General features: G+C 33.8%; 1 long non-coding RNA gene and 2 pseudogenes across 1 annotated transcript; 2 read left to right on the forward strand and 1 right to left on the reverse strand.

Moving 5' to 3' along the window:
• Positions 1-22,679: 22,679 nt before the first annotated feature.
• LOC101671931 lies at positions 22,680-36,270 on the forward strand. Its single transcript, XR_001177276.2, has 3 exons — positions 22,680-22,786; positions 31,751-31,809; positions 36,090-36,270. It is a non-coding gene; the product is annotated as an uncharacterized LOC101671931 (long non-coding RNA).
• Positions 36,271-57,621: 21,351 nt separating this feature from the next.
• Positions 57,622-58,881, reverse strand: LOC101672618 (annotated as a pseudogene).
• A 12,954-nt stretch (positions 58,882-71,835) lies between these two features.
• On the forward strand, positions 71,836-71,986 carry LOC123392603 (annotated as a pseudogene).
• The last annotated feature ends 103 nt before the right edge of the window (positions 71,987-72,089 follow it).

Here is a 72,089-nt window from a genome sequence, read left to right on the forward strand (position 1 = left end):
GGTTTCTAATTTGTTTATGTTTGAAGTTCAAGCTCTTTCACAGATAGTGAGCATGTGAGTGTGTATCTATGATATATGTGTATATATATTCTGAGTTTTTAATATAGCCAACAAATAGAAATATTTTTTACATTGGATAATCAAAGGTTAAGCAATGAGTGATGTAATAGATTAAAAAGTTTACCCCAGCTAAGAATAATAAAGTACTTATATTACTTACATGTGAAAATATTGCAAAATAACGTGTAAAGACTGTGAAAGAATTTCAACCCATGACCTATGAATAGGAGGTGAAACCAATATGAAACTTAAAGAGGAAAGCAATTCACCTTCTCAGTATTAGATCTTGATTTATTGTAAACTGAATCTTCATTATCAATTATTGATGAAAATTAATAAGTTCCTAAGATTTCAAGTTACTTGAATGTGATGAATATCTTCCGAATAAAAAGATTACCCATGTTATTTATGTGATTTTTAAATATAGTTCCACATAAATAATTTATCCTCTTAGTAAAGAGCAATTAACTCCAGTTGGGTTTGGTTCATTTCATGTGGGAATTAAAACTTAAGAATTTTACATGAAATACTATACTATATACAAATTCAACATTATATAATGTCCCTCTTTCTTTGCCTTTCGTTTTAAATATCATTACCACATATATCTTGGCTATTTTATCAGTTAAATGATCTAGTTTGTTGAAAACTAGAAGAATCTTGGACAGCTATTAAATCATTTAGTCTCTCTAGGTCATTTTGCAGACATCACCTTCCAACCTACTTGTTTCTGCATACTCTACATATTTAATATCTATGAATTTCCTTTTCATAATATTTGTTCATTCATCCACATCATTAATAATGTTATTAAGTGAGGACAAACCCAGCGCCAGCATCCTTTCCACCTTGAAACATTTTGCTGATGTAGAGGTTGCATCTGATTGAATTCTTTTTTAATTCTTCAAGAGTTATTGATGTCGAATTAGCCTTTCAGCAATGGAAATCTTTAGTACACAGTTAAGAAAACTGGATGAATGTAGAGTAGAAAAATGATATAAAAAATAGGACCTGAAAGAAGCAGGTTTGTTTCCAGACCAGAAACACTGAAGGAGGGTTTTCTGAGAGGGGGAGGGGATGGGAACTGAATCAAAAAGAGGTGAGAAGAAGATAACTTCGTCTCTGTTGATTTGTTAAGAATTAATTCTGAAACACTTTTTAGACTTTTAAGCTTCAAAATGATGGGGTTTTTGGATTCGTTTAAATTGCTAACCTTTCGGGTTCTATTCAAAATCTGAGTAGGAAAGTTTCTTTGTTTGAAGGAAGTGTTTAGATTTTTAATCTAGGGATTCTATTTTCCTGTTATTGAAGTCAATACATACATTTAAAAAAAAAAGAAAACTGATATATTTCTCTTTGTTTTTCTCTTTTTCCTTGAAGTAGGTCTATTTAAAATTGATTAGTCATACGTTTTTCATACTAATGGTGCAATAGAAACAGATTAAAGGGATTTTATTTTTTCTGTATTTAAATTCAACTGAGGACAGAGAAGTTTGGTATTCATTTTTAGAGAATATGACAAGCTTCATGAAATGCAGTCTATTTCAATAAACAAATTTTCCCTAAGCAATAAGAATAGCAAATAATAATACATCCTCTTTAAACATGATAGAAAACAAAGACACAAACTTTAAGAGAACACCTTATTTTTCTTTCTAGCATGGCTTGCTCTTAAAACATCCTTTTGTCTAAAAAGGATACAATTTATAAGAATCAATTTTCTTATATTCTTTGATTAAATTATCCTCTACTCTTACTAGCCATTTGCTAAGCATGCAGAATTAAAAAAACAAAAGAGTAATATTACATGAAGAACTCAAAACAAATCAATTTTGTAACAACTAAGAAATTGTAATACCTACTGAGAGAAACCAGCAAAAAACAAGAATTAAAAAAGGGAAACTAATTAAAAAAACAAACAAACAAACAAAAAAGACTAAGAGTGATCATGTGAGCACATGTGTATCCATTATGTTTTTATGAAAAGGATTAAAATCAAGAATTTGGTTAGTAATATATTTATTTAAATATGCTATTCTTTCTATGCTACTTTTTCCCAAGGTTTTATTCCAGCTACAACCTTTATAATTAAAGTCTAATTTTCCATGCCAATTTGACATTTTTCTGTCAAAAGTGTATGTCTCTCCTTTTTAACAGATTTTTCTATTTTATTTTTCTAGATAAACTAGAAAAAAGAAAGTATCTTGAAGAAATCAGAAAGCATCCCAATATCTTGAGAGGCATCTGAGAGATTTCTAGTGTCTATATCAATGTTCTAGAATTCAAAATGATAAACTCAGTTTTTCTTTTTACTGGAAAACTCTCTACACATAATGTATTGTATTATATATTGAGATGAGTTTCTTCACTACCAAAAGGTAAGCTAAGTTAAATTGTGTGCTTCATCCCGCAGATGCAATGCAATTTTTAAAAAATTTATTTGTTTGAGAGCAAGAGAGAGAGAGAGCTGCGGGAGGGGCAGCGGGAGACGGAGAATCTCAGGACTCCCTGCTGCATGTGGAGCCCCAAACTCATGACCTTGAAATCATGACCTGAGTTGAAATCAGGAGTCCAGCACTTAACTGACTGAGGCACTCAGGCATCCCAATAGAATACATTTTTTTTTTAAAGCCATGAATATAAGATGGTAGTGAAGATTAAATAGAATTATAAAATAGTTAATATAAAAACAAGGAAGTAGGGAAAGAAAAGGAAAGAAAAATCAGATGGGAAACAAAGAAAACAACTAACAAGATAAAAAATTTTAATCCAGGTGTTACCCAAAAACCCAAATTCAGCTGCCTCTCAATTGGAAAGACTTTATTCAGAAGATGAATGTTGACTGGAAAGGAATATGAGCTTTATTCAGGAGACCAGCCACCTGGGTAGAAGTGGACTCATCCAAAAACCAACTCTGTCTAAGGCTTCTGCCCAACCGCAAAATGTTTAAAGGGACTTTGGGGCAGTTAATCCATAAAAGAGGAGCACGGCAGTCTATAACTCTTGGGGGCCACGTTCAGATTCAGTGGTGCCAAGGTATAGAAATGTCAGCGCTTACAGGATGTGTACTGGTGCCCCAGGGGGAGGCTGTATAAGAGGGTTTCAAGTCTTTCTAAGAAAAAATTTATGATTTACATATATACAAGGGTTTAACCAATCACAGGGGCTAGAAGTGCTTGCTAAAGCTTCAAGTTTACTAAATTGACCAGAGGGACCAAGGCAGAGAGAAGCTTCACAACATAGTGATAAGTACATTTAATACTACTAATATAAGCACGGCAATTCAAAGACAGAAATTGCCAAATTGTATTAAAACAAAGTGAAAACCAACTCTATGTTATATAAAAGAAACAGTTTTAAAATATAAACCAAGGTAAGAGGACAGAAAAGGATTTCTATCGTAACTATTAAGTGATGAATTCACTGTAAATAAACTATGATTCTAAATATGTGTGCATCTAATAACAATCTTCAAAACACAGTAAGAAAGACCTATTAGACGTGGAAGAAGAAATGAGAAAATTACAATTGTAGTAGAAAAATTCAACACATTGCATTCAGTAATTGATAAAAATGAAGAACAAATATCAGTAAATAGATAGAAGAGTTAGACAAACTCTCAAAAAATGTATTCTAATTAAATTGAATAGGATAATCCAGGTAGCAATAGCAGAGTACACATTATTTTAAAGTGCAAACTGAAAATTTTACAGGATAGATCATATTTCTGAGCCATAAAACAAACCTTTAAAAAGCTAAAAATAATTAAAATCATGCAAAGTTTATTCTCTGACTGTAGAGAATAGAAAAAAATAGAAAAAATCTGAGAAAATATTCACATATTTGGAAATTAAATAACACATTTCTAAATACTGCACAAGTTAAAGAAGAAATCCAACAATTTGAAATTGTTTGGGATTAAATAAATATTAAAATGTAATCTACCGAATACATTGACAAAAGCTAAATTGATAGTAAAATGGGATTTTTAAGTATCAAATGCCCATATTAGAAGAGTATGAGGTCCCAAATCAATGATTTAATTATCTACTTCCAGACCCCATAAAAATAAGTTCAAAGCAAAATGAAAGCAAGGGTACATAGCCAAAAGAATTTAAAGCAGGATTTCAAAAAGATATTTGCAAGCACCTTCTTATCATTGGGTAAAATTTCTTTGTTAACAGGTTCATCTCATTCATTTAGCCCAATAGCTCTTTTGCTCAATGAAAATCTCAGGTTTATTCATGCCTCAAAAACTTTGTTTTGCTACTTCTTCCTATTTAAAGATTACACACACTGTACTTAATCATTCTCTGACAGCATTCCCAACTCAACACTCAGGAGAATGGTGTTACTAGCTTAAAAGCAACCATGGTGGGAGGATTTACACTTTAGATGAGCAAACATTATATATCCAGACCTTGTTTGCTATTTGGAGCACTAGTTTACCAACATCATGGTTTAGTAACTATTACTTAATCTGACTTATCACATCACTTGCCAAAATACAGAATTACATTGCTTATATATTTAAAAGTCAAAATATGTATTTTTTTAAAACTTCCATATCTAATTAAACCTTTGGGAAAACTTCTGTGTATTCCCAGCAGGCTAAGCTGATAGAATCTATCATTTACCAGCTAATTTTCAGGTGATAGAAGATGATTTCTTGTGGAGATATATTGCACTTCTCAGGTGAGATTCAAATTGGATCATAGATTAAACAATTTTTAAATACTTTTCAAAGGGAGGTTAATTTTCTGATATTGTTTTTGTCTTCACAACAAACACTAAGCTTTTGTATTCTGGCTTTGTTGTTGTTTTTCATAAATGTAGCTCTAGAAATTGCAAAACACTAGTGGGATCAATATACTATGACCTTTGTGGTCATATTTTAATTGTTTGCCATAGTATATTTCTTGACTCCTTACTATATGACACCTTGATTTCATGATAAAATAATTAGTCTAATTATGTAAACAAGTCAAGTTTCTAAACAGGAGTTTGTTTTAATTTCAGATTTTTTCTATCTCAGAATGATAAAGTAATTTCTGGAAAATCATGTTCCAGTTGTATCATTTAATAACCTAATTGCAAATTGTTCTAATAACCTAATTGTAAATTGTAAAGAAGAAATTCTCTTGGTTATATTAATGTTAAAAGTAGTCTTCTCACAGTCAGTGTTGAATATTCCATTTTCCCTTAGATATACAATTCTAATGTAACTCAAGAACATAATCCTAGGTATGTAACATATGTATAAGCAGGCAATTCAAGAGATACATAGCATGCTGAAATAGCTTGCTCTCCTTCAAAGCTGCTAATACTCTATGGGCTCTCTTTGGTCCAGATGATGGCGTGAGTTTTAAGTTCCTTTTCCCCCCTAAACTATGTAAGACTGAGCATCACTTTCCCAACCTCAATCAGGGATTTGGGGGGAATCACTACAGAATGCTCAATGGGGAGAAACATACTACAGAGTGAAAATGTACCCACATGGTTCTTCCCTACCCCCGCCAAATATGGTGCCTTAACAGGAACAAGCTAGAAGCTGACTCTATAATATGAAAATGAGAAGGTTTTTTTGCTTTTGTTTTTGTTTACAATTTCTGTACCTCTGGATATGTGTCTTGTTGGGGATGGGCTAATAAGATGCCAGACACCAAAAGTCAATATCGGTCTCTATAAAATTCTTCGACCTTGGAGGTGAATCCTCATCTATTATGAGGTAAAGTGGTGAGAGTAAAAAGTTCAATGTAACCTGAAATTTTCACTTCATGGTTTTTATAATGTAATACACCTCATAATAAAATGTATGTTAAGGTATATGTTTAACATTCACATTAATATAGCACAGTTAACAAAAACAATTTACAACTAAAAATTATAGTGATTAATGATCAGAGCACTGGCTGGCTGCATGCTAGAATCACCCGATTCCTGGATTTTTCCCATATTAAGTAAATGAGGTAGGGAGGGAGACCAGAAATAGTATTTTTGAAACTGACCAGGGTTCAAATAGTATTTTTGAAACTGACCATATAACTGATATATGATTCATATATCATATTCTGATTATATATATCATATATATCATATATATGATTCATATATCATATTCTGATATATGAATATCATATATTCATATCTGATATAAATATAGTTAGGAATTTGTGAGGCTGTAGCACAGACTTTTTAGGATTGCTTAATTATTTAAAGAATTTTTGTATTAAAATAACTTATGTTCTTATGAAGGAAGGCTCTAAATGCAATAACAATAATAATTTAGAAATGCTCCCTGTCAACTGAATGGATTAATCAGCAAAAACAATATTCGTGTGTTTGAGTATAACCAAACAACAGCTACTCTTTTGCACAATTGTGTTTTTGTGTCTTATGAGGCATTTGCTTTAATTTCATTACAAAATTGCCAGCATTTTGCCAAAGGGGGGGAAAGAGAGTAACTTTAATGAATTAAAACTGCCTGGTGCCTCATTACTTATAATGCTTATCATGGATTATGTACTTATTTTGGCAGAGAGTGTTGATGAGCTCTAATACCCACCCATGCTTTCTTCACTAGTAAAAAAGACTTTTGATTTTTAGCTAGCCAGACACATGATCACCTGGAAGAAATACTATATTCCCAATCCTTTATTGACTCAGGTATGATACATATGACTAATTTTTGTCTCATGAAGTGTAAGTAGAAATGATGTATGTGATTTCTGGGAAGTTGTTTTAAAAGAAGGGGTCTATTTCTCTGCCTCCCCCTTTTTTTTCCCCCTTCTTGGAAGAGCAGCTGTGATGGCTAGATTCAGAACAGCCATTTGAGAACATGAGAAGGAGCAAACTTTGGGGGGTTAAAAGGAAAATGATTTTTTAAAAAAGTGTTTGGATATTTGGCAATCCTGAAAACATCATATCTGACCTGAAGTGTTTGCATACACATCCTAGAGGGCAGAGAGGGCATAGAAAGAGCTGTCTGTATTGCTCAAGGAAGTTCTTAGTCTTCCCTGTACATTAGAATCTTCAGAGACTTTCAAAACACTTTGATGTCCAAGCCGATCAAACTCCCTAGAAAATTCTTCATAGCCTGTAATATTTCACTCAGTCACTTCCAACCCAAGTTCTTCTGCCTGTTATATCCAGAGACCGTATCTTGCAATCTGGTCACCTTGTTCTGCATCTTCACTTGTGCGGCTGAACTTAACCTCTGCCCTTCATAACCAAGAGGGAGTCAAAAGGGACTTTCCCTGGGTTAACTCCTGTGTTACAGATACTTGCCAGAAACGAAACAAAATAACAATAATGAACAAAAACCAACTAACCAAACAAGGAACAAACAAAACTCCAAAACAGTATTTGTTTTAGTTTCAAAATTAAATCCTTTTACAGTCACCACATTCTGGAGTTTCGAACTTTCTTTACCTAGGGTGGGTCTAGGGGAGCAGGGTTCTCCTTTCTCTGGGAGATGGGAGATGCAGATGGCTGATAAAGACTGTTATTGGGTATTCAGATACACAAAGCTTAACTCAGCTGATTATCTGGTTAATTACAGAAATTTGGTTAAAAATTAAAAGTTAAAGTGAAATTCCAAACTGTAACTTTCTAACAGCACAATGTAGAGAAAGATGATAATCACTGAATCAGTTTTCTTATCAGAAAATCAGAGATCCTAATAGTGACTTAGGGGATTTTTATAAAGTTTAAATTATTAAGTTAAGCAGTTAATAAACTCGTATGGTGCTTGGAAACTCTTCAGCCTTTAAAAAGTGGCACTTATATGTGAACTTACTCTTTGAAATATAAGAAAAAAAAACCTTTAGGATACAACTTTGGATTTTCTTGTCTTTCATATAATTTTATTTATTTACTTATTTATTTATTTATTTTTAAGATTTTTATTTATTTATTTGACAGAGTGAGAGACAGATCACAGGTAGGGAGATCAGCAGGCAGAGAGAGAGGAGGAAGCAGGCTCCCCGCTGAGCAGGGAGCCCGATGTGGGGATCGATCCCAGGACCCTGGGATAATGACCTGAGCCGAAGGCAGCGGCTTAACCCACCGAGCCACCGAGGCACCCATTAATGAGGAAAAATTATCATATTATTTAAATTACAAAACATGGCAATTTAAAACTTTAAGTTTCATAATAATGATAATTTATTTCAAAAAGATATTCATGATATTAACCCTTGATGAAAAACTATATTATTTGTTAAAGAAAATACACAGCTTTTTAAATTTTTTTAACTTTTAAGTCTATTATTGTTCGTTATTGAAGTAGGGGTAACATACAATGCTATATTAGTTTGAGACTATAACATAGCAATTCCATAATTCCACACATTGTGCAATACTCCTCACAATAAATGTAATTATCATCTGTCAGCATGCAAAGTTATTACAGTATTATTGGCCATATTCCTATGCTTTACTTTTCACCTCTGTGACTTATTTATTTTATAGCTGCAAGTTTATACGTCTTATTCCCTTCACTTACTTTGACGATCTCTCCACTTCTCTTCCCTCTGGCAGCTACCCGTTTGCTCTTTGTACTTGGACGTCTGTTTCTGTTTGTTTATTTGTTTTAGATTCCACATAGAAATAAAATCACATGGTATTTGTCTTTCTCTGTCTGACTTATTTCACTTAGCATAATACCATGTAGGTCCATCCATATTGTTGTGAGGAAATGTACAGGATTTAATCCTCTGTGATAAGAGCTCATAAACTTGTAATTGTTGGATTTTTTTTGGTCACTGTTCAAGGTTTTTATATAACAAAGTATCAGAAGCCAAAGCACCCACATAGCATGAATATGAACAGAAAATGTCTTTCCTGAGCAAGTACAGGCTTTGTAATTTAATTGTATTTACACTGATGAGTGCACACAAAGAAAAATCAATTTGTGGGAGTTTATTTCATTGGTATTGAAATTGTATCTTCCTTAATAAGCTTGGCACAAAGTAGATAGTTTGTCTTCTAAGTTCATTAAGTTATTCTTTTGCTGTATTCCATGGTGTTATGTAGTTTTATATGGGCTTACTGGTTGGATTTTCAAAATTGGTTTTCCTAGCATCAGAATATTAACTTCCAATATTTACCAAAAAATTCTCATTTATTATAAAGTCACAAAAAAAGGATGTAAAATGGATATAAATATCCAATTTATTCAAGGTTCTTCTGGAATCATTCTGAAAGTATTAAAAGAGTAGGCTGAAAACCTGACTTTATAACATTGGTTATCTTTCTACCAACTTTATAATACCATTAAAGCTTGCTCAGTGTACTTTCTAAAATAAGTAAAAATATATATTTACCTTAACTATATTGCAGGACATCTGGGAGGAAAGAAAGAAAACATTTTCAATGTGCTCATACAAACAAGACAAAGTACCACTGACACCCCTCCAAATCAATTGATCATTCAATAACTCAAGAGAGCTGTCCTGCCTTTTCTCCATGCTTCACAGATGCTTCCACCATGAACTTAGTTGTGCTTATAACAGAATTCAATGGTGAAATCCTCATCTTATTTGATCCCCATGATTTTTGGAAAATTTTAACCCTCTACACAGGAATAAACTTACCTATCTTTGAGGCACATGTAAGCATTTGCCTTTACGCTTTGTTAGTCACATTGTTAACAACAAGCTTGTGTATTTTTTCCCCCAAAGCTCCAAGCCCTTCGGTTTCACTGAATGATATTTATAATCTACTTGACCCTTATCTTCTCTCCACCGAAGTCTTCCTCTCTCCTGATCACCCACTTTATTTGTCATCTATTGCTTCTTAACTTATGACACCAAAACTTAGTGGGTCAAAACAATAAACATTCCTTATGCCATAATTTCTCTAGGTTAAGAATTCTAGCTAGTGAGAGCCTCTAATTCAGGGTCTTCCATAGGGCTGGAGTTAGGAGGTTGGTGAGGACTGCCGTAATCCAAAGGCACATGTGAGAAGGATCAATTTACAAGCTCACTCATGTGGTTCTCAATAGGACTTAACATCTTGCTGGTTGCTAACTGGTGACATTAGTTCTTTGCCACGTGGGCTTTCCTCACAGCATTTTCCAGTGTGGAAGCTGACTTCTCTATGAGTGAGAGAGAGAGTGAGACAGAGAGAGAGCTTTCAAGATGGAAGCCAGGCTTTGTGCAAGTTAATCCTGGAAGTGGCATCTCATTGTTTCTGCCATAGTGTATGTGAAAGACGTGTTAGGAAATTTCGTGAGGACTCAAAGTTAGGGGTTTCCACAAGGGTATAAATATTAACACATAGGGATCGAATAGGGATATTTTAGACGCTGCCTACCAAGTCCCTGAAATAATTACAAAACATGCTGTTCCTTTGAAGCCCACAAATCTTTTACCAATCTCTTTTCCCTTAGTATGTGTTAACAGTTCCCCTGCAGATGCTTTCTTACATCAGTAAGACTTCCAATCCACTGGCACCTCTGCCTTCTCTCCTCCTGTGAAAGCCCTGAGGAAGTTATTCCCTATGAACTTAACACTGTCTATGTCTCTTCCCAACCCTTGCTTCGTGTTAGAATCACCTGGGGAGATTTTTAAAATTCCAGTGCCTTGGTCTCAACTAAGATTAAACCAGTATTTCTGAAACTAGAAAATGGGCATTACTATTTTGCAACAACTCCTCTTATGATTGTAATATGCGTTCATATTTAAGAATCAATAGGGTAGATTCTATGATTGACACAAAAACAGGGATTGGTTAATTACTTTTCTTGGACCAACTCTGACCCACCACCTACTTCTTAAAACTGTTTTATTGAAAACCAGTTTTTATTGAAAAAAACTACACACACACACACACACACACACACACACATATAACTGCTTCTGCACTCAAGATCAGAATTGAATACTTATTTCAGAGACTATATGGCTCATATTGAACATACTGACAATCTGGCCCCTTAAAGGGTTTGCTGATCTCTGACCTACCTTCTTTCACATTTTTTTTTTTCTTGGCGAGCATGTTTGTTATCCAGCCTTTTCACTGAGTAAAGTCTACTGCTTGATTTCAATGCATTTCTAATCCTTGAACACTGCTGAAGAAATACATACAAATTCATAATATCTTACAGCTTCACTGAAGAGTTATTCTCCTACCCTCTACTGTGCTAAGGGTGATTATCAAGGTCATTATCACTTTTCTTCATACAGTTTCAAATTGCACACCTTTTTGTTCACATGCCAAATCTACCTTCAGCATTTTATACCCCCGTGGGATAATTCTTCTAGCATTTTATAGTTTGAATGAGTTTACATTTTGTTGATTCAACTCTTTCTCCATGCAAAGGCAACTTTGTTTGTTAAAAAGAAAATTTTACACTGGACACTTGTTAGAAGCAGAAAGGGAGAGTTTATTCAGGTCTATTGCAATATGGGAGAGGCTATTGCGACAGGCAAGTAACACTGAACTCAAGTCTAGATACACCAAAGACAGCTGGGGATGTATAGCCAAATAGTGGAGCACAGTGAGGGACTCCGTGGAAGAAAATTGATTAGATGTCAAGGGTAGGGGCATTCTTGTTAAAATGGACTTTTGCTAAAGGCAGGTCAGGGTGATCAGATATTAGATATCAATGGTGAGGGGATTCTAGATAAATTGGCTTACCATGATTCTTTGTTAAAACTAGAATTAAGAAGAGAGCTTAGGGGCGCCTGGGTGGCTCAGTGGGTTAAAGCCTCTGCCTTCAGCTCAGGTCATGAACTCGGAGTCCTGGGATCGAGCCCTGTATCGGGCTCTCTGCTCAGCAGGGAGCCTGCTTTTTTTCTCCTCTTTCTCTGCCTCCCTTTCTGCCTACTTGTGAACTCTGTGTGTCAAATAAATAAATCTTAAAAAAAAAAAAAAAAAAAAGAGCTGAGATGGCTGACTGAAGTTTGGTCAAGAGGGAGTCTTTCTCTCCCTTCCTTCCTTCCCTCCTTCCTTTCTCTCTCTTTCTTTCTTTCTTCTTTCTTTTTTCTCTCTCTCTCTTTCTTTCTTTGTTTTCAAAATTCTCTAAGTGGCTATAGTACTGGAGACCTTCTTAAGACATATGCATTCCAGGAGGCCTGTGGGAAAATCCTAATAAATTTCAGGAGGCTTCCAGGATATCTCATTCAAATTACAAGTGTATTACTTGTTTCTCCAAACACAAATAAGAAGACTTGCTTTTTGCATTTTTAATTACAAAGAAGAATCAAAATGTTTAGTGCACCCTTTTGCATTATGATTAAAAAATTAAAACTTGTGGCAAATATTCTAGTTGCAGTATGGCAGTATTTTATTTTCGAACTATGCTTATATATTTCAAAAGTTAAATATATATTATATTAATTGCATTATATATGACTTCATTATGTATGTATATATATGAGTGTACACATATAGAGATATACACACATACATCAAATTTATTAAATGGTCTCTACATTACAGATTTTATTATATTTCAAAAGAAAAAAATGGTAGGCATGCTGGTAAATGTACATTTCTGTTTATGCTGTAATATGCAATTTGAAATACTCAAATGAATTTTGTTGACACCTTTTCTTTTTATCTGATTTTTAAAATAAGGACTAAATAATTATATATTTAAATGTTACAATTATCCTGGATGTGATAAGGTCCAGGCGTGATCATGCAGCTTGCCGCAGTATTCTATTAAAGACTCAAATAACATGAATAGCATTATTATTGTAACATAATTTTATAAATATTGAAAATTCTTGGAGTTTTCTGGAATATAAAGAGTATACGTTTCCTTTAGTTTGTATATTGGTTGCATTCTTAAAGATTTTAGTTTACATTTTATCAACCCAAAGTATTTACATATAAAGATTTGGTCTCTTGACTAAATAATTATAGATTATCACCATGTGGATATTCACTGGGGCATTTGATGCGAGCACTTTTTGCAGTGCAGGATTACAGGACATCTGGCATTGTCAGACCTCATCTGTGAAATGCCATTAGTGACTTCCAATCATTTTGACAGATGAAACACTCAGGAATTTCCAAAAAAAGGAAGCTGATGCCATCATCCTTGAGAACCAGTACCTCAGAAAGACAAATGAAAATTTCAGTAAGGTATCAGAAAACTGAAAAAGACTATAAAAATAAATTCAGTCATTCTGCACATACAAAGTCCCAGGTATAAACTGTTATATATATTTGCTGTGATGTTTAGACATTCAGCAGCTCTTTTTTATGGTCTATCTAATTGTTTTATCTACTGCCAGTCTCTCTCCTGACTGTCCTCATAATAATTCATGAAAAATTTTAGCTAGGTTTTACTTTAAAATGTTCTCAATTATTATGTGATTTTAAATTAAGAAAGAGAGGAAGAACATAGTTTATGCACGTTGTTTGGTAAGCCTGACAGTTAGCTCTATATCATATAAATGTTTTCATTAGAGTCACGCTAAGATTTTATACTTTGCATCTTTTTAATGAAAAATGTGAGGTTGAAAGAAGTTAATTAACTTTTCCTAGAGCCCTTGGTTATGAAAGAAATAATGTGGATTTTCAGATGTTTTGATGTGAAACTTTGACATGAAATGTGAACATGAATCTTCTCCTGAAGATATTTAGGTAAATATAAATAAATATGTTTAAATTACTATTTTAATATTCAAATAAAAATTATTTGTGTTGTATAAATTACATAGGCATATATACTATTTTTTCTTCTTTATGATGTTTATTTTCATTTTCAAAGGTAATACAGAACATTTTATAATTCCTTCCAGAATTACTACCTAAATTTAACATTAAGCATTTTTTAATGAACTAACAACAGTGTTAAAAATATCCTACTATTTACCAAGACCATATTTAGTATATAATTAATACACATAAATAACATGTTTAATGGAAATTAATTATAACATGAATATTTATAAATGTAGTCTCAAGATAAACTACATATAATTTCAAATTACTATCTTTACAAATTTCATTATAATTAATTTCAATCATTTTATAAAATCAAATTATGTATGGTAACATTCAATTATTAAAACTCCTCAGAAATTGTCTTGATCATTCTGTTACTTTGGTCAGGAAATTTCCTAAAAACCCATCCATTATCTGTTCTTCTCTAATACTATATATATATATATGTATATATGTATATATATACATATATATATATATATGTTCCTAAAAATCACAGAGACACAACACACAAACTTCATCAGTGACGGGTTAAAAAAAAAAAAAAAAGATGGGAAACTAATTAAAAATGGTAGCATATGTTTACCCATAGTAAGTAGTTAAATAAATAAACACTATTAATAATTATAGTACTTCACCCCTAAAATTTCCTTGTAGAAGCGAGTGTTGGAGCAGTTATAGCCTGTGAGGTTTATGAAGTAGAAAAAAGGAGGATTCTCTGTAATCAGATTATCGTATCCCCTAATGGGGATGGACGTAGCTCATGACATTAGTTAACTGAGGTGGCTGGTAGATACTGAGTTATGTCCAGGCATACACACCACGCATTCTGTGTGTTCTTATGTGCTTGGTCCAGCTAGAGGCATTTTCCTACATTCACCTAATAGTTCCTTAAGTCAAAATCTCATATAACCAAACATCTCTCCACATTATACCCTAATTGGCTCCAAATATATCCATCCTGTTGGAACAAATTCATGTTTTCAAAACAGGCATTATAGCAGAATGACTATAGTTAAAACTATTTTTTGTTTTGTTTTTATAGTTAAAAATTTTTAATTCAAAAATTTTAACTGTTAAATATATTTGTCTGCCAATCATCTTTAAGGAAACAAATATTTTCAAAATTGCTCTTTGAAGCAAATATATTCTACTAACTAAATTGACACATATCATTTCAACAATTTATAATAGAATAAAATTTATAATAATTTATAATAATTCATAAATAGAATTTATAATAGAAGTGTGTCTTTCTTTAAAAAACAGCAAAAAAATTTAAAACATGTTTGCAATTACTAATAATATTGAAATAAATGACAAAAGAGTTAAGAATTATTTTGATTTTCCTGGAGTGCCTGGGTGGCTCAGTCAGTTGCATGGCCAGATCTTGGCTCAGGTCATGATCTTGGGGTTCTGAGATCAAGCCCTGGACAGGGTCCATGCTCAGTGGGGAGTCTGCTTGAGGATTCTCTCTCTCTCCCTCTCCCTCTGCCCCTCCCCCTGCTTGCATGTTCACTCTTACTCTCTCTCTCCAAAATAAATAAATAAATCTTAAAAAAAAGAAAAGAATTACTTTGATTTTCCCAAATAAGAAGAAGTGCATGTATGATTTTTTTAGTCACCTTTTCATTTATATATTGTTTTCTGGAGACACTTTATTTTCATAAGGAAGTTATGAGAATATATGTTAGAACTTTTTGTTTATTTTTGCTTTCATTTTTTGGCCAATGGTCATTGACCAGATATATTAATGTTAGGTTGTATATAACTAGTTCAGTGACCAAACAAGTAGGCTATTTGATGGATTAAGGAATAAGGAATACAAATTATTAGTCTAAAAAATTACATTTAAGATTGCATTTTAGAAGATTAATTACCCAAAAAGCTCTCTTTCTAATGAGAGCTAGATCCAACAATAAACTAAATTTCAGTTAGTGAGTCCATATGTCCATTTCTATATACTGAACCAGTCCCTGGAGTCTTTGCAGTAGTTAATGAACCCTTAGTCAGTTACTACTTGAGGAAAAAGTATTTATTAGTATATTAAAAGATATAAAAGGGATAATTGAGCTCAAGTTCTGATTAAAAAAAATTACTGCTTTCATGATTCAACTTTCTTCTCTTTTTGGATTTTATGGCCATATAAAACGGCACTCTTTATATCTGTTAGACCTGAATTGAGGTAACTTTCTAGTTCATAGCAACTCTTTGCCAAGTTTCTAACAATGACCTCAGACTCATGATTCTCAGCCTGACCCAGTGTCACTACCACCTGCTCCTACAGAAGAAATCTCTGTAGCCATGTTAGGTCCAAAGCAAATTAAAAAGATTCATTCTTTTTAGATTTAACTATGAGGCTCAGAAAGAAAAAGGCACTGCACTCTTGCCCTCTGATTTGTTTATAGATAAGTCTTCCTCCTCTTAAGGAGGAAAAAATAAACTCTCCTTAAGTAAGAGAGAATGATGTTGCACCCATATGGCAGTAGACATGAGAATGAGCCTTAGTTATGGTGGAGCCCGGTTCCTGATTATAGTCTCCAGGACAGGAACTCCCACCTGACTGTTCCTAGAGATCCTTTTTTGAGCCTTTGATCAATCTCCCTATTTCCCAAAAGTTCTTCATTTACCCTAAAAGTAGAATTTGATTTTAGTTACACATGTTGGTAATAAAAGAGCCTTGATTATGAAAGCTTCTTTACCAAACCAAAGTTGTTTTTCATTTAATTTTAATTTAATGACTTAATTATGTATGTAATTAAGTGACTTCAAAAATATAGTGAGTAAGCACAGACAATGACATAAAGTCCAAGATTTATTCTACTGATTACTTAAAATCGCAAAAAAAAGAAAAAAAAATTTGTAAATTTACAGTATTTGAGCTACAAATGAATTTAACATCAATGATAATGGGACATCTTGCATATGACTTCTGATATGATAAAAGATATACCACGTATGAAGTATTCTTGCAAAAATGTTTAACATAAAGTAGTCAAGCCTGTGGATTTAACATCCAGTTAGGTTGTAAAAATGTCAGGCAATATAGGGGCAAGTTACTTGACACTAACAGGAAATAATCCAACAGATTTAGGATGTAGAATATCCTACACAATAATAACAGTTGATCTGAACTCTCATAAAGTCAATAATGGTTAAAATGATGGTGAGATTGCTAGAGACAAAAGGGTATAATGACCGACCAACCAAATGTGAAGAATAAATTTGAGTAGGTACTGTTCTTTAAAAATCTGTAAAGGACAGGGCGCCTGGGTGGCTCAGTGGGTTAAGCCGCTGCCTTCGGCTCAGGTCATGATCTCAGGGTCCTGGGATCGAGTCCCGCATCGGGCTCTCTGCTCAGCAGAAAGCCTGCTTCCCTCTCTCTCTCTCTCTCTCTCTGCCTGCTTCTCTGTCTACTTGTGATCTCTCTCTCTGTCAAACAAATAAATAAAATCTTTATTTAAAAAAAAAAGTGAGAGGTTTCAGACCTCTTTAAAAAAAAATCTGTAAAGGACAATTTTAAATAACTGGTAAGAGTTGAGTGGAGACTAGATATATTAGATTTTATTATAGAATTTTCATGTAATATTATAGAACTATCATTTTATGTATTATAAAGGGGGAAAGTCAGAGCTAATAACCTGGTCACTGAACTCATTAAGAGAAATCAGCTTAGGGTTTTCTGGAAGGTTTTTTGTGTGTTTTTTTTTTTTCCCAACATCTGTATATTTATTTAACTTCCATTAATGCACCTCCTTTTTTTTTTTATAAACATATATTTTTATCCCCAGGGGTACAGGTCTGTGAATCACCAGGTTTACACACTTCACAGCACTCACCAAAGCACATACCCTCCCCAATGTCCATAATACCACCCCCTTCTCCCAACCCCCCTCCCCCCAGCAACCCTCAGTTTGTTTTGTGAGATTAAGAGTCACTTATGGTTTGTCTCCCTCCGAATTCCATATGTGTTTTTTTTTAAGATTTTTCAATTTATTTGACAGAGAGAGATCACAAGTAGGCAGAGAGGCAAGCAGAGAGAGAGAGAGAGAGAGGAGGAAGCAGGCTCCCTGCCTAGCAGAGAGCCCGATGTGGGACTTGATCCCACGACCCTGAGATCATGACCTGAGCCGAAGGCACTAACCCACTGAGCCACCCAGGCAGCCCAGTTTTCTGGAAGTTTTATTTGAACTACTATAGAAGGATAAATAAAAGTTAGCTATGTTTTTCAACTTTCAAAAAATTTCATAGATACACAGATTTAACTTCAAATTAACTTTTCTTCATTAATTTTTAGCATCATATGGAATAAAACTACTAATTTTCCCTGCTTAAAACCCTATTTTTAATGGTAGTTAACATTTAAATATCTAAATTACTGTCTCCTAAGCTCTTCTAACAATTTAATTGATTTGGCATTGATTTTTTATGCTGCATACATAGAAAAATCTAGTAAGATCAAGGTGATCAAGATCAAGAAAAGGATATTGGCAATAAACTAAGAATCATATTGATACCTGAGGTCTAAAGAAAAATATCCATATGATAGTGTCCACAAAATGGTCTTTCCATGAAACATGAGCAAAATATGTACGTGAATAGATAAGACTGAACAAAACAATAGAGAAGAAAATTCACAAAATGAATCACAGACTGTACATCTGGAGAAAATATTATTTGTAGAAAACATTAAAATCCAAAAGGGAGAAAAATCTTGTTTCCCCAAAGAGCAAGTTAACAATTATTCCTTGTTTTGAATCTCCTTTAAAAAGTTCCTATGGGCGCCTGGGTGGCTCAGTGGGTTAAAGCCTCTGCCTTCGGCTCAGGTCATGATATCAGGGTCCTGGGATTGAGCCCCATATCGGGCTCTCTGCTCTGCGGGGAGCCTGCCTCCTCCTCTCTCTCTGCCTGCCTCTCTGCCTACTTGTGGTCTCTCTCTGTCAAATAAAAAAAAAAAAAAAAAAAAAAAGTTCCTATATGGGGGCGCCCAGGTGGCTCAGTTGGTTAAGCGATTACCTTCAGTTCCTTGAGTCCTCAGATCAAGTCCCACATCAGGCTCCCTGCTCAGCAGGGAGTCTGCTTCTCCCTCTGACCCTCTCCCCTCTCATGCTCTCTCTCTCAAGTAAATAAATAAAATCTTAAAAAAAAAAAGGTCCTATATGACTATAAAAATCCACATGATAAGTGAAAATATTTCTTTTGCTATAGAAAATAACTTGTATATATAATGCTCTAAGACAAAACTGGAATTCTTCATGTTTATACAATTATATGTTATGTGATTTATGAAGGCCATTTCTTAGAAGAAAATTAATAAAAACAGTACTACTTCAGGCTGTAATTTAAAGAAAGTTTTAGAAACAGATTCTAATTAAGGTAGTCTCTGTCAAAATATATCCACCAATTCATTAAATATTTGTATTCATTCATTAACAAATATTCAATGAATACCTCCCTCCACTAGGCACTGTGCTAGCATCAGACATAAAATTATGGAAACAGAAATTTCATTATCTTATTGGACTTAGAGAAAATAAACACAGACATAATATATTCTAGTTATCAAAAATGGTTCTCAGAAAACAAAACATGGTCTCAGTAAATTGGTAGAATGAGCAGAGAGGGCTTCATTGAATATAAAGAAGAGTTTAGAAGAACATGCACATGATTCCTAAAATTAAACAAAAGTTGGAATATTTGGAGAATGAAAAAAAGTTTTGCCCCGTCATAATGAGCTTGTGATTTAAGGAAAGTATGAGATGCAAATAAGGCAAATTTTGCATGGCTTTGTAGGCTGAGATGAAGAGTTTGTTTTTCAAGTGACCCAGGGATCCACTGAATCATTTGAAAAAAAAGAGGTGACATGGCCAAATTTCCACTACAATAGGGATCTACTAGAAGGAGAATGAATAAGGAGCAGGGGAGGTGGAGGCAGGAAGATTTTTAGGGTTTAATTTTCCAGTTACCAACCTTCTTCAAGTTTTCTCATTTCAGCAGTGAAGTCATCATTCCCAATGACTGAACCCAAACACCCAAGGGTTGTCATTATCTCCCTCTCGTGAGTTAAGCTGGTGGTTGCAGACAGAGAAAATTAGGCATGTTTATATTACTTAGATTAAATCAAGACTTGAAGTGGATTAGATAGAGGCCCACAGGAAATTGGAGAATCAAGAATGGATTCTAAATTTCTGTCTTATGCAAGTGAGCAAGTAATAACATTATCTGGTGACAAAGTGGACCATTACTAATGCATGTTTTAAAATGCAAAAGTCACACAAAATTGAGAACTGGAACGTAAAATAGCATAACAATGACATTGGGTTAATAGATTGTTGGCTCTTAGAAATATTTGTAAGTAAAGAGAATCTCTAGAAATTTAGTATGTGTTCTATTCCCCAATCTCTAGGCCAAAAGATATTCACCTCAAATATGTACTTTTGGATTCAGAATGTGTTGGGAGAAACAAAAAAGAGAACAGAAATAGAAAGGAAGGCAAGACAAAAGGGGGGAAAAAAGGAATAGAACAAAAAAGGCAAAATAAGAAAAGAGAAAGGAAAGGAAAGGAAGAGAAATACAAGAAAAAAACTGTTCACAAGAGAAAAGTTGGAACACAAAAAGAAAGACAGAAATAATAGTATATATCATAATTTACAAACACTTTAGATCTGTGGGATGCCTGGGTGGCTCAGTTGGTTAAGCAGCTGCCTTCAGCTCAGGTCATGATCCCAGTGTCCTGGGATTGAGTCCCACATCGGGCTCCTTGCTCAGCAGGGAGCCTGCTTCTCCCTCTGCCTCTGCCTCTGCCTGCCATTCTGTCTGCCTGTGCTCACTCTCTCCCTCTCTCTCTCTGATAAATAAATAAAATATTAAAAAAAAAAAAAAAGAAAAAAACACTTTAAATCTGAAAAGCATTTATCTTTGACTTGTTTTTTATTTTTTTTTTAATTCAAGGAAGCCCTGACAATACCTCTAATACTATAAAGATGGCTGCTAAGAGTTAAAATACATTTTCAAGCAAACTGCAGTTTTGAAAAGTCCAACATTCTCAAGTTATTCAAAAGTGACAGTAGTTTTTCCTTTTCTCTTATTTCCCTGAATCTTATAACTACACTTTTTTTTTTCCAAAAATAACTACAGGCTTTTTTTTTCTATCAATTGTGTGTCAAGAACCATGAGCTTCTTTTCATAGAAACTATCTAAACCAGTATTGTACAATTTTACCTCATATTCTTCTCAACTACCAGGTGTTCAAATTCCTTTGTGCTGTGGTACAAAGTCACATTGGTTGGCATTATAATCTTGTCTGGTATTTTATATGTTTGTTAAAGTACTGACTGAATTTCCAAGTAGAGTACATTTATCAAGTTTTAGCTTTCATTTCCAACACTTAAGAATAACCAAGACACATTTCTTAAATGTATTATAAACTATTTAAATATTGTGAGGAAATATTATAAAAGTACTATTTAAAGGTTAAAAAGAAGAGGGGTGCCTGAATGGCTCAGTGGGTTAAAGCCTCTCCCTTCAGCTCAGGTCATGATCCCAGGGTCCTACGATAGAGCCCTGCATCGGGCTCTCTGCTCAGTGAGGAGCCTGCTTCCTCCTCTCTCCCCCCCCCCCCCCCTGCTTACTTGTTATCTCTGTTTGTCAAATAAATAAATAAAATCTTTAAAAAAGAAGTTAAAAAGAAGAGATGTCACAAAAGAAACAAAATTTTGCTTCCTTTTTTTTTTTCCTCTCTGAGTTTAAAATGGGTCTCAAAAGTCAAAGGTGGTATCATACACAATAGTTTATAAGGTTATGTATTTCTCAATTATGGGGTTATGAGGGAAATTATTTATACTTATAGGTTAGTTGTAATAGTTAATTCATATAGTTCTACTTGTTTGCTAAAAAGAGGCTATCAGAAATGATACATGACAATGAAACCTCTAAGAAAAGATTGCCTTTGGGGATAACATTTTCATTGGCCTAAATTTTGAAATGGTTCAAATTTACTTTTCATCAGATGAGCTTTTCTTTAGAAATTTGTTCCTAAGAACATTTTTTCCAATGGGTTTTCCAGAAAGTGTTTAAAATCCTTTAGCTATGTTGCAACCAGCATTATAATGGATAATAATGTCAATCTTCTATATTAATATAACATAAAACCTGTGATAATATTTGTGAAGGTGTCATGAAAGAAATATTACCTTGCATTTATTCATATTCCAATGGTACAGATAATACCACTTTTATTTTATGTATATTATTAGGATATGCTATATGTTTCAAAACTATAGAAAAGTAGGACAATTTATATATTCTAACCCTTAAAGTTAATAATCATTCCCTATATACTTTTCTGTCTATCACTTTCTCTAGCTTTCACATTAGTACAGACTCTTTGAGACTAAGGGACAATAGTCATGAGATTTTAGTAAGGGTATATAGTTAAATATCATAACATAGATAGCTTGATGTTATTTTCATAAGTAGCAAAGACAGAATGTTCATGTGCCTGGCCATGATTTTTATATATTATGAATTTGCCTAACATCATTCCTGTATCTGGCAAATTAGGCCCAGGGATATAAAATATTTACCCAGATATTAGTCAGATTGTCTGAAATAAAAATACAGCTATTTTGCACTTCAGAGAATATAATACCAAAATTTACTAACTCCATCAAGTCAATTTTTGAGTGAATTGTTGCAAGGATATATTCCAATTATCGCCATCCAGCAGCGATAATAACGACCCTCCGTCTGGTTGGGTTTCAAAAAAAGAGAGCTTTATTCCATCGCTTATATAGGGGAGCTAAGCCAATCAGCATAGACAGCGATATGCATCCACCATTCTTAAGCTTGTTACTAAGTACCCACAGCATAGCCTTAGTTTAACAGCAAATAGGTAGTACTTCCTGTTTACGATCAGTCACTCTAGACACACCTTCTGGCAAATCGCCAGGCGCCATTTTGCAAAGCTCTGCGGTTGACGGATCTCCGGGCCCCTGGAGCACCCGCCCTCGACACCAGTGAGTAAGAAGCTAAGATAAAGGTAAATAGTAATAAATAGTGCATCTATCCATAGTATTACAACAAACTGATCACAAGCATCAGTGGAAAATATGAAAATGATTTTATGTTTAATCCAAAGCATTTATCTTTTTTATGAGTTATCTAAATATAGTACATATTTGAGAAATATCAAAATTTTGAGAACCAGAACAGTTGTAAGATGAATGACTTTTTAGGCAATATAATGCTATAAAAATGTGAATTTTAGGTTGAAATATGCTTTAAGCATACTTTCATTTTATGAAACATTATTTTCAGTAAGTTTTCAAATTATACACAAGTAGAAAGTGCTATTAAAAACTAGTTCATGAATTCCTGAAAAGTATACATATGCCAATTGCTGCACACAGATTTAATATTTGTGTTTGAATGAATATATTTGATAATTTATGCAGTTATTTATAACTGAATTATGTTTGCCTCTTTTCTCTTAATATTTAAAGTCCTAGTTTAAAATACTATTCATGAATTATTTGTATTTCCATATTTCCTATTTCCAATTTTTTTGATAATCAGTTTTTCTATAATATTAGACTTTATATAGCACATGGTATGCTATACTTCTATGTTGGCTGAGAACCAAAACCACACAATCTGTACCTCCCCCATAATATGGATGTTGCCTTCTTAATCTAACTGTTCTTTAACTCTTACACAGTATGGAAGTATGTTAAGAAACAAAATACAAAATGCGAAGTATATGGGAGAACATAACAAGTGAAAAAAAATGTAATTGAAGTGAAAACAAATATGGTTAGGTTATGTAACAACAGGTAAAAGGAGATAGAGTGAAAAGAAGATAGCTACAAAGAAAGCATTTAAAAACCAGTCAAATGAGACAAGGTAAAAAGTATAAAGAAGATGTTCATTGTGATAGAATAGAAGATGTTTTCACATATTTTAATCTGGGTTCATTTAGAACTTTTAAGGAAATAAGGAAGGAAATATTCTAACATATGATGATTGAGAAGTTTCTAAAAGTGAAAAAAAGAGACACTAATAGATTTATTAGAAATATTAACAGATTAAAAAGATTGACATATAGACATATCATAATGAATGTATAGAGTATTAACAATGAAAAGAATATACAAATTAATCAATTTTCACCTGACTTATCGACAGAAAAATTGAAAGCCTGGAAACTGTGAAGTGTCTTGAAATAATCAATAAATATCTATTAACCTAGGATTTATATCAAACAAATTTATAATTCAGGAATAGGACAAAATATGGACACTTTCAATCTATAAAAAGGTAAATATACGGGCGCCTGGGTGGCTCAGTGGTTTGGGCCGCTGCCTTCGGCTCAGGTCATGATCTCAGGGTCCTGGGATCAAGTCCCGCATCGGGCTCTCTGCTCAGCAGGAAGCCTGCTTCCCTCTTTCTCTCTGCCTGCCTCTCTGTCTGCTTGTGATCTCTATCAGGTGAATAAATAAAATCTTAAAAAAAAAAAAGAAAAAAGGTAAATATACTCACAAGAGTAGAAACTTTATTTTTTTAAGATTTTTCTTATTTATTCATGAGATCCACAGAGAAAGAGAAAGAGAGAGAGAGTGAGGGAGAAGCAGAGGGAGAAGTAGCCTCACTACAGAACAGAAAGCCTGATGTAGGACTCAATCCCAGGACCCTGGGATCATGACCTGAGCTAAAGGAAGATGCTCACCCATTGAGCCACCCAGGAACCCTGCATAGTAACTTTTAAAGGACAAAAATAATAAAATGAATGGAAATTCCAAAATATTAGAAAAAATAATGTGAAAAATATATAATACAAGCAAGGATTAATTTTATTCAACAGTGATAAGAAAACTACCATACTGACAATATCTAATTTATAGGCTTAAGTAAAATAACATAAATATAAAATAATGAACAAATTAGCAATTCAAATTTTGTAAACTACAGTTAAAGAACTCTAAGTCATTGTATTGTTGGGGGTTCTTGATAAGCTTTACATTTCTTGCTAAGAATACTTGTTAAAATAGTAAAATTGCTTAGTAAAATAAAAAAACAAGTATGTATAATTTCCAAGGTAGAGGACAAATTAAACAAAAATAGTAAATAAATGCAAAGCAAGACAATGGAAAATAAAAGTTAAAAAAAATAAATGAAATGGAATGAATAAAAAGAAAATATGGCCATAGAGAAAAAAAGAAGAAAGAAAACCTAAAATTAATATATGAGTTGTCAAAACGAAGTGAATTACATCACTAAATAAAGTTCGTTAAAAGTTTTATTTTTCTGATGATCATGACTAAAGACCACATAGTTCATATAGTGAAGTATGGTCAGACTTTTTATAGGAAAGTAGTAGGTTACTTATGGGTGGTTTGAGGTTGACAGAAATTTTCAACTTGAACTGAAACTTGAGTTTCTGTTTTGCTTGTTTTACTTTCTGTTAATGTGTCATTTGTTCATTGTTCTCTTATCCATCAGAATGCTATTTTCCAAGCATTATTTTGGCAAACATTGCAGTTGGTGGGCTAGCTAAAGTTCCTGGAATAGGGCAGTAAATATAAAGAGAAAGAAACAGGTGTAAAGAAACACAGTCATCATTAGTTTTTCAAGTTCACCATATATTTTACATGATTCAGATCATGAAGTGAGTAATTCATTCATTTCAAAATTCAGTGATATTATTTTTGAGTGCCCATTCTTTAGATGTTTATATCCAAAAATGAATTGTGAATAAGATCCCTGTCCTCATGAATTTAAATTCAGAAGGGATAGAAAAACAAAATTAAATAGACAAATTTATATTGGACTTACTAAGAGCTTATTTATTATATAATATTGCTAAACCTATAATGTCAAAGCAGATATACACACACACACACACACACAGATATATATATATATATATACACACACACACACACACACACACACACATATATATATATATGGTGATTTCCATGGAAAAATATAAAGGGAAACAAAAATTATGAATAGTTTCAAGAAAATTCTAATGGTCATTCTATAGTATCCAAAAGAAGAGTCAACTTGTATCATCAGGTGAGGCATAGTAACTCTCATATGAGTTAATATTGCTTAAATATGGATTCATCTTTGTTTAAATTCTGTTCCATGGATTTTTTTTTAATTTTTGTTAACAAATAATGTATTATTAGCCCCAGGGGTACATGTCTGTGAATCGCCAGGTTTATACACTTCATAGTACTCACCATAGCCATGGATATTTTTAACTAAAAATCACCTTATCCGATAAAACAGTGGGACAATTCAAGAAGTTAATGTTGTGGTTTCGTCAGGGACCTTAAATAAGTCATTTGGCCAAAATATATTAGTTTTTGAAACAAATGATTATTCAAATGGGTTGTTATTCTATCCACTTAACAGAACATTACAAAGACACATGGGGTATTGATAATTTGATGATTGTATCATTCAGTGAGTTAAATAAATTAGAAATCTCATCAAAAATTTTTCTGAGAGGCTATCATTAAACAAAAAAATAATGACTAGCACTTGACATCATGTAACTTTCATGTAAATCTTTATATGGGCCTTTTGCAAATGTGCATGGGAGAATGGAATCATCTGGTGAACTTCCACCCTAGAAGCAGGAAAAGAAGATGAATCTTTACATGATAGCATTTGGAGGCACAACTGAGAATGGCTTATCCAAAGACCAACAAGTGGTTGCTGAAGTTCAATGGGGGGAACTCTCCTTTTGTAATCTCCCTGCTCTGACTCTTTCCTAAAAAGCAGTTGGAACTATTTAGGATTTGGGGTTAGATGACCTGATTGCTAAAGGAGATCTCTTTAAGTAAACTCTTGTTTCTACATCTGTTTGTGCATAGTACTCAACAATCCTATTTTGTTATTTTAAGGAGAGCACAGAATTTGGATAATTTAGTGATATGTAACAACCATTTAACAAATAGGCATGAACATTCTGTGTCCCTAAATTCTCTGAACTTTCAAACTAAACTATTAGATCTATAGTGATGTTTTAAATCAGACTACAAGGTAAGGAAACAATGGAACTTGCCCAATGCAAAGAAAATCATACCTGTCTCTCTATTAGTTACTCTGGATGATGGGAGAGGTCTGTCTATAAACATGTAGCTAAAGAGGAATCCCTCCAGGAACCACTCTAAAGGTTCTAAGAGATAGAATGCTAAAGGAAAAAAGATTGAAAACAATTGGCTCAGCTGTTCAGAAAGTGGAGAGAAGGAAACAGTAATCTGTCATTGTGTGGGTAGACAAGTTGCTGGAAAATTGGATAAATTGGAAATCACTGGAAGGCAGCTATTTTGTCCTCAAGTGCATTAGATAGCCAGGGAAATTGCTATTAAATGGTCAACGATGACCACTGAAATGTTTCTAGCTGTTTGGAATATAGAGCTACATAGGATCAGAAGATTATTATTATTATTCTAGTAATGAATGAATCTGAATCTAAAGAAAATGTTTCCTAAAAATACATTAATTTTATTCTTACCAAAATATTTCAAACAATATGAATTTTCCTGTGCTTGTGAATATACATGCAATGAAGTAAACAAAAACTTCTTTTCTCTTCATCTTTGTTAAGTTAATCCATTAGAAATTCAGAATATTTGGTCCCACTCAACTCTACTAAATCTTCAATTTAATAAAATCCCAGATTACTTATATACCCATTACAACTTGAGAAGTACTTCTCTATATTGTCTTGAGTGTCCAATCTCTGGCACAAATTTGTCCCTGTCGACTCCTTCATTAAAATTCAAGACTTCCTCGAAATCAAGAAGAAAGTTTAGTTTATGAAAGTGAACTGAATTTAGGTTTATCTTACGATTTTCACCATCCATTTTTACCCAATAGAAGAAAGCTTATTTTTGCCAACTCAAGAAGTGTCACTTTAACTTGACTTTTTAATATTTTTATTTCAATAAGTAAATTAAAATAAGAAATGGGTATAAGAATTGATTTTTTTTTATATTTAAAAATATTAAACTATTTATGTGTTGACATCTAATTGATATATTATTTTAATTTCAGGTGTACAACAGTGATTTGATCTTTTTATATCTGAAATAATAAAACTATCTTTTATGAGTAATCCTTAATCAGTTCAGGAAAAATTGATCCATCCTCTACCCCCCATTTCAATCATATTCTTTTTCAAGAGGTCATATTTTCTGGGCACCTGGCTGGCTCAGGTGGTGAAGCCTCTGCCCTGGGCTCGTCATGATCTCAGGGTCCTGGACTCAACCCTGTGCTGAGCCAGGCACCTGGCTCTCTGCTCAGCAGGGAGTCTGTTTCTCTCTTTCCCTCTGCCCTTCCCCCCCATTTGTGTGCATGCACAGGCCCACATGGGCTCTCTCCTTCAAATAAAATAAAATAAAATAAAAGAGGTCATATTTTCAAGGGGACTTGAATTTTATCAATCTTAGAATGAAATATCTGGTTCGCATGATTTATTTCTATTGAACGCAACAGTGCAGGATCCCATTCAACACTGTGCTTATCTGCAGCTAAAATCTGGACCATGCCCTGTCGGTGCCCGAGCGGCTTGTAGCGCATGCGCGGTGATGCTTCTGGGCTCCCCCGTGCCCGCTCCTTGCCTCGGCTGCCGCTGCCTCAAGCCGTGGCCGCCGCCAGGTGGCGATGGTGCGGAGCTGCTCTGGCTGGGCCCGCGGGGGGCCCCGGTGCCCCTCGACTTTTTCGGTGCCCAAAAGTAAACACGCCATTAAGATGGCGGCTGGATGCGAGCCAGTAGGCGGAATTTAGGATTTTGTATCTATGTGGCTGCGAGTGATTGGTTGTGCAACCTTGGTATATATAGACATGCACGGGTGGGGGAGAGAGAGATCCCAACAGCTACGCAGAAATAAAGCTTGCTTCACTGAGGTCTCCTGGTCGTTCTTGCTGGCGAGAGCGACAATGCCCTACACTCCATTACCAAACAGTTCACTAGAAGAGCATGAGCAACTTAGAAAGGCTTTTAATGTAGAAAGTTTACATTTGGTTTCATGGGTGGTGGTTCTTTTTGTTTTTACTGTAAATTCCCCAATTTATATATTTGATGTTCTATCATTAATATGTCAATAAACAATAACAATGTATCATGGAATCCCCTTGGGTTTTTATTAATACATTGATACATGCTTAAAACAATGTTGTAAATTCTACTTTGCACATCAATATTAATGTATTGTCCACCATATATTTCAATATATCTTCAACCATCCTTTCTATTTTTAAGCAGTGTGCATCATATAGTTTAAGAATGTTGTCTTCCTTGTTAAATTTTTATTTCCACCTCTTATAGGAAAGTTATATGGTTTGCATTTCTTGTGACAAATGACATAAAGCTTTTATGTATTATGCTTATAAACTATCTTTTTTAAAGTTTTATTTATTTATTTGAGAGGGAGAGAGAGTGAGGGGGAGGGGACGAGGGTAGAGGAAGAGGGAGAGAATCTCAGGTAGGCCCCATGCCCAACATAGAGCATATTGTGGGGCTTCATCTTACCACCCTGAGATCATGACCTAAGCCCAAATAAAGGAGTCAGGTGCCCAACTGACTGAACCACCAAGGAGCCCCACAATATTTGTATTTACAGTAACTGCTTGTTTTTATTTTTCATAATTAGTTTTCACATAAAATAGAGCTGCATATATAGTTTCAATATTTCCCATAAATAATTTCCACTTTTAATGCAAACAAGTAAAAAATACTAATTGTATTAAGCAAGAAATTTAAGCATTAAAAATGGATCATTGTTTGTAGTTTTAATCTGTGATACAGTCCCATTTTGCTATAATACTTTAATCATGTGTCTTTGAAAAAATAATTTTTAATCCTATTCAATATAGTAACCATAGTTTTACTTAAATCCATGTAGTTGGTTTAGTAGTCATTAGTAGTACTTACAGTCATTTTATTTTTTATCTTATTTTTTAATTCTTTTTAAAGACTTTATTTATTTGAGAGAGAGAGCACAAGAGAGAGAACTGAGCTGGGGAAGGGCAGAGAGGCCAATGGAGAGGGAAGAGACTTCCCCTCTGAGCAGGAAATGCAAAGTGGGCCTCAGTCCCAGGTCCCTGGGATCCTGACCTGAGCTGAAGGCAGACACTTAACCAACTGAGGCACCCAGACACCCCAGTTTTTTAAATCTTATTTTTAATTTCTTATTTTGATTAAAGTTATTTAGGTATTGTTCCTCTTTCACTTCATTCTCTTCAAATGGAGGTATTATACATTTTAAAATTTTCGATTTTAAATACAAAATTTCTGGTTTAACATATTTTTCAAAACCCAACAGAAACTACCTCCATTATTTAGATATTAGGTTATATAAAAAAGTCCAAGATTGTCCAGATATTTTACATTACAGAAATGAAAATATCAATCCTGTATAATTATTTTAGATATGTTTTTGCTATCATTGTATTTTAAGTATTATAAGATATGCTTAGAAAAGGGCATATTTTTATTAATATAATCAGAAATCTAGTTCACATTCTGATACAAAGATTCAGCTATATTTAAAAAAAAACAAACAGCTCGTGGGCGCCTAGTGAGCCTCCTTCTTGCTTTGCCTGCTGCTCCCCCTCTTGTTGGTGCTCTCTCTTTCTCTGAAAAATAAATAAATAAAATCTGTAAAAAAAAAAAAGTTCATGAAATTTTCTTTTATCTTGTATCTGTTTCTGAATAGTATTTAAATTCTTAGGCTTATGCTTTTGATAGGGGTACTTATATTGTTTTATTCCGTCCCTTCTCTTATATTATACAGTTATAACTTCTCTTTCTGTCTTTCTAGTTCACTACATTTTTTTCTCTACTGCAAAAGTTTCTAAAGTTTGTATTCCATACTATATATTTCAATTGCTGTTCTATCAACACAGAATTGCAATTTTCATTTCATTTTTAAATTACAGAAATTATATCTATGTATTTTCCTTTAAAAAAAAAATAATGTGCAAGGAGGGCCTAGGTGGCTCAGTTGGTAGGTGTCTATACTTTTAAAAAATATTTTATTTATTTATTTGACAGAGGAACTGCACAATCATGGGGAACAGCAGAGGGAGAGGAAGAAGCAGGTAATCTGCTGAGTAGGAAGCCTGATGCAGGGTTCCACTTCCGGACCCCATGACCTGAGCAGTAGGCAAACATTTAACCAAATGAGCACCCCAAGCATCTGATTCTTGACTTCGGCTCAGGTCCAGATCTCAGGGTTTTGAAATGGAGTCCCCAGTTCGGTTCTGTAGTCACTGGGGAGTCTGCTTAAGATTGTTCTCACTCTCCCTTTGTCCCTCCCCTCCTGCTCACATATGCCTGATCTCTCTCTCTCTTTCTCTCAAAATAAAATAATAGTAATAATAATAATAATAATAATAATGTGCAAAATCTCTTAAAGTACTCACTAACTAGGTCTAGCTTCTACCTCTGTGATAAACATCAGAAGTAATAAAATATTCTCTTAAATGCAAATAGACACTATTTGAAAATAAATCAGTGTCATTCACCAAACCAACAAGGTAAAAGGACAAATATATAATCATATACATAGAAACAAACAAAAAAATTGTCAAAATTCAACATCAATTTTTAAGAATTCTCAGCAAGATAGGAATAGTAAGCAACTTTCTCAACCTAACAAAAGATGTCTGTAAACATTTACAGTTAAAATCATACTAAATTATTATATGTTAAAAAACTCTTCACCTAAGACCAAGAATAAGGGAAACTTCTTCTCTTTCACTATTTCTATTCAGCATTGTTCTGAAGGAACTAACCTGTGCTAAAGCTGTGGAGAATAAGTTATTGGCCATGCATTACTCAAAATCAGAACCAAAAATAGACTATAAAGGAGAGCAGAAAATGCAGTAATATGTCATTCAGCATATTGATTATTTTGAATTAAAGTTAGGTCAGAAACAGTCTGCACAAGAAGGACACACTGACCATTCTTTGTCTTGGCAGGGAAATAAGGAAAACATCCGTTTTGCCAGAAATAGGAAATTTAAAGCCAAAAAGTCCATGTAAGTAAATTTGTTAAGTCCTCACTAACTAGCCCATAGCACAAACTTCTTTGTCTTGTCAATTAGTCACAGAATTTTTGTTTCTTTGTCTAAAAGGCAAAAATGATGACTCCTTTAGTTATTTCACAGTCTTTTTTTTTTTTTGTGGGGCTTCTATGTACAAAATTAAATTTGTTTTTATCTTGTTAATATGTTTTGTGTCAGTTTAATTTTTAGACCAGGCAAAGAACCCAGAAGGAAAAAAAAAAAGGAAACATTTTTTGTACCTACAACCAATAACCAGAAATAGAAGGGAAAACAACAATAAAAAGAGTCAGAATAAAAAGGAGAGGAAGGGGAAAACAGCAAAGTTAGATTCTATTTCTCTTTTTCTAAAGGTAAAATAAAAGGTGTTCTTGTGTTTGAACATCAGAAACATTTGCTGCTTAAGCAACATAGTTTAAATGATTAAGGTAAGTGATTCCACTTGGTCATTGGAGTGGAACAAGCTATACAACAAACTATAATTTTAAGAAAGTTACGGTCCACATCAGCCCCAGCCACTTCAAGACATGTCTCCAAAGGCAAAAGAAACAAAAGCGAAAATAAACTTTTGGGAATTCATCAAGATCAAAAGCTTTTGCACAGCAAAGGAAATAGTCAACAAAAACAAAGAGGCAACCCACAGAATGGGAGAAGATATTTGCAAATGACAGTACAGGCAAAGGGCTTACATTCAAGATCTATAAAGAACTCAAATTCAATCCCCCCAAAAACAGATAATCACATCAAAAATGGGCAGAAGACATGAACAGACACTTTTCCAAAGAAGACATACAAATGGCTAACAGACACATGAAAAATATTCATCATCATTAGCCATCAAAGAAAGTCAAATCAAAACCACATTGAGATACCACCTTACACTAGTTAGAATGGCCAAAATTAAGAAGACAAGAAACAAAGATATTGGAGAGTATGTGGAGAGATGGAAACCTTCTTATATTGTTGGTGGGAATGCAAGTTGGGGCAGCCACTTTGGAAAACAGTGTGGATATTCCTTAAGAAATTAAAAATAGAGCTATCCTATGACCCTGCAATTGCACTCCTGGGTATTTACCCCAAAGATACAGAGGTAGTGAGAAGAAGGGACATATGTACCCCAATGTTTATAGCAGCAAAAGCTACAATTGCCAAACTGTGGAAAGGGCCAAGATGCCCTTCAATAGACAAATGGATAAAGAAGATATGGTTCATATATATGATGGAATATCATGCCTCCATCAGAAAGGATGAATACCCAACTTTTGTATAAACATGGATTGGTCTGGAGGAAGTTATGCTGAGTGAAGTAAGTCTTACAGAGAAAGTCAGTTATCATATGGTTTAACTTACTTGTGGAGCATAAGGAATAACAGAGAGGACAGGAGGAGAAGGAAAGAAAAGTGAATTGGGGGAAATTAGAGGGGGAGATGAAGCATGAGAGACTGTGGACTCTGAGAAACAAACTAAGGGTTTTGGAAGGGAGGGGGTGGGGGGAATGGGTGAGTCTGGAGGTGGGCATTAAGGAGGGCACATATTGCATGGAACTCTGGGTGTGGAGCATAAACAATGAATCTTGGAACACTGAAAAAGTAAAATAAATTTTAAAAAAAGAAAGTCACTCATTTAAATGAAAGAATGTTTAAGTCCAAGTTTTATTAATTCATTAATGAGTGAACCATGAAGATGGTGTTGTAGTTTGAATTGTGTTACCGCCCCAAATACATTGAAGTTCTAACCTCCAGTTACCAGGAATTTGACCTTATTTGGAAAAAGGGTCTATGTAGATGTACCCTAGTTAAGATGAGATCATTAGATGGGACCAATACAGTATGACTGGTGTCTTTATGGGAAAAGAAGAGACACAAGCACACAGAAGAGGATGCCAATGTGAAGACACAGACATATGAAGAGACACTTGCGTAAATAGAAGTAGAGATTAGAGGGATGGATGTATAAGCCAAGGAGCACTAAGGATTGCTGTCAACATCAGAACAGGAAAAAATAAAATGGGAAATATTTCCCTCTGGAGGCCTAAAGAGAGTATTGTGCTGTTTTGAAATATGATTTGGTAAAATCAAGATACCTTGTTTTCATAATCCTGCTTCCTTGTCTCTCCAAATCAATTTTGGTCAACTTATCTAACTCCCTCCAGGAAAATAAACATGATAAAATGCTGTTTTGTAATAACATGAAAAGTATAGTTTATTTAAGGAGAACTGACACATTTATGATTTTAAGTCTTTTCCAAGAATATGATATTTCTCGGCCTGTGTTCAAATATAAATTTGTGTCATTCATGATTGTTTTCCAGTTTTCATTGGTATATTACCATTTAAGTCTACATTTAGGCATTTTAGTTAAGTTTGGTTATTAGTAGGTGCATTCTTCAAATAACCCTTCTAAATTCTTTAACGTGAATGCCCTTATTAATGCCATTTGACAAAATGATACATGTATATAGTATTAATAATATTCAACTGAAACCAAAACAAGAAGTTACTATCAAGGTTTTCGGGGGTGTTTCATTTTGTTTTGTTTTGCTCATTTATATGACCATTGCAATGATAATTATTCTGCAATATCAACTATTGGAAATGATCCTCCATAAGTATTACTACTTTTCCCTGGCTGATTGATACATCTTTCTCTAATAATATGTTGTCTGGAAGTGTTTGACAATGTTTTACTTAACAATATGATGCATCTCTTTCCAAACACATATTTAACCATCAATGCACTGGTCGCAATAATCATGGAAAATAATTTGGAAAAGTCACAGGCAATAAAGTTAGTTAATATGCAAGAGAAGAATAATACCCTGCTATTGGCCCCAAAGTTCCTTAAAAACAAGCTTTAATAAAGCTAAATATGAGACTATAATTATATATATGTGTATATATATATGTATATGTATATATAAGTACTTCCTATATGAAATAAGATACATTGAAAAGCTGAAAAAATTGTTTTTATGTTACTTTATATCTCATGAATTCTATCAATTTGTATTTGGATATGACATTCGAGAGAAAGTGAAGACAGAGATATGGTTACACAGTACCTTTCTGTAGACTAAAGACCACATTGATTAATTGCAGTTAAATTTTTATAATACTTTCCAATCTCCTCATGTGCTTAATGACCTTATAGTAGATTAAGATGGTCACTTCAGTACTTTATTGCGTAAACAACAGAATGCCCCTTTACTTGACATAGTGCAGCATTTTTCTTTCTTTACATATATATATATTTTTAAACGATTAAAACCAGGGAGGACAAAGCCTCAATAAGGTAATATGTTTATACTCCTGAGACCAAAGTTGTACAGCCTAATGTTGGGATTTGTTTAACAAAGTATTGGGTATTTAAAAATGAGGAAAAGTGAAAATAAAAGAAGATAAATGAAGAGATATGGAAGTGTTTTGCATGGAAGAACAAAGTATTTTTGATCTTTAATGACTACTGAGCAAGTAGGAGATGTTTCTATGTATAATTATATAATTTATAAAATACATTTTACTGATCCAGTAATAAGGGAATAGCTTATTTCAAATGATATAGAAATTCTCCATCACCTGGAATACACATACACACAAACACATACACAGGATCACATATAAAAATGAAATGAAAGCTCTTTGGTAGTGTTGATGATGATGAAGATGGTGCTAATGACATACTTAATCCCTCTCTCTCTCTATATATATAAATATAATGTCACTTAAGAGTACATGTGCATCATTGCTATTAGTTGTGGGAATGAATCTGTAAAATAGTCCCTTGATTATTATTTGGGAAATATTTATTTAGTGTAAAAATCATGAAATATGCACTTACTATTTAATTTATCTTGGATATGACATCTTGCTCCTTAGATTCCTTTAAATATACATTTATTCTGTCATATATATGTCAAAACACACACTATATTTTTTTTCATGCTGAAAATTAGATATGCTTTGAAATATATGATCATCCCATTTCAGATGAAAAAAATAAAAATTTCTGGCTGACAAGTACATTCTCATCAGGAAAAATAAAAACAAAGTCCAAAGTCCAATAGTGACTTTAACAGAAAGTAAATTGCCCACATATGGAATCAACATAGGACAATATTGACATTTGTTAAAAAATGTTTATGTAGTGCTTTTAATCCCCTAGAAAGAAATACCAAATTCAAGCAACAATTCTATTTTTAATTCCTGACTTGTAATTATGAAACTCTAGCAACTTACTTTTCTTTTTCTCCATCTTAGCAGTTTTACCTGAAGCTTCAGAAGATCCCGTGAAGAATGTACAATAATCAGCAGTTTGCTTACTTCCACACCAACAGAAGGAAATTTACACTTATATGCCCTGAAGAATTGACTCGTTTCTGTAAATGACATATGGTGGAGAATCCTTTTTGAAAATAAATACTCCTGTTTTCATGCTGAACGGGTTTTTTCATTTAAATTCATGACAACATATCAAAAACCTTGCCATAAAAATACAGAGCAATCAATTGAAGTAATACAGGATTTAAGTAATAAAAGATTTAAACAATTTAGTAGTTCTTCCATTCATTCTAAATTGAAATTTTAGAGAAGCTGTTTTAGAATATGCTGACAGAGTACACACAATCCACACACAAATTCAGCTGAAGGAAATTATCACAACTATAATGATTTTATTAAAGAAGAGAAATTAAGACTTTTTAGATTTTTAACTGAAGCTCATAGCAAATAAAAGTAATATCTTGGTTGGACAATAGTACACAATAGTATATAGAAACTTTAGACTATCTGTATTTATATAGCTTACCTATTAGAAATAAAACCCGAGACCATCTAGTTCAGCATGACTTCTTTTTTAAGATTTGTCTGAGAGAGAGAAAGAGAGAGAGCATGTGAAGCAAGTGGGGGAAGGGGAAGAAGGAAAGAGAGAGAAGCAGATTCCCCACTGAAAAGGGATACTGCCCACTGAGACCAAGACCTGAGCCCAAGGCAGATGCCTAGCTGACTGAGCCACCCAGTGGCCCCATGTCAACATGATTTAAAAATTCATTTCATAATATTATTTTTTCAGGAAACTAGGACCGTTAACCAATAGATTACTTTACTTTTTACTTCAGGAAATTCCTGCAAACCAATTTGTGTGAGCAAACTGTCTTTTCTGACAATAGATTTCTCACTTGGGCATGTAACTATTTATTAAACAGCAGTTTACTTATGAAGACTCACTTCAAGGCCCTCATCTGAAAGTGTCCCTTAATTCTAAGTGCTTATATTATAGACTTTACCTGTTCTAATCAGTTACTGGCCTAAAAAGGCCTACCTAATCACTTAAGCCCAGACTCCAATGGCCTGTAAATATCATCTCATCATCTACTCCTCTAAAACACTGCCTTGTCCAAGTGGTGGTTTCCCTTGTGGCCATATTTATTTGTCATTTAGCTTTGCTTACTCCACATGTTTTAGTTGGTCTTTTGGGGATTCCATAGGCAATAGCCCTCGAGGTTCTACAGAAACCATCCAAGACCCCTTTCCCATTATAGTTCAAGATCTTTAACAAAGAAACCTGGAGTTTCCCTGAGCCTTTTGAATCATCCATTCGAGGGTCTCCCTGATTATAGTGATAAAAACAGTTTTGTGTTAGACCTGAAATCTAATTTCTTTATGTTGGACCCTCAAATTCTGTGTTTATTTTGACCTCTACAAATGAGTAAATTTTTTTAGGAATTCTTTGATCATTGGATCATATTTTATTCTTGACAGAAAGCCGTCTACAGTACTCAAAATATTGCTGACTCTCCTTCTGCATTTGGTCAACATATTTTAATATATAAAAAGTAAGTTCATAGGAGAAAGAACAGGCTTAAGTCCAATAATTTAACTCTCTGTTTGATCCTAAAGACTGGTGGATGGATGAGTGCAGATCTCTTGAGATCAGCTCCTGCATAAAACAGCTTTTGCTTGGTCACCTCTCAGAACTTTATAAGAGTTTTCCTTAGTTTTTTCATGTGAGGGGCTCTTCCTAGAAGAGATCGTCACTCCAAATGTTCTACCTGCTTGGAATTTCAGATGCACTGGGCTTCAGTAAAAAAGATTCAGATACTGGGTTAGGGGGTTAGTGTCCTAAGACAAATTTCAAAAGTAACTCTTCTACCATCCATCATCAGACACTCAAGGGCTCATCTTACTTTAGATCTATACTCCTGTATAGATCGATTGATCTATCTATCTATCTATCTATACTCCTATACTCCTATAGGCAGATTCCTGCATCTTATTATACTTTAATTTTATCTGGCACTATGAAAGAAAAAAAGAACTTCTATAGAATGTAGAAAAAAGGAATTTATTCTTATATAACAGGATATGTTTCTTACTAAGCACTAGTTGCAAATAAAAGTTATAATAGTTACACTAAACCACACATGGAATCTTTCTGTGAAGGAAGTAAGCCATTGAAAGGAGATGGAAGTCCTTAAGGCATAAGACATTAACTATACACTGCAAAATATTTTAAAAATCATAACCAGTTTCACCCTTAGATAAGAGGTCTCAGGTTTGAAAAATCACAATGCCCCTGAAATGACTAATTTAATAAATGTTCATATTCATTAAAATGCTATTCAAAACTACACATTAAATTACTTGATCATGAATTGTATCTAATAATAGAAATTAATTCAAATGCTGCCATGCTATCTTGTCATCTTCCTTTACACTATCACAGATGAGATTTAATTGTCCTTCAGTGTCATAGAATACAGCCTGGGAGAAAGCTGATGAAGTTGCAAAATGAACAAATACTGATGTGAAAAGTAAGATCATGGTTCAGTAAAAATGATGGTGTTGTTTTACACTTTTTTGACAGCTGAATTAATATGAAAAACACTCATCTTGTTCCTTTCCAGGTTTGCATATGTTTGATTGTGTCAGCTGAGTTGTTGCTCAACTGATTTTCTCTCTGAAGTGTCAGAAACATTCATTCTCCATTTGGTTATACTGTGTACATTTCAGAGCAGCAAAGACTCTTAACTGTAAGGAAAAAAGGATATTTGTGTGGCTTGATTTTCTGTGTAATTACTATTTGTGATTGGCTTTTTTCCCAAATGACATGTAATTTTCCAGCAGAGATTATTTTTCCAAAGAATTACAATCTTAGGCTTTGCAGAGAGAGATGCCCATTTACTGAAATGTGAATTTGAATTTCTTGAAAAGAAACATCAGATTTTCATATTAATCTATTAAGTAGCTACAAATTATTATTTTTCAGATTAGGCATCTCTCAAAATGACTGGTTTTGGTGTATAATAGAAATGATATTTTATCCCTTCTATTACCATGAACAGTATATAACAGATTAAGTGTGTGTATAAAAATGGAATGTAATAGTACATCCAAGGAAAAATATCAACACCTGTAACTAAACAGGAATCTCTATTTATTAGTGAGAAGCTTTTCCTAATAGAGCAATTAAGACATCCAATTTTTGCTAGCTGCAAGAAAAAAAAAATACTGCTATCTGCTTTGCCACACAGACAGAAACACAAACACAAATACACACAATACACACTACACAAATGAATATAGTTTTTCTGTAAAAGGAAATGTTGCCCTAAAAGTTACCTGTTGCTGTGATACTGATTATGTCAGCAGGTTCTCTACTTAGCATGCTACGATATAAAGGTATGCTAGTATTCCATTAGAATGTAAATTGAATGAGGATATGGTTTTGATCAATCTTCTATATTCACATCATTTAAATGAGCACTTGGAATCTAGTATGTGCTCAAAAAATGTCTATTGATTGCACAGTAAGTGTATTTTGAAATAATGAATGATGCCTAGTATATGCAGCATCAAAACACAAAATAATACCTGACCTAACATTTTATGTTCTAGCCAGTGTAACTCTCCAAAATACAACAGACAGCTTGTTTTTAAAGTAAAACTAAGTTTATTAAAACTCTCTCTACCAAGGAAATATGACACTTTGACAGATTCGTAGCCATGCCTCAAAGGCAAGGACTCAGAGGCGGCTTTTTTTCTGCTTGTGAAGTAGTGGCTCAAATGACTTAAATGAATCTTCCAAGGGGAATAGCATAGAATTGGTCAAGATGTAATAATTTCAGCATTGTGATCACAACTAGGTGAGGGTCTTAAAGCAAGGAAGTGAGAGTCTTTACTTATCAAAGAATCTTTGATAAGTAAACTATCATTGAATAAGTAAGATATTTGCCCATGTGAGCACCATATTGTCTCAGATAAATTGCTCTTTAGTGACTTCCTGTAGTGAATAATACATTTATTTAGTATTTGATACTCCCCTCACCCCAGGGCAAAGGCTTACAAGAAAGAAAACAAAGAACCAAAGTTATATTGACTTGGGTTGTTTTATTTCTTTAATCCCATCCCATTGTCCTTCAACCTGAGTTGGAAGAAAGACCATTATTATTTTGGAACATGATCAATCCAAACGTACACTGCCATTTGAAGAGGCATAATTATATATCAGATATTTGGGGGGAGTTATTTTAATTGTTAGGTTGGGCTTTTTTCTATTATTTTGTTTGGTTTATCATCCGTTACATCATTTTGATGGGACAGCATCTGAATCAAAGACGTTGACTCTGGAAATCAGATATTTGAACACTGTAATAGACAAATACTAAAGGAAGAATTATGATCAGTATTTATAGTCCACTTCTAAAGAAGAAAGGAGAACCCATATTAAGCCCAAAGAACAGTTTCTACTATCAAACTGATGAGCACAGCTCGATATAAGTGCTGTATTAGTCATCTATTGCTGTATAAGAAATTACCCCAAAACATTAATGTCTTAAAACCATAACAAGCCTTTATTGTCTCTGCCAGTATTTGTGAAGTCATAATTTCATGAGCAGGTAATAAAGAAGCTACTCCTTATTTGTTGGTTGGAACTATAGTCATCTGAAGGTTTGACTAAGACTGGGACATTCACTTCCAGAGTGGCTCATTTGCAAAGCTCCTAAGTTGGTGTTGGCTGGGGATAGATAGTCTCTCTCTCTCTTTTTTTTTGATATGAATATCTCCTAAAGTTATGTCAAAGTCCTTCTAACATGATGGTTGGCTACTTCCAGAGTGAAAAATGCAAGAGGCCAAAATGGAAGCTACCATGCTATTTATGACCTAGCCTCAAGTTGCACACTATCACACATTGTTAACTCTGTCTTACCTAATAAGTCACCCAGAGCAGTTCTAGATCAATGTGGGAAGACACTATTCATGTGCACGAATACCAAGAGAAAAAGATCATTGAAGACCTACTTGGTGGTTGGCTATCACAGGAAAATGTGCCAACACTATCTAATTACATGATTTATATATCTTTTTCTTGTGTCTTCTTCGTATAATTAAATCTCATAAAATTCTATAAATGTGCAATATTCTTCCCATAAAGTAGCTATTGTACTACCTGGAAAGGGCAATATTAGGCCAAGGGCTTCTCTGATTTAAACCATTGGCTGCCCATTATCATCTACTTCTTGCATGAGGACTTCCTTGGCCTCACTGACATTTTATAGCTCACCTGTATTTACTAAACTCATAGTGTGTAGAAATTTCTCCATTTTTATGACTTGTGTAAAGTGTGATATCAAAAAGCTAGATGTTAGAGAGAAGGAAGCTTTATAGAATTCCTGTTGAGTAGTTACGATTTCAAAAATTTCAAATTTGTTAGAGGTTCAACAAAGAGAGTTTCAAAAATAAAGTTATTTAGTAAAATTGTCTTTCTTGTTTTTGTTTGTTTTTCTTTTTGAGGGAAGAGAAATAATGGGACTGTGTGATATTAACTGACCATTATGAACATATATATTCACTTGCCAAATTTATTAGTTTCTTATGGTTGCTGTAAAAGTTATCACACCTTTAGTGGCTTAAAACAACATAAAGTCATTATCGAACAGTTTTTCAGATTAGAAGTTCAACACAAGTTTTCCTGGACTAAAATAAAGGTATTAGGAAGACTGCATTCTTCCTTTGACTCTATAGGAAGATCTGTGTGTTTGTCTTTCTTAACTTCTAGAGCCCAATTATATTCCTCAGCTCATGTTCCTTATGTCAGTTGCCTTGGGCTGATACAATCAAATTCCAAACAACAGATATTTATTTCTCACAAGTCTGGAGGCTAGAAAGTCAAAGACCAAGGTACCAGTATATTCATTTCCTAGAGAAAGCCCACCTTCTAGTTTGTAGACAGACACCTCACTGTGTGCCCCAGGGCTTTTCATCATTGTGTGATCATCCCTTGTGTGTCTTCCTGTGTTTTTAAGGGCATTAATCCCAGCTTGGGGATGCCATTTTCATGATGCCATCTAAATCTTATTACTTCCCAAAGATTCTATAGCCAAATACGAATGCATTAAAGGTTAGGGCTTCAACATATGAATTTGGGAGAGATATAAATTCAGTCGATACTGTTATCTTTCTCCATCTTCAAAGTCATCAATAAAGAGAGTATCAAGTCCTTCACACATTATGTCCTTTTCTGTTTCACTTTTCTACTTGCAAAAAGACATAAGATTACATTTGGTCACCCCCAATTCTAAAGCAATCCTATTTAAAAGTCCTTATCCTTAATCACATCTTCAAAATCTCTTCTGCCATGTAAGGTAACATATTCATCAGTTTCAGGGTTTAGAATCTAGATATCTTTGAGAGCTCATTATTTTGCCTATCTCATCAATATGTTTCACTTCTTTCAAGTTTGCTGTAATAGTTAATAGGTTTTGGTAATGCAATTTCAATAGCAGTCATTAGGATTGAGAAATTTTATTGTTTGCTTTCAGTGCCATGCCAGTGTTAATCAGGTAGGGATATAAAATGGAAAACTCATCATACAGAGAACAGGGTGAATCATATTTTTGAAGTCTATAAATATTAAAAAGTATTAAATACATACCATTTTGATCTATTGTCTTTCTAAATCTTATCTTTTTGAAAGTATAGTTATAAAAGCTGCCTTCTATAAATTATCTGTAGGTGTTGTGCCCCTGGTAGGCATAAACTTCCCTTCCTAGATGTGGAATAATTGGGGTTTTAGATTTTTAGTTACCTAATACTCTGCTATCGTCCAGACAAAGTATAAACAAGTAGTCAACTTTAAATATTGATAAACCCAAATGTTTCATGACAAAGGGATCAGTGTTAAAAGGAACTAATTGACACCTCAAGGGAAATGTGTACAAACTCAACCATGGTTCAAATATATGTTCTAACTAAATCATAAATAAATTGCATCCATTTATTAAACTCCTTTATGGATGACTAAAGATGATGAAAGAAATATTTGGAATTATAGTTTTATGGGTAACACTAAAACAGAAATAGAGATAAAAAAAAGATAGTCATGGAAATAAATACTCAAAGCATACAGATTGAATATGACAAAATGTGGATCCTTTTCTATGAAATATGACTGATAGGTGTTTCTTTCTCGCATAATGATTTCCTTGGTCTGGATATCTTCACTGTAAGCCATCTCCTTTCAAAGACTATTTGTTTTTGGAAGAATCTAAGTAACCTTCAGTTTGAGGTTCTGGTTGGAGTAGCCCTTCCATGATTCAAAGATGACCTATGCTTAGTATTTGACATATAGAAATCAAAGGATCAATTTATTGCAGATTTTTGCTTTGCCAGTTGGCAGAACTTCCTAATATTGATTTTTCCACTGAGGTCTTTCTCTAATGTCTCTTCCAGAAGACCAGATATCTAGATTTGAGAAACAATTCTGCAGGCATGGCTCAAGAGAGATTAAGGTTTCAGTGCCTCTTGGGGATTAGAATGGATTTAATTAGCCCCTTATAATACTTACATAAACAAATGTAGATTTTAAGGATCAGAAGTAATATTCCCAGACACATGGTCTGTTATTAACTCACAAAGCACAGCTGAACCATGGAAGGAGGAACTGCCTCAGACTTTGCAGGTTTCAAGTTCTCTGTGAGCTTTGCCAGGTTTAGTTTCAGAATTCCATCTGTTCTTTCTACCTTCCATGAAGGTTGATATTGATGTGGACAGTGAAGTCTGATTGAATGACCAATATTACCTAGTTCTTTAATAAAAATTAGAGTAAAGTGGTTTCCTCTATTACTAGAGGGATAGGTTTGAGTATGTTAATTTAGAGAGAAAGTTTTTCTTAATACCAAGAAGAAAAAAATGATCAAGAAATGTTCAAAATCCATTTCTAGCACAAGCTGTATGAAACACATTTGAATTTTTACAAAGAACACTTTATAGATTTTGCCAAGATTTATAACAATAATGGTTGAGACAAGCAATAAAGATACACTCAGCAATTTTAGCAAAATTTATCCCAAACTATTGATTAAATACAATGGCTAATTTGTACTCACTGTGCCAATAAAACTGAACAATTCTGACTAAAGTTTTATGTTAACTCACGTCAGTAAAACAGAAAACAGTGAAATCCTCTCTTGAGTTATAATATTCTGTTTATGCAAATCTAGTTAGTAATGTCTCTGAGAGTAAGACATACTAAGAGCAGGGAGGATAATGACCAAGTCCATGTCTATTGAGGCCATTGCTTTGATTGGCTCTGCTAGATGAGAAACTAAAGCCTGGGGGGCCGGCATTATAGATAGTTATTGTACCCGTTTTTGTTCTTCAACATGAGCATGCTTCCTTTAAACAGAAACTACGTATTGACTGAAAAATCATTATATTAATGTATTTTTACATATAATTAAACTTGAATATGAGCTGTTCTTTGATTTTTAAGTTTAATAAATAAAATATCCCTCACAAAAAATTTGAGTTAATTACTACTCGGAATATACTAAGAAATTCAGAATTATTTCTATTACCCATTGTTTATAGGATGAAGGAGCAAAGCTTTTTATTACTTGATGTTCTTTCCAGGAAATTCAAATATTTTATGCACAGAAGATGTGTTCTCAGTCTTAATATCCTGAATTTGTAACCTAATCTTAGGAAAGGAAGCATCAAGAATATTCAAGTTGACAAGACAGGAGTATAAATACTCATCTTTCAAAATCGAGAATATTTATTACAGGTAATTTTTTAAAACAGCAATAATTAAAAATGATCATTATGAATTTTTTGTTAAAAGGATAAATAGAAAATAAGATGAAGCATTTTTTGTTTAAGATGCAATTTTAGTATTTTTGTCAGCATAGTAAATAAAGCAACACATGTACCACCTTGAATTTCACATTTTAATAAAATGTAACAATTTCTTTAAGAAGCAAACTGTATTTCTTGCTTCAAAGGCACTTTCACATCTCTTTGTAGTTATACCAAGTATTATCTCTATCATTCATTTAACACTTTAGCAAAAGTATTATTTAGCAAAAGTAAGAGAAAACATTTAGGTACTTAATAAGTATAATACTTATTTAGTAAGTATTATAAAAGTAAGAGAAAACATTTAGGTACTTAATAAGTATAATAATAATGAGAGAAGAGATCTATAAACATGGCAATGGCAGTTTCAATGAAATTCTATAATCAAATCAGAAGTTATGCATTATATTTACAGATAGAAATACTTAGAAAGATTAAGTAATTTACCATGTATGATATAGTTGGTAAACCCAAGAGCCAGAAATTATATCAGTTTTGTCTGACTCAAAGTATGCTTCCCACTGTAATTGCAAGGCTTTTGCTTTAGAATGAACTAATTGTATGGACAGGAGAAACGAAGAAATGATAACTGACTCCCAGATTTCAGTACTGGAAAACAGTCATGTTGTGGTATGCTCAGCATGTTAGAGAGATGGGGAGATAAGGCAAAGGAACAAGTTGGTAATATAGAAAGGGACAAAGTGTCTGCTTTCGATCAGGTAACTTTGAGATGTCTATGACACATTGTTGTTAATTAGGCAGTCATATACACCACCCAGCAATGTACGGGACCATTCTGGGCCATTGGGGTAATTTAGGGATTTGTCAGCATCAATGTGATGTATACTGCCATGTCAATAAATAATACCAAATGGGAAGAAAGATAGGATTGAAGGAAGACCCAAGACCCAGTTTGGGGATACTCCTAGAATTCAAAGTTTAGAGGACAAGTAAAGAAGGGTTGGACTGAGGTGGAATTTGTCCAGTGAATGTGGTCCCACAGAAGTGTAGAGGGTTTTTTCCAAGTTTGTAGACAGTGGTTAAATATTGCCCAGGAAACATTGTAACTGATGTAGGAACAGAAGGCAAGCTGAGGAAAGAGAAGAAACTGACACCCTACAATCCCCCCCCCCCCCCGAAATGAGATATATGTGACACTCTCAGGCACTCCTGGCTGTCCTAAAGCTAAGGAAAGGAAAAATAAATAGTTAACTTGTAGAGCTCACAACCCTGCAAGACTTGAGTCTCCCTCAGTTTACAAAAGTCTTAGCAATTAACAAGAACAACACATTTCTGTCCATAGCTTAGTATCCATAAGGAAATGTAGATACAATTAAATGTTCTTATAACCTGCAGCCCATTGACAGACACTTGAAGCCCACAAAGTATACTGTTCTTCTGGAAAGTTCTCAATTATCTTCATGTTAATGCCCTGTTAGAGGGAAAAACAACCTCACCTTGACAATGACAAGGCCTCCTTTTTCTTGGTCCTCTTTAGCATATGAAAGTCCTTTCAAAACCTCCCTTTTTCCTTACCTCCCCCAATCCCATTGTATATAATCAGCCACCCCTCACAACCCTGTGCAGTAGTTCTTTCTGCCTACTGGTCCTGTCCCCATGCTTTAATAAACTACCATTTTGTAACAAGACATTTCAAGAATTCATTCTTGATGTCGACTCTGGACTCCACCTCACTGAACCTCACCTGTATTTCTAAACTATATCAGAATGAATACTGAACAATGGATTAGATAGAACACACAGTCCAGAATATGTAAAGAGAGACCAGTCTGTCAACAATACATACTATAAATAATTGTAAAAGACTTAGTTGTTCAAAAGTTTTTGGGGTAAGTTTTTGGGGTAGAAATATAAAACTCCTCCCATTCCATATAATAAATTAAGTCCAGATGAATCAAAGGCTTATACATAGAGATTTTTTAAAAATTTATTTATTATTCTTTTTGAGAGAGAGAGCAGGAGCAGGAGGTAGGGTGAGAGTAGTGGGCAGAGGGAAAGAGAAAATCCCAAACAGGCTCCTCACTCAGCATGAGCCCACTCAGGGCCCAAGAATAACTCAAGAGTTGGACATTTAACCAACTGAGCCCCCAGACACCCCAGAAATTTTAAATTATTAAAACAATGTACGTACCCATATTCCCTATGGCACTTTCCTTATTGTTTTATGTATAGTTACTCATTTAATACTACTGTCAAACTTTTTGTGTCTGATACAGATACTCTAAGTTTCTTGGATTATTGCAATAAACTCCTGATCATTCTTTACAAAACTGAGGCATTAAAGGATTATGAAATTTGCTCAATGCCGCAGAACAATTTAGTGACAGATTTGGAATTTGAAGCAGCTAATTTGGCTCCAAAATGTTTACTTTAATCATTGTAGTATTCAACATACTGAACCACAGATGGTAAAATGCACAGCATTAATAAGAAAGGGGACATGATCTCATTAATGTTAAAAAAATTCAGTGTAATGTATGTCATTCCACAAATATATTGGAAACAAAAAATAAGAATAGAAATTCACTGAAATTATGTTTTAGGAAAAATGAAATTTAAAAGATGCACCCTTTTTTGGAAAGTTCTATTGACTTACATAACAAGGAAATCTTAAATCTGTAGCTTTTGGCTAAATATTCTTTTTCCAGTTAAACAAAGTTTGTATGTGAATGCGTTCATTGCATTTACTTTTAAGGAAACAATGGTGAGTTTATGTGCAAAATAAATCTTTCACTTTACAAAATTGAATATGTACTCTCATGCATAGGACCAGTAGGGTAAACATATACATAAAGCATTAATAATTATGATCAGTGTAGGGTATTTAATTGTATGTGCTTTTTATTTTTTTTTTTAAATTTTCTTTGATAAACATGTATGCTTTGGTCATTGAATAATTAAATTTACTTTATGGGAAAATCTTGTCGTTGTCCAAAAGACTTGTGAGCAATATAAAAATTCAGCAAAATGTAATCATTTACAGTTGTGCGTTAGTTGAATATTTAATGATAGTTGGCAATGCCAGTGATGAAATTTTCCAAGTACATTTATGGTATAATCCCTAAAGTATCACTGTAAGTTTACTGTATTATAACTGTCTAAAATTAACTGTCTAAATTGCCCATTAATATCCAGATTCTCTTCCATTTGTATTACGTAAGAATTAGAAAAAAATCTGTATTACCAAATGATAGGCATTACCAGTGTTAGGTAGCTACGGTAATGGCAGGATAATACTTTGATTCAGGATGAATCAAAATCAGCACAGGAAAAAGCTCTAGAAGTTTTTATTCCTCTGAACATCAGCTCTGCTTAGCATTACTGCCTTTCCTCAGCCCTTGAGAAAGTCTCTGCTGCTGGGCATAAAATCAGGTAAGCCAAGAACAATGTCTGGTTCCCTTGTGAAAGCTCTCCTCTTCTTCTAATTGCCAAGTCCTGCCAGTAATTTAAACATGACACCATGGAAAAGATTTGAAATCCAGCTTGATTAGGTAAGTTATTTTCTATAAGAGTGAAGTAGCACTGTCTCTTGGGACTAAAATATATGGACGGAAATCATATTATTGAAATACTAGGCTTGAGACTATCTCTATGAATGATTTTCACCTTTGAAATAACTGTTTTGGTCTATTGAGATAAACACCACACTTTCCTCTTCATGGTCCTTTAGTTGCATTTTTATCATGAAAAGTACTTCCTTGAAAGAGCCACACTATCTGAAAGATGCCACATGTCACATTGACTGGCAGCCATTTGAGAGTGGCAGAAGGCCAATAAATCATTCAGAGCTGGGAGTTGTTCAGAGCAACTTTCAAAATTTACCCTTTCTCCTTTCACAAAGTGCATTTCAATATCAAATAATGTTTTCTATTTAAACTTGTACATCAACCTGAATATTGGATTATGCAATGAAATGACTGATTTTGCAGTAATCTTTTTGAACTTAGCTATAAGCTTATTATGATATGTGTTACATGACAGATTTGGTTCATAAACCATTCAAATTTTTAGTATCAAAAGCATATTTTAGTCCAAGTTTGAATATAAAGGAATTTATGAAATTGCCTAAATATTTTTTAATTCCTGTACTTATGATAGGTTGATATTGAGGATTTAGAAGGAAATGTATATAAATAAGAAGCAAACAGATTAGGTTTTACAAGAGCTAAAAGGCAAGTTCTGTGGTGGACAGACCCCTCTTCAAGGAAAGATTTTTGTCCTGACTGCTGGGAGCAATGTCCTAGGAGAGCCTTCTGCAGTCAACTCTAAAGAAGATTGTGTTCTGCTGCAAGAGTTATCTGATCCCATGTTAGGGCTTTCTGGAGCACATGACATATAAACACTAATGGAGAAAGAAGTATAGAAACCTATTTTGACTTCCCTTGGGAGAATCTAGGCAGGCCTTTTCCAGAGAAACCCAGGGCTCATATTCTACCTCTCCATATCCTGCCTCTACAGATGGTGTTCTTCTAGGTGCTACTTAATAAAATTGTCAAATACCACATTCTCTCTTAGAGTTTGCAACGATTTGTTAGATGTGGAGGCAGCCATGTAAATTTTGCTTCTGGAAAATATCTTTTTAATTTATAAAAGTAACACATATTTATTGATTGTTTGGGTAGATTTCTGAAGAAAGAAAACAAGGAGGAAAAATGAAATGGAATATAATATAAGCTGTTGCTAAATAACCAGTCTTCCCTATTTAGCAAATATACAAATTCAGTATATACTATACTCCTTCCTCAGAGCAAAATATTTCAATGTTACATTTTTGTATGTGTGTTTAATGAAATCATTGTAGATTTTAAGGATCTCATATATGAAAAAAGTCTAAAAATTATGTCTGGAACCAGGTAGAATAGTGGAGGACTAGCATGGACATAGGAAGTCTATTACTTTGGTATTTGATGAATGATATTATTGTAACTTCCAGATATTTCCATGAACTAAAATATATTTTTACATTTGCTATCCCTTTTTACTTACATTTATTTAATAGCTCTGCTTATTCCTCAGAAACAATAATAAGCAATAATAACTTATTCATATTGACTCATTGTCAATAATCCATATTGATTCATTGTTTTACTGTGGAGCAATTTAAAAACTAAGTTGCAATAAAAGGGAAAGGACATACATTAAAAGCTGCTTGCTTTGTGTAGTGGGTCCGGTTGATGACAGAATTATTGTTAAATGGAAAGGAGGTAGAATTAATCATTCAATTAAATAGAACTGGAGTTGCTATTTGTCATTAATCACCTTCCCTTAAGCAGGGACTACTCTTTAATTCACCTTTATATTTATAAGCTAACACATTGTATATTTATGTTTTTTTTACTCTGTCTATCCCAATTGAATTTATGCTCCATGAGGGGAGGTTTTCTTGTCAGGTAGTACACTCTTCTTAGTTAGCTCATTCTCATTCTCATTCATTAGTGCATTGCTTGTTCTAGAACTTCTTCTAGAACTATTCCTGTGATTTAGCAGCCATTTAAACGTTAATTAATTAAGGAACAGCTCCTATTTTAAAGGAAAATTTTTAAATTTTATATTATTTTATTTTATTATTTGATAAAAGCTAATATATTAGTCTGACTACAGAAAATACATGCTCACATCTGGCCCTGAATTATATATTAATAAAAACATTAAATAAAATAATATACAATATTTAAAATATTTTAATATTGCAAATATAATTTTAAACTATTTTAATATTACATGTATACAATTTTCACTCTTCTTCCACCATAATTATGGTTTGTGGATAGAAAAAAAATCATTTGAAATATTTTAATGTCTGGAAGATTTTTCTCCTCATACAGAAATAAATAGTGATAGTAGTTCTGATTTTCATATTAATTCAGTGTTGCACACAGCTCTTTAATCACAATATATAATGCATTTGAAAACTGCTTGTTCATGTGCATGTTTGCATTTCAGAGTGAGTAGCATGTGGGGTATGAGGGAGGGTTATGAAAATCTTTACTCTGTGTACCTTCTTCCTCTAACATAATTTACTTCATTGATTTTCCATTTTCTACTCCCCAAGTAAAATTGTGCAATGGGCAATTGGGAAACTCTGGATACAAGGAGAGTTTAAAATCCAATGCTGAGACAAGAGGTGACTTCATTTTGATTTTCCACTTAGAGTTTATAGTCTAATTAAAGAAAATGCACATATATCTAGAGATAATCATGGATAATAAACCATATAATTATCATTGTCAATGGATATTACAGCAGCTGAATCACAAAAAGAAATGAAAAAAGATTATCAGCCTTATGCAAATCCGTATTCTCTTTAAGAATTCCAGTTATGGTGTAAAAGTATTAAAATAATGCAACACATTCAAACCCCATATACTTTGTGATCATTTTTAAAATGTATTCAAAAATATTTCTGTGTGCAAAACATTTTCATAATGATCTTATTTAATGAAAGCATTAAGAATAGTACTTTATAAAATTACATTGCAGAACACAATTATTTTTCTCCTTAGAACACACATAATAAAATGTAATTATCAGTGTTTTTTCATAAACATGAGTTTTAGTGGTGTTACTTGGTCCTATTAATAAAGGTACTTTCTTTCTCAAAGTAAACATAGCACATCATTTCTTTCTTAGCTCAGAGAATATGATTATAGTCTAAATAGTTAGGATCTAAAGATCATTTAACAAGTACAGTGAAATATTTCAATCACCTAGAGTTCTAGACACAATTTTGGCGATTTTTATTTATTTTCTGTGCATATGTACAGCTGACAGTTCAAGAGTGAACTCTACAAAATTTTTTTCAACTCTTCTTTTCTCCCCAGAAGGCTTTCCTATGAATACACCTTCCAGAATCTGTCCACTACTCACTTATTCACGTCTTCTCTTCATGCAGGATGGTATTATTTATATGATTGGTGGGTTACTGGGAAGAAAAGCCTGAGCCTATGTTTTTCGATCTTTCCCTTTCTTTATCTTCACATAGAGAGCAGTTGCTGTGCTCTACATTCTACACAATGCCACAGCATCAAAGACCAGACTCCTGTCCTTTAGCTTGTGTAGCCTTCTAGCCTCTTAGGAAAGCTTATCTCAGCTGATAAATAAGAACACTCCTATATGACCATCCTTAGACAATTTTTTCAGATGATTGGTAGTAATAGAGCTGACATTTTGATTTTTATCTGTTTAATCCTTGCTTCTGTGATTGTATTAATTCTAACATTGAATGGAGCAGTAAATTTCTATGTGTTATCAAACTATAAAACACATTCGTGCATAATATAGCAAATGAATTATATCATATCCTTATGTTCTTATAATTATAGTGTTTATTTTTTACTTTTTAAACTTTTTTTTTAATATAATTTTTTATTTTTTATAAGCATGTATTTTTATCCCCAGTGGTACAGGTCTGTGAATCACCAGGTTTACACACTTCACAGCACTCACCAAAGCACATACCCTCCCCAATGTCCATAATCCCACCCCCTTCTCCCAAACCCCCTCCCCCCGGCAACCCTCAGTTTGTTTTGTGAGATTAAGAGTCACTTATGGTTTGTCTCCCTCCCAATCCCATCTTCTTTCATTTATTCTTCTCGTACCCACTTGAGCCCCCATGTTGCAACACCACTTCCTCATATCAGGGAGATCATATGATAGTTGTCTTTCTCCGCCTGACTTATTTCGCTAAGCATGATACGCTCTACAAACTCAACACCCAAAGAACAAATAATCCAATCAAGAAATGGGCAGAGGACATGAACAGACATTTCTACTTTTTAAACTTTTAATCAATGATGAGCTTTCTTCATGCTGATATTATTTACACTATCAGATTCTGAATATCTTGAGGATGCAGATTAATAAAAATATAAATTTCTGTTCCTCATCTTAGAGACTTAAAAAAAGTAAATTCCCCAAAATGGAATTTTGGAAAGTCATGTAATGTTATTTGTTTTATGTACTTGGTCACTACTAGTAGAATTAGTCACTTTTTGCCTGTTTTGACACATAAAATGCCTACTAATAAATTATACCTTTTTCTTTCACTATTTTTTAAATTTTACTATTTTTACCTGTTAATATTTCACGTGAGTGTAGCATTGTTGAAGATTTAATTTGAATTCATTATTATTTATGTCATCAGATATTGCTGTTGACCTTTCAGTGTGCATGTTCCCATTCTTAGTAACAGAATCCCAGTTTTAACTCAGCACAATGTTACATTCCCCATGTTTTCCTAGGTCTAGATGCAAGCCTGTTGAGATCATTTGTGTGTGACTTCTGAAATGGCTCATTAAATTCAGTTTACCCAGCAGAGTGATAAGCTTTTTCAAATCTTTCTACAATTTTTGCAGCTGGCCTGGCCTGCAGATGTGAAGGGTAGAAGTGTAAGGTTACCTTTCTGATGAAAGCCATGTACTAAAGTTAGTAAAAGAGAAATAGAATTGCTGGGGTTCCTGGGGACTATGAAAAGCTTGCATACTAGCCATAGACTGCTGATTTATAAGCTTTTCTATGTTAAAAGGAAAAAAATTCTCCATTTTCTTAAGCTTCTATAGTGGGATTCCCAAATGTTATTTCTAACTGATATACATGTTCATACATGAAATAAGTGTTAGAAATTTGTTAATATATTTAATAATCATAATCTGCTTGAATAATACTCTAGGATTGTAAACCAAAATATACAGGCAGTCTTTTCATGGAAACAGTTATGAGTTACAAGCTATTATGAGATATGGGATCTACGTAATATCTGTTATTTCTTTTAGACAGGACTACTATTTACATGAACAAAAAATCTGTTATAAGAGTGCTATGTGTACAAATGAACAGTACTTCTTAAGACTGCATGATGATGGCAATGACTTTTTCTTTTCAATTATATATATTTTGTGGTTATAATTCACAAATATACGTCACTTTACTTGCAACTTCTGTTATCCCCAATGTTTTTGTTAATTTGATTAGCAAAGCAACACACAATTCAAACAGCAATGTGCTATGTCTGCAGAAGACGTTTGGGAATAGGAAAGCCTATCTATTGTGTTCCTTACTGCTTAAACATCTTTTATTCAATAATCTGTTGCAACATCATATTATATATACTGTAGATTTTGAGGACATAGATTTTCAGATTAATGGGAAATTTAATAATAGCTTTTCTAAAGCCATAATTTAATATAGTTGCTAAAAGGAAAAAAAAAACAGCCTACTCTAGAGGTTAAAAACCTCTTCTTTAGTGTGTCTTACAGTTAAATGTAGACAAGGTGGCCCTATCACATGCAACTGTTTATGTAGTCGAGTTTCACTTCAGTAGACTTAGTAGCAGGGAAAATGTCATTACAAATTTATAAATCATAAGTGAAGGATAAAAAAACACCTTTCAAAATGCTTGTAAGAAACACTCAAGTTGTTAGAGGTTCTTCCAAGTATTATATAACTTTTCATAACTTAGAGCTATAACATAGCACATGTGTGGAGTCATCCACACTGATTTTACTTGCTGAAGCTAGTAGAGTATTATACTCTGATTTTCTTGACAACATCATTCTAAGATATGTCCTCCTCTGACGTACAATATAAAAACTTAAAAAGATATTTGTAAAGTTTTAAAAAAGACCTATAGAGATGCTGAACAGAAGATGACATTGATGGTGGTAGAGGTTAATGCCACTTTCAAAGTGTTCACTCATTACAGCGTTTTGCCACTTTCTTTGCTAAATTCATATTTCTATGGATGCTTCTTTTTTATACATATGGTTTAAGAGTGAGAAGGGAGATTGAATAGGACAGAGTCAGTGTGGAGATAGGCTTGTTGCAATTCTGAGGTTGGCCACATCACAAAAGCGTGCTCAGGTTTAAAGTCAGGAGAGAATAAGAACTCAAAAGATGTTAAGGTTGCTTGTACGTTGATTTTGAAGTCAGATCAGCTTTTAGGCTGAGCAAAAGACATATACAAAATAAATCATAAACCGGAGTGGATTCAGCGAACTTACCCACTCAAGGCCTTTTCATCTTTCAGTGGTCTCTGCAACCCGTATGGATCAAAGAAGCCCCTAGTTCCTAGGAGCCGAGAAACACAAGGCTTTGGCTTTTTATAGTTTTGAAAGGGCCCTGGAGGTAAAAGATAGGAGTATATTAATCTCAGTGCTCTGCTCTATTCCTTTATGAAACAGTTTAAGCTTTACCACATCTAATTTTTTCCAAATTGTTTTTCTTATGGCATCTTTGAGTTTAAATAAGATTTTAAAACAGCTGTCCTGCCCCTTGCTTACACAGGACACAGGTTGCATACTTAATCATTTAAACGTAGCACAGTTTGCTAGAATTTGAGGTGGAGTAAAGCTGAGGACTCATTCATTAGAGGTAAACTACATGCACTGTAATATCTTTTGCTAGTTTGATTTTCATCTATACTCTCTGTGGCCAAAAATTATCTTATAATATCTTATATATCTTATTAAGTATTTGTATTTATCCACCATTTACTTTTGACAAAATGTCTCTTCAGAGATAAAATGAGGGTGTCAAAGAAAAATGTCTTATAAACATGTGTTTGGATTTGATCATTGTATGTTCTGTTTATTTGACTATTTCCAAACTGTCAGGATTCTTGTAATAGTTGTAAGCTATCAGTAGGTATAAGCCTGTTAGCCTCCACTGTGAAGATAATGTTTCTTATAATATATTTACAACTGTTAGTAATTCCAAGGACACTTTCATGTTTTATTTATTATTTTACAGACTTTATTTATTTGACAGCAAGGCAGCACAAGCAGGGGGAGCAGCAGGCAGAAGAGGAGGGAGAAATAGGCTCCCCACCAAGCAGGGAGACCAATGCAGGGCTCCATCCCAGGACCCTGAGATCATGACCTGAGCTGAAGGCAGTTTCTTACCTGACTGAGCCACCCAGGTAGCCCCCCTACCCCCATCCCTACCCAAGGACATTTTTAAGTAAGAGAAGCATCTGAGGAAGATAGTTTTAAAGGAGATACTCCTTTGACCAAAAATAAATAAATAAATAAAATGTAAGACAGTGAGAAATTTGTTTACAAATAATATTTTTGTATTAAACTTGTTAAAATGTGCTAAATTGGTTGTAAATTAATTCATACTTATCTACATAGTTCTTTCCATATTATTAGAAAATGGTGGGGCACCTGGGTGGCTCAGTGGGTTAAGCTGCTGCCTTTGGCTCAGGTCATGATCTCAGGGTCCTGGGATCGAGTCTTGCATTGGGCTCTCTGCTCAGCAGGGAGCCTGCTTCTCTCTCTCTCTCTCTCTGTCTGCCTCTCTGTCTACTTGTGATCTCCCTCTGTCAAATAAATAAATAAAATCTTAAAAAAAAAGAAAATGTGACTCTTTAGGGGCACCTGGGGCTCAGCTGGTTTAGTGTCTGGCTCTTGGTTTTGGCCCAGGTGATGATCTCAGGGTCATGAGAGTGAGTCAGTGTCTCGCTCTGCCCTGGGGAGGAGAGTGGGGAGCCTGCTTGTCATTCTTTATCTCCTTCCTGCCATAAATAAACACATCTTAAAAAAAAAAAGAAGAAGAAGAAGAAGAAGAAGAAGAAGAAGAAGAAAATGAAGAAGTGTGTCACTGTAAAAACAAAAAGTGTATTTATTTTAAAATAATATTAATATAAAATCAATTAAGTGATTTAAATGGTTATAAATAGTTAGATGTACTTATCCTAAATTTTTCTCTGTGACATTATTTTGTGTTATAATTTTAGGGTAATAAAATTCAAAATTTGAAAATTTCAGTAGAATTTTAAGATAATTCAGTAGGTTTGCTTTTTTTTTTCTCCCCCCCCAGCTTTCAACACAGTTTTATCAGCAGGTTTTCTGTGAAATACACTAGAGGTATGGGAAGTGGACACATTTACTTTGCAAGGTAAGGGCAGGTCATACTAGGGTTTGGATCCATTTTTCCACCTCCTTCTGGTTTGCTCACATTTTTTTTTCCCCCTCAGCAAATGCCAGAGAACACAAACACAAAAACAAGAAACAAAAACAGCAAGATCAGCCTCTAACTGGGCCACACCCAAGCCCTCTCCCAACCCAGGCTGCAGGAGAAGGTGGCGGGTGAGAGGCATAATGTTCCTTTCTCAGAGCAGTGAGCCAAAGTTAATAAATTAGAATAAATTAATGAGAGCAAGGTGGTGGTGGTAGGGGGAATGCAACTTTGTGCTGGGAGGGACACTTCTTTCCAACACACAAGAGAGTTACTGTGGAGAAGCAGGGGGCATCTCCAAAGGCCACTACAATAGGGGTAAGAGCAGTGGGGCAAGAAGTCAGGTTTTTTTTCACGTACTTCCCAAATACAGCAGAAGAATTAAGAGAGGAGGGGGAAGAGATACACACAAGGAAAAGAACCCTCTTTTCCCAGAATAAGGAAGGGCCAAGAAAGAGAATGCTATTCAACCCCGCATCTCCCAAACCATTGCTAAGGTTAAGGATTTGGTCAGTGAATCAATGAGGTGGGTGACAGGAATGTAGAATGTGGTTGGGGAAGCAGAGAATGCTAGAAATGGGGGTACCCATTCAACCCATCTCCCCAACCTTCAAAGAGAACAGACTTAGGTCAGGGGAGAGGGCACAAGGGCTGAAGTATGTGTGGAGGGCATCAGAAGTCACTGGTCAGCTTCTCCAAAGACAACATTCTGTTTGTGGTTTCATGTTTTCAAAGTCAAAAACAGAGCCTTCAATGTGCTTGTAGATGAATTTGAAGTCATTGTAGGTTGTCTCGAAGTGGTAGTATCATAGGAGCAGAAGCAGAACACGTGGCTCTAGGAACTTCTAGTCAGTGAGCTCCAGCAGCTCCAGGCAGGTTCAACTTCCTTTTCTACCTCTGTAGTCTCCACCATGGTGCTGACAATGGCGATGTACTTGCTCTGGGCAGCCATGTTGTGTCTGTAGGAGATCATTCACACATATATGTCTGACTTCCTGTTAAGTTGGTTCTAGGGAGTGATGATTTGGCAGGAGCTGGCATCATCAGTATTCTTGATGGGATGGTTGAAGCTAGAGATGATGCAGATAACCTGGCTAGCCTTCTACACTCAGTCCAGAATGTGGCTGGGGTTACAGATCAGATGCTTGCAGTGAGCCACCTCTCCCTCAGGCTTCACACCCACTACCTTGCCATTCTCCATGATGATGCCATCCACAGGTTTGTTCAGCATATGTGTCTCTCCAAAGATGGCAATCTGAAAAGCCCTGAGGCAGCTCACCAAGGCCATAGAGTGGTTATAAATAAGGACTCTTTCCATATGGAGCCAGGGGCTCTTTGTACAACTTGATGCGCTTGATGATCTCAAGACAGAGCTGGTCCAGGACTCATAAGTACAGTAAAGGGCAAGGGCATGGCCAGTGAGGTCGATGATGTCCTGGCCCTAATTAGGCAAGTTGGTGCTCTGGGGGTTAACACTCTCGAAGGTCTTGTGATCATTTTCATCAAAGTTTGCCACAAACACCAGGAGCTTGCAGAAACACCATTTCTCAAACATGCCCATCAGATTGAAAGCTAAGGCTTCATTCTCAGTGGATGGTACTTTATAGATCTTTTTAGACAAAGCTGCCTCTACCACCTTGAAGTTCAAGTAGCATGTCACCTCTGTATACAGCAACATCTTTACCAGCTGCCCACTGGCCATGAGGAATTTGAATAACAGGTCAATGCTCCAGTCTTGGCCCCTTCCCATTGCCTCAGGGGGCCCCTCCAGCAATTAAAAAACCCTGTACAGCTCCTCAGGGGTGTGGAGGCTCTCACCCTCATAGTAAGGGTTTCAGTCCATATACAGCACTTTCTTTCCATTCACACATTATATGCCTGACAGGAAACATTCAGTGAAGCCAGTCCCCAGAATGATTGCATCATATTCCTTGTCCATGGTTAGGCCTAACTGCCAACACAGTCACTCCTTCTCCTGCTCCTTCACCACAGCTCCCTGGGCCAGGATAATTCAGTAGTTGTTTTTGTTTGTTTGTCTGTTTAAGATTTCATTTATTTATTTTAGAGAGAGTGAGTGAGAGAGAACATGAGAGGGGAGAGGGTCAGAGTGAGAAACAGACCCCTCACTGAGCAGTGAGCCCTCTGTGGGACTCCATTCCAGGACTCTGGGATCATGACCTGAGTGAAAGGCAGTCTCCCAACCAACTGAGCCACCCAGGTGCCCTAATTCAGTAGTTTTAAGTATTCTTTTCTTATGTAAATTTATTTGTTAAGGTTTGAATTCCATTAATTTTAATATTTACATAGCTAACATTAATACTCAAATTTTAATAAAACTCAGGATTTTACTTGTGGCTTTTTTACTGATCACACATTTTTTATTTAATTTGCTTTTTCCAATATTCCTTTTCAGTTACTTCTTACCAAAGTTATAATTTTATGTAGTTTTAAACATTAAATGATTCTAGAAAATTTATTCAAAAATAGAAATTTTCTACTTCAACTCATCTGTATTACTCATTACTCATTACATTTAAGACATATTCAAATAAAAATGGTTTGATTGTAATAGAGATGATGCCTATTGCGGGTTTTGAATAATATTCTGTTATGTAACTGTCTGTTGATCCACTCTATATACTTCCCCTAAGTAAATAAGGACACTTAAGCTCTCCTTCATGATGGAACCCAAGTGCAGCATATATAACTCAATGATAAGATTTGCTATGATACTTATAGTGAGTAATTTATCATTCTTTTTTATAAAATCTTGGTACTTTATATAGCAGATGCAGTTCAGACTAATCTTATTATTTATTTATTTAAAATTAAATAAGTTATTTATTCATTAAACTTATTTATTTATTCTTTATTTATAAATCTATTTATATATTAAATATGAATTTATTGTATATTATATATGGATTTGTTATTATTTATTTAATTATTTAATGATTAAATAAATTCTTATCTAATCATAATTATTATTTGATAATTAAATAAATTGTTTATTTAATACCTAAATAAATATTTATGAAACTTAAAAATGTAGGTGTTTATTCACTTTTATTTTTTATTGTTTTTGAACAATAAAATCACTCTTAATATACAAGTGAATAAAACAGAGAAAAACAAATACCATAAGATTTTACTCATATGTAGAATTTAAGAAATAAAACAAATGAGCAAAGGGGAAAAAAAGAGAGAAAGAAACCAAGAAACGAACTCTTAATTTTTATTATTATTGGGGAGAGAGAAAGAGAAAATGAGCAGGGGAGGGGCAGAAGGAGAGGGAGAAGCAGACTCCCCACTAAGCAGGAAACCTGACACAGGACTCGATCCCAGGACCCTGATATCATGACCTGAGATAAAGGCAGATGCTTAACTGACTGAGTCACCCAGGGGTCCCCAAGAAACTTTAACTATAGAGAACAAACTGATGGTTACTGGAGAAGTGGGCAGGGGATGGCAGAATATGTGACGGGGTTTAAAGAATACCCTTGCAGTGACGAGCACTGAGTCTTGTATGGAAGTGTTGAATCACTATATTGTCCACCTGAAATAAATATTACACTGTCTGTTAATTGTCTAAAATTTAAATTCTAGAATTAACAAGCTACTGCATCAACCCCTCTCAAACCATCCCCAACATTCTTCTAGGTAGAGTAGTTAAGCCAAATACCTGTATTGCTGTCATCATATAATATTTATTTCACTTAAGTGGCCATTTTTCATATTGCATCATGACCAAAAGACTGAGGCAAACATCACTGAAATAACAAAAGTTCAATCAAATTCTGCTTACTCTCAGGTGACCCTTCTATTTCATGTGGTTCACTACAGAGTCTCCCTCAGTTCCGTTGTTGACATGAAAGCAAACCTTTTGCAGTTCTTCCATCTTATTTTATCTATTTCTTCCCAAGTTTCCATTAATGTACATGCATTTTTAAATAATAAATGTAAATAAATTTAATTTTTGTTAAATACCTTCATTTCTCCTTTCCTTTCAAAGCAATACATTCCTCATTAGAGCAAAATTGCCAAATAAAACCTTAAAATCATTCCCTGACATAATAAAGTTGTATAATGGGGAAATAAAACCACGTTGTTATCATTCTGGAGGAAAAAAAAAATGAACAACAACAATATTGGGGGTGGAAGGAAAGAATGTAATCAGAGGGTAGAAATATTTCCCCAGTCAACTTTAATTCACTAAAGGCAGAGGTCTTATCTATTTTACCATTTTTGCATCATTAAACAATGCATATTAAGGGATATTTAATCATCTGACAAATATTTATTGTTTCTTTGATATGTGCTCAATACTGCTCTTGGTTGTAAAAATTACACAGTAAGAATATAAACCTTAACCTTAGGGAACTTATATAAAAGATGCAGCAAAGAAATGTGTGGAAGAATGAATGCATTCTCACGAGATGTGAAAGAGTTTTGATTTTAAGTATGGTACTCGGGTGTCACTAGGGTTGTCATATTATGTTTGATGGTGAGTAACAAAAATCCAACTATGGAGGAAATAGGTAAAGGAAACATATGAGGCACATGTGATATAATCTGAGGAAGTGTTAGATAAGCAAATGTCAAGGATCATGGATATTACTTGGCCCACAAGGCCTGTGGGCCTAAGAGACAAATGCTGTCATTCTTTTGAGAAGATTTCTGCTGACATTTCCTGAACCTTTTGTGTTAAGTTTTATCTGTATAGATGTTGTGAGGTAGAGTAAGCATGTACAGATACTATAAGGTAGTTGATAGATAAATAATTTTTTCAACAGACTGTGAAGTAACCAAGGCCTTGTATTCTGGGATAAAAAGTGCAAGAGGGAAGTTTCCCAACATAAAAAATTATGCTTTTTGTTAATCTGTCCAATAAAAGATATCTTTATTTGTTGTAATTTCAAAAGAAATAAGATCTAAAAACTAAATATATGTGGAATCATGTTTTACCCCAAATTAGGCTAAAAGCATTTTTGTTTACATTTTTAATACTTATTAAGATTTCCTTTTCTTCGTATACAAATCTGTTACTAAATCAGTGTTTCTAATTTTTTCTTACAATTTGGAATAAATATTTCATGAGAGCTGGGACTTTCTTTTCTGGTGCGTTTCTAGTACTCAGAATAGTATTTAAGAACTACCAAGTATATATTGGCTCCACCTATATGTGAATAAACAGATGCTTAGACCTTTGTGACACATCATATTGAAGAAATGTAATTTGGTACACGTTTTAAAAATAACACCATTTTTTTTTAAGATTTATTATTTATTTATTTGACAGAAAGAGATCACAAGTAGGCAGAGAGGCAGGCAGAGAGAGAGAGGGAAGCAGGCTCCCTGCGGAGCAGAGAGCCCGATGCGGGGCTCGATCCCAGATCCCTGAGATCATGACCCGAGCCGAAGGCAGCGGCTTAAGCCACTGAGCCACCCAGGTGCCCCAAAAACAACACCATTTTTTAAATTTTTCTAACTACTATATGTTTGTCACTATCCTAAGTGTTTTAGATATATTATTTCATTATCTTTGTACTCCCTACTACATTGATAAGGAGTTACTAATTTTCATATTCTAAAGATAAGAATACTAGTCTTTAAAAAGGCTTATGAACTGGGATATGATCTTGAGAAATTGTTAGAAATGGACTTGATCAGAAATAAACCTAGCTTCAAAGCCTATGCTTTAACACTACAACATGCAAAAGCCATCTGGTTTACTTTATTATCTAGACATGACATCAGTTTTGGAAATGAATATGTGGGCTGAAGTTACAACACAACTATTGGAACCAGAATATCCCAGTGCAATATCTTGATCTTTTGATTAAAACATGCAAAATAGGTGTCATTCTTATGTAACAAATGACATAAGTTATCCATAAAATTTTCTAGGTGTTTATGTGCATTTTATATTAGAGAAAGTAAATATAAATTTTCTTCTTTTAAATCAAATTTTTGAAATGTTTCTAGGCCTAAAACAAATTAATATGACTCCTCTAAAATCTTCTGATGGCAATACATTAAGATATAGAGATAATTTTCCAGAAAGATTTATATTTTTCTGTAGTTTTACTTTTCATGTTTCAACTAACCCACTTATCTGAAAAGCTCACTAAATTTTTAGGTGAACTTTTGAAATTCAAATGCTATGCTCTGGTTCCTGTGGAGCCCCCAAGAACTTTCTTTATCCTTTGAATAAGAGTTCTGATCTTCTTTGGGTCAGCATTTTAACTCTGAATGTTTTGGCTTAGATTTTAGCTTATTTATCATTCTTTCTTGGCAATAAACCAAAAACCGACTTTAGTTTTATCTTCCAGGACATTTAAAATGTTCTGAATTTTTTTTTTTTTGAATGTAGCAACAATCAAATTTCAAAAGTTAAAACAAAGATGGCATACTTTGTGTGTGTGTGTGTGTGTGATTTTGGCTTGGATAACTTGCACTTTGCAGCAGCAAGTGATAAATCTGAATTATTGCATAATAAATATGGCTATATTAATTAGATATAAGTTTCTGATGGCTAAATAATTAATACCATGGTTTAGTCAATGCAAATCTATAAATATGCCCCTGCATTTTCCACAGATAAAAACAAACAACACATTTTAATATAAGTTTAGGAATATTTGGTCATATTTGGACATAAGTTTAGGAAATAGAGCAACTTATGTAGAGAAAGATTATGTTTATTTCAAGTATTATGTCTCTATGTTAATATTTATATTTTGCAATAATTGTTTATGAAGATTTACGAGCTTTCTCTTCATAATTTTTTCTTAATATTGTAATGGGTTGTAGCTATGTAACTCCTAATCTTATATGTTTGATCAGTAATAAGAATAATATCATGGGGTGCCTGGGTGGCTCAGTGGGTTAAGCCTCTGCCTTCGGCTCAGGTCATGATCTCAGTGTCCTGGGATGGAGCCCAGCATCAGGCTCTCTGCTCCATGGGGAGCCTGCTTTCCTGCCTCTCTCTGCCTGCTTGTGACCTCTCTGTCAAATAAATAAATAAAATCTTTAAAAAAAAAAAAAGAAGAAGAATATCTTGATAAGAGTCAATATTAACTTTCAGGGTTTATTTGAACACTGTGGTTTTTATAGGAATAGAATTAAAATATATTTTTTGTATAATTTTTTTAAAGTTTTGTTCCACATGAGTATTTTCTTTCCAAATTTGAATGATTGATCCTGAATTAAAAGCAAAAAGTTTCTGAAAATTACCCATATGAATTGGTCTATTTTGGGTTTTTTTCCCTCCATTTCTTGAAAAATTAAAATAAAATATCCTTTATGGACCAAACTTTTATGACAGAGAAAAATGTTAAAATAATGTAAGCAATCTATACTTTGGAAGTGTCTTGCCATTTTTATAAATAATAACCATTTCTTTAGATTTACAATCACTGGACTGGCTAAACCTATGCATCTGGCAGTTTAGAAAACTTTTTTTTTTTTTCCCTGATATTCAGCCTTAGCTACACTTCAGGGTGTTAAACTTGGCAAATATGGCTTTAATAGAGTAAATTAAAATTATACTCAAGTCTTTTGTAGCTAAAGAAAATGGTACTCCTATAGGGCACCTGGGTGACTCAGGGGGTTAAAGCCTCTGCCTTCAGCTCAAGTCAAGATCCCAGGGTCCTGGGATGAGCCCCACATCTGGCTTTCTGCTCAGTAGGGAGCCTACTTCCCTTCCTCTCGCAGCCTGCCTCTCTGCCTACTTGTGATATCTGTCTGTCAAATAAATAAATAAAATCTTTAAAAAAATGAAAGAAAATGGTACTCTTAGACTCAATGAGTTAGTTAGAGCATGAATTCAATCAAGATGCCAAAATATATTAGTTGATAATACAACTATGTGAATGACAGTACTATTTACCAGGTTAACTAAATCAGAAATATACAGATGACCTTTAGTTCATTTTTACCCCTCAACAGGAAACCCAGTGGGTCATTAATATTACTCCATCTCCATTCATCATTCATGCATTTATTAATTTGACTTATAGTAGTATTCTAACATAAATGAATAATCTTGCCATAAGTATCCACCATCTGTTGTTTTTACTTTTCCTTTTTTTAGGAGAGTGCAAGGTATTGATTTTAAAGTTCTAAAGAATGGGCTCTAGTCACAATTAATCAGTTACCAAGCAGTTAGACCATTAAAAAATTGATGAACCCATCTTAAAAGCCTAGCAATTCATTTAGAAAGTTCATCTAGAAATATATCTTCATTACCTAAGATGTTATTGTAAAAATTAAGTAAAACTAAAAAATGAGAATAATAGCAATAAATTACTGGAGAAAATAATTTTTATAGCATTTATTTCTTCCATTTTCAAAGCTAATTGTATCACCTTTCATTGTGTGAAAATAATAGACCGATGTTCCACAGGTAGAGTAACAGGTAGAGCAAGCACTCAGGTTAATTTAAACAGGGAGGTGACATTAGAAAAGAGAGACCACAGGGGCGCCTGGGTAGCTGAGTCTTTAAGTGTTTGCCTTCAGCTCAGGTCCTGTTCTTAGGACCCTGGGATCAAACCCTACATCAGGCTCTCTTCTGGGTAGGAAGCCAGCTTCTCCCTCTCTCACTTCTCTTGCTTATGTTCCCTCTCTTGCTGTCTCTCTTTGTCAAATAAATAAAATTTAAAAAAAAATCTTAAAAAAGAAGAAAGAAAAAGAGAGACCACAATAAAATAGGATATTGTGGGTCTAGTCCATTAAGATTATTTTAATCCAAATTATATTTATGATACACATGTTTGTATGTGTTATCAAACTTGGGGTCACAAATAGCTTGAATATAGCTTGAATATTACATTGACAAAATGCAAAAGATGAAAATTAGATTATAATGTAGATTCTATAACTTATTAATCTACATAATTTAGGAAAATATATATAATTAAAATGTTTTGCTCTAAAATGATTTTGGAGATATATAGATATATCTACATAGATATATCTATATATAAAAGTTATAACTTAAAAAGTTTAAAGACTCTATAACTTCAATGGGTAATTTTAAGCATATAAATATTCACCATATTAAATTTATCTTTAAAAAAATACAACTAATTGAAAATAACATCTGCCTTATTTTTTTCCAGTGGTAGCAATAGAAAGCAGTGACATATACATGCATTTTTCTCTTCTTTCATTAAGATTAATTTATTCATTTTTATCTGTTTTAAATATTTTATTTATTTGAGATAGAGAAAGAGAGCAAGAGCAGGGGAGAAGAGGGAAATTGAGAAGCAGGCTCCCCACTGAGAAGAAAGCCCAACATGAGACTCAATCCCAGGACCCTGGGATCATAACTTGGGCCAAAGGCAGATGCTTAACTGGCTGAGCTAACCAGACACCCTGTACATCTTTAATAGCTATTTGGTTTTAACTCTACCAAGGGATTATTTGGTAAATTAATGCAAAACAAACCCTGTGAACAATCACAAGTTGAAAGATTCTATTAGTTTTAGTCAATGTAACTCTAAATATTTTTACCTTAACCATGGAACAAACATAATAAACTAAAAAAAAAAAAAAAATTGCAAACAAAAAAAACAAACCACTCTAGGTCAAGCTGTATATTCTTTGAAGAAAGTAGTTGACAAAATAAATTAAAGTTTAAGGCAAAATAATGATTATATTTTGTTTGTGATATCATAATAATATTCCCTCCTTCCTTTATGCAGTTATTGAACACTCTAATTATCTCCATTTTGATCACTTACAAATTATTCAACAAGTAATTATACTATTATTAACAGCAGAAACCGGAAGTTTATTCTCTAAGATGATCCAACATATCACACTAAAAATTTATTTATAAATTTTTTTTACTTCAAAAAGATGAACTTTCTTTTCAGGACTAACATAAAAATCAATGCATTCCTCTGTATATTCACATATAAAAGTTTAAACTTTTCATCTAATATCAGATTGCACTCATAATTCTTTATCTAATTGCTCTGGCAGATGTGCTTTAGAAAATGTAAAAATAAAATGTGGAGATTCGTACTGGCGGGTTTACTATTGGGATAAAGTGTTTTATTAGGTTAAATGTTTTGTTTAAAATCCTTAGCCTAGCACAATTTGATAGAGATTCTTGAATATCAGAGAATTTAAAATAGATTCTTACTTTAAACCTTGCATATTTCTTGTGATGTATAATATAATACCGTTGAACATGGCTATCTGTAAAACTATAAATATGATCAGAAGAGACTCAAGCTAAATTAAGTTTTAGGAGCCATCAATTTATTCTAAAATGACACTGACATGAAAAATGATTTCTTGGGGTTCGTAAATCTTGTTCTGCTAGCTATTGCTAGAGATGATCTGGAAATTTTCTGGCTAAAATATGTAAATCAAGACAAAGTTCTTTTATTAATAATACTATCCTGAAGATTATTTTTCCTTTGAATGTAAAAATGTAAAATTCTTAATTAAGCTATTTCTAACATTTTCTTTCATTCCTAAATTTATTTTTAAACAAATGTCATTGTTTTAAATATCTAAATTACTAAACCAAATTGCATATAATTCTTTATCTTCCAGATAGACAAGGGTTAAGCAATGGCATTCAAAGACATCAGACTATGTTTTCCCTGCTGCCACCGCCAAACTATTTGTCTTACATTGGTGTGAGATTCCTGTAATAATTGTACTTTTTCAAAATTCAGCTTCTCATACACAATAGTATTTATAATTTACATAATGATGCTTTATGTACTAGAAGATGCATTGATAATAATGTATTCCTGAAATTATTAAGAATGTGAATAAGAAGAGAAAAAACAGAAATTCCAGAAATCACATGATGAAAATTTAAATTCAAATGTACTCTTTCTCATATTTACATAACATACAAATTCACACATTAGGAATTCTTCTTGACTCCCATTTAATTATGCTGTAATATTGGATACTAAACAAATCAGATACTGAAAAAATCAGTTATAAAATGACAGTGTTGTGAATACTAAAATCACAATGGTAGCAGGATAATGTTATACCCTAAAGAAATAATATTAGCATATGCTATCCTTGTTACCTCCTGAATTTTTTTTTTAAAGATTTTATTTATTTATTTGACAGAGAGAGATCACAAGTAGGCAGAGAGGCAGACAGAGAGAGTAGGAAGCAGGCTCCCCACTGAGCAGAGAGCCCGATGCGGGACTCGATCCCAGGACCCTGAGATCATGACCTGAGCTAAAGGCAGCAGCTTAACCCACTGAGCCACCCAGGCGCCCCTACCTCCTGAATTTTAACCTCCCTTCTTTATTACCTCTTGAGAAGCCAAATAAATACCTTTTTTAAAATTAAAAGTTGTTTGCTTATCTTTTTTTTTTTTAAGATTTTATTTATTTATTTGACAGACAGAGATCACAAGTATACAGAGAGGCAGGCAGAGAGAGAGGGACGGAAGCAGGATCCCTGCTGAGCAGAGAGCTTGATGCAGAACCCGATCCCAGGACCCTGAGATCATGACCTGAGCCAAAGGCAGCGGCTTAACCCTGAGCCACCCAGGCGCCCCCTGTTTGCTTATCTTTTATCCTTCCTTTCCATTCCAAGGTTTATTCTACTATTCAACTACTCTACTATTATAATTACAAAATGGAAGGATTTAAGAGAAAATAGATTTTACTTGTATTTGAATGAGGTAAGGAATAATACCAGAGAAAGTTAATTTTATCTCAGTGAAGTCATAATATAGAACATGAGAATATGATAAAAATTATGAATCAATATAACTAGCCATATATATGTGAACTATATCTTTACTGAATTTCTGTCAGCTTGAAGTAGTTACAAAAAATATTTAAAAAGAAATGTTGATTCTTTTGGTCTTTCTTTCCCATTCAAAGATTCTCCAATATTTCTTACAGGACTGGTTTAGTGATAACAAACTCCTTTAGTTTTTGTTTGTCTGGGAAATCCTTTATTTCCCCCTCTGTTCTGAGTGATAGCCTTGCTGGATAGAATATCTTTGGCTATGTATTGTTCCCATTCAACACATTGACTATATCATGCCACTTTCTTCTTACCTGCCAAGTTTCTGCAGATAGATCTGCTGCTAAACTAATTCTTTTTCCCTTGGAAGTTAATAACTTCTTTTGTCTTGCTGCTTTTAGGATTTTTTTTTTTAATTTATCTCTGTATTTTGCAAATTTGCTACAATATGTCTTGGTGTTGGCCCGATTTCATTGATTTTGATGTGAGTTTTCTCTGCCTCTTGGATTTGAATGTCTGTTTCCTTTCCCAGATTAGGGGAGTTTTCAGCTATAATTTTCTCAAATAAACCTTCTGTCCTCTTTTCCCTCTCTTCCTCTGGGAGTCTATTATATGAATGTTATTTCAATTTACAGAGTCACTGAGTTCTCTAGGTCTACATCTGTGAAACAATATTTTTCTTTCCCTCTTCTATTTTGCTTCATTATTTTCCATAATTTTAACTTCTTCAGCATGGATTAAAACAACAACAACAACAAAACAAGACCCATCTATATGCAGCACACAAGAACCTCATTTAAGACCTAAAGACACCTGTAGATGGAAAGTGAGAAGATGAAAAAATATTTACCATGCAAATGGATGTCAACAGAAAGCCAGAGTGGCTTTTTTTGTTGTTGTTGTTGCATCAGAAAAGCTTGACTATAACAAGAGATGAAGAAGATGCTACTTAATAATAAAGGGGTCTATCTGAGAATAAGATCTAATAATTGTAAATATTTATTCCATTTACAATTGCACATAACACCATAAGACACCTAGGAGTAAACCTAACCAAAGAGGTCAAAGATCTTCACTCTGAAAACTATAAAAGAAATTGTAGAAAGAAATTATGAAAGAATTTCATAATTCTTTATGAAATTGAAAGAAATTGAAGAAAACACAAATGGAAAAACATTCTGTGATTATGGATTGGAAGAAAAGAAATATTGTTAAAATATCTATAGTACCCAAAGAAATCTACACATTGAATCCACTGTCTATTAAAATACTACCAGCATTTTTCACAGAGCTATAACAAATAGTTCTAAAATTTGTATGGAACCACAAAAGACACTGAATGTCCAACCAATCTTGAAAAATAAAAGAAAGCTGAAGGCAAACAGTCTCAGACTTCAAGTTGTATTACAAAGCTGTAGTGATAAAAGACAGAATGGTACAGGTACAAAAACAGATCCAGAATAGAAAACTCAGAAATTGATCCATACCCATTATAGTCAACTAATCTTTGACAAAGCAGGAAAGAATATCCAATAGAAAAAAGATAGTTTCTTCAACAAATGGTGTCAGGAAAACTGAACAGCAATGTGGGAAGAAAAGAAAAAAGAAAGAAACTGGACTATTTTCTTATACCACACACAAAAATAAATTCAAAATAGATGAAAGACCTAAATGTGAGAACAGGAAGCCATCAAAATCCTAGAGGGGAACGCTAGAAGTAACATCTTTGACATCTGCTATCACTTCTTACTAGATACATTCCCAGAAGCAAGGGAAACAAAAGCAAAATTGAACTACTGGGACCTTATTATTATTATTGGGATCAAGATAGAAAGCTTCTTCACAGAGAAGAAAACAATCAACAAAACTAAAAGGCAACCTTTGGAATGGGAGAAGATATTTGTATATGACATGTCTGACAAAGGGTTAGTATCCAAAACCTATAAAGGACTTATCAAACTTAACACCCCCCAAAACAAATAACCCAGTTAAAAAATGGACAGAAGACATAAATAACCACTTTTCCAAAGAAGACATCCAGAAGGCTAACAGACTTATTAGAAGATTCTCAACATCACCCATCATCAGGGAAACACTAATCAAAGTCATGATAAGATACCACCTCACACCTGTCAGAATGGCCAGAAACAACAGGTATGGGCAAGGACATTGCACTGTTGGTGGGAAAGCAAACTGGTGCAGCCACTCTGGAGAACAGTATGTACTTTCCTCAAGAAGTTAAAAATAAAACCACCTTATAATCCAGCAATCGAACTACTAGGTATTTACCCAAGGGATACAAGAATACAGATTTAGAGGGATACATGCACCCCAGTGTTTATAGAAGCATTATCAACAATAGCCCAAATTTGGAAAGAGCCCAAATGTACGTTGACTGACAAATGGATAAAGATGATGTGGTAGTTATACAATGGAATATTACTCAGCCTTAAAAAAAAAAGAACAAAATCTTGCCATTTGCAACAATATGGATAGAGCTAGAGAGCATTATGCTAAGCAAAATAAGTCACGCAAAGGAAAACAAATATATGATTTCATTCACATGTAGAATTTAAGAAACAAAACAAATGAACAAATGGAAAAAGGGAAGCAACCTATAAAATAAACCCTTAACTACAGAGAAGAAACTGAGCGTTGCTGAATGGGAAGTAGATGAGGAAAGGTAGATAAGGAAAGGTTAATTGGGTGATGGGTATTAAAGAGGGCACTTGTTGTGATGACTACCAGGTATTGTAAGTGATGAATCACTAAATTCTACACCTGAAACTATTACTACACTGTATGTTAATGTACTGAAATTTAAATAAAAACTTGAATCCAAATAATAATAATAAAAATAAAATAAATAGTTTGAAGTTCCCAAGTACATAACCAAAATTGTCTACTTTTTTTTTCCAGTTCTACAGGCAATAATTAATTAAATTTCCAAATCAGTTTACATTGAGAAAGAGAGAGTATTCTTGTTGGTCCTGACTGAAAAAGCCCGGGTTTTTTCAGGCAGAAAAGATTAGGACCATGAGATATATTTCATGTAAAAAGATTCTTATTGGCTTTAAAAATGAAGGGGGGAAGGGGGGAAGGTCTTGTGATAGGTGATACCATCTGCCTCTAGAATATGAGCATATACTTTGCTCAGAGGCAGTATCATAGCCAATGAGGTTTATCCAAGGCATGATTATTGCTAATAGATGAGCATAATTTCTGATTGATAACCAGCAGAGAAATATTGAACTCATTCCTCCAAACATGAGTGGATTCTGCCAATAACCTGAATGAGCTAAGAAGCAGAGTTTTCCACAGAGTCTTCGTATCAGAACTCCCACAGATTCCTTGAGTGTGAAATGAACAGAAAACCAGTAAGTGATATCCAGACATCCA

Source organism: Mustela putorius, unplaced genomic scaffold (genome assembly GCF_011764305.1).
Source record: "Mustela putorius furo isolate JIRA1106 unplaced genomic scaffold, ASM1176430v1.1 tig00000589_pilon_pilon_pilon, whole genome shotgun sequence".
NCBI lineage: Eukaryota > Metazoa > Chordata > Mammalia > Carnivora > Mustelidae > Mustela > Mustela putorius.